We start from the raw sequence: 72,089 nt of genomic DNA, 5'->3' as shown, positions 1-72,089 counted from the left end.
TGTCATTTCATGTTCTTAATATAATTTTTATACAATATATGTGCAGAGTAATGTATATGACATGTGTGTATATGTTTATTTGTATATGTAAATACATATATGTATACAAATAATATGTATTTAGACATATGTAAAATTTTCCATACTTGTATTCTTTGGATCTTATTTATTACTACCTTTCATATTCAAGCCAGATTCTGTATCTTTTCTTCTAACCTTTTCTGAATTTGCATGAAATTGCAACTTCTAATCTTATAACTCAAGGAATTAAAGAGGCTCAGAATGTATACCTATCTCCCGTAAATTAGCCCATGCACTAAATTTAGAAGAAAAAAGCCAGATGACGGCACTATTCTAAGTATTGGCATCATCATATTTGTGTTGTGAAACATTCCTCTTCATATCATCTTACTGTCATGAGATGAAATATCAATAATCCATCATCACCATCACAATCCTGTCTGACATTAAGACTGCTCAAACCACAAAAAGTTCATCATTCTCCACATTGCTGTGTAATTTACTTTTATATCATAAGCACATTTTCCATACCAGAAGCAACTAAATAAATATATGGTAATTATTCCTTACACTATGATTTTCTTATTTAGAATCATCACTTGCTATAAAATTTACATAACCATTAACTAAAAGAACATGAAGATTTAGACTATCTAAATGAAATCTTTCTCACTTCTCCCATCAAAGTACTTTGGATGAGCCAGCAGGACAACTTTTACTGCTCATTCAATTTTAGAAAATCATAAAATAATCTATTTTTGTGCACATGGTGGGGAATCTAAATGAAGCCCTCTGTTATTTTATAAGCTATGATTCTACAACTTTAGAAAAAAATTTTATGACCTTGGGATTCAAAAGAAATAACATAGTATTGTATCTAGGAAAAATGTCACTAAATTAAAGTAGAGCTTTAATTGTGCCACTGTGAGATTTTAAGATACATTACTATTAACAGGCTACCTTTACAGAGAAGCAGATAAATGAGAGTCAGTTATGACAAGCACCATGCTCTGTCCCCCGAATAATTTCTATATCTCACTCCAAACTTGGACGAAAGGGCCAGAACACTTTCCGGCTGTGGTGCTGTTAATGATTTCCCAGAATGCTTCTCCAGCCAGCTCAGGAGACCTGTCCTATAATTAGATACCATGAACCATGATAAAACTGATAGGTAGGTATATCCAAGGCAAGAGATAGATAAATACATAACAATATGTAGATTATAGTTACTTTGTCTCTTGTGGATGTCAGAAAATATTAATACATTGGAAGGAATACTTATTATTTTAGCTTAAATTTGCTTTCTGCAATCTTTTAGGGTTACAAAAAAAAAGGATTAATGAACTTCGAAAACAGTGAAATACAACAAAAAAGCCAACTTGAATAAAATGACTACAATAAGAGCTAATCATTTCTGTAACTTGAGAAGATCAAAAATGAGAATAACAATATAATATTCTCCTTATTTTTTGTTTGTTTTCTTGGCTAGAAAACTTTGCAGAGTCCGATAGACTCTTTTCATCTCTGTGAGAACACTTCCCCCACCCATCTTACTTTCTATGTAGAGGATCATGTCATCTGCAAACAGTGAGAGTTTTACTTCTTCTTTTCCAATTTGGATTCCTTTTATTTCTTTTCCGGCTCTGATTACTGTGGCCAAAACTTCCAAAACTATCTTGAATAGTAATGGTGAAAGTGGGCACCCTTGTCTTGTTCCTGACTTTAGAGGAAATGCTTTCAATTTTTTACCATTGAGGATAATGTTTGCTGTGGGTTTGTCATATATAGCTTTTATTATGTTGAGGTATGTTCCTTCTATTCCTGCTTTCTGGAGAGTTTTTATCATAAATAGATGTTGAATTTTGTCAAAGGCTTTCTCTGCATCTATTGAGATAATAATATAGTTTTTATTTCTCAATTTGTTAATGTGGTGTATTACATTGATTGATTTGTGGATATTGAAGAATCCTTGCATCCCTGGGATAAAGCCCACTTGGTCATGGTGTATGATCTTTTTAATGTGTTGTTGGATTCTGATTGCTAGAATTTTGTTTAGGATTTTTTCATCTATGTTCATCAGTGATATTAGCCTGTAATTTTCTTTTTTTGTGGCATCTTTGTTGGGTTTTGGTATTAGGATGATGGTGGCCTCATAGAATGAGTTTGGAAGTTTACCTTCCTCTGCAATTTTCTGGAAGAGTTTGAGTAGGATAGGTGTCAGCTCTTCTCTAAATTTTTGGTAGAATTCAGCTGTGAAGCCCCATCTTGCTTTCTTACTGACTCCTACCAATGCACCAAGGTCTCATATCACAGAAGAACAGGTTTATGTTTTTGACTGGCAGGTTCCTTGAGGTCAGGAGCAACCTGCCTTCTTCTCTTAACATCCATCCCCTGGGGCAGGAGCAGTGTTTCGAACAGCCCTCAATAAATACTTTATGAGTTGAACAAATACATGAGTCACATTACCTGTGAGCAGTAAACTACAAAGGCTGAACATACCAAAGTTTGGAGCAATAATGAATATTGCTGGCAACTAATTTATCCTTAATAATTTAATAGCATTATTAATCATTATTGTAATACAAGCTAATCAATCATAAATGGTAATATGTTTACAAAATTAGCATGCTGCTCTTTCTCTGGCAGAGCCTTGCCACAACTTTGAATTAAGAAGGAGGAAGGAAGAAGCATGGACAACGAAGATTAAAGTATCCTCGAGGCTTCTGGACTTCTCTGCCTCTGAACTGTGTTGAGAGGAATCTGAGTTCTGACTCCCAGTCTGTGAGCAAAGGTAAATGTGATTTCAGCAGAGACAGCAACTTTCCTGGACTCCCCTAAGGGGGACCAAACCCAGAGCCCTAGGGCTCCCCAGGGACACTGGTGAAGGAGCAGAGAGACACTGGTCTCTTCTGAATTGCAAAATCACTCATTACTCTGGCCAAGCTGAATATACATGGAAACATGTTGAAACCATGGTTCTCAGAGCCTTCACAGAGGGGATGGCAGAAATGAATCAAACAGTCCCAGAAATAAATGTACAAATGCCATTGTGATACTTTTTGCAAATGAGAGGTTCTCTGAGTTTAAGGTAATGGGAAAGACATGAATCTTCAGAGGATCTCGTAATCACATTTTCTCCCAATGAGTTCCTCATGCATCTATTCATTGGGGTGAAGCGGGTAGACAGAGCATGTTTCATTCCCCTTCTTTGTAAGGCTGGAATCTACATGTTGGCTAAGCAGGAGCAGCTCATATTTAATTTCTCAGCATAAAACTGCCCTATTACCACTTTTTGGAAATTACCACAAACCAAAATATATTTGACTTAACAAACAAACAAACAAAAAAAGCTAAAAACAACAAAGGTAAAAGAGAGAAAGGTAACAGTCATGTAAATATAGTTTAAAAGTTGTCTTTCTGAGCCTTGGCCTAGAAATTCCAATAAGTGGAAAAATCCTTGAATAATAGCCAGTGTCATACAACTGCTAGCCCTCCTCTACATGTAAAGATCATAAGTTGTTTCTTAGGTTATAAGTGACAGACCTCCCCCACACAAAGGTATCTATATAATTTTACTTTTAAATCATTTCATAATAAAAAATGTTTTTAATAATTTTCCATTTGTATTTAGCAAGATATGAAAAAACTATTCTCTCACATTATCCCCTGCTGTTTGCTACTGTTTAAAAATTGCAGGTGCCTTTTACAAAAATAACCTAAAATATGCTTTATTTAGTCCTTGAAAGAAATTGTTTCCCAAGAAAAATAATCATGTGTTAAGAATCACTGCATCAAAAGTGATTATTACACCCAAGATACACCACTTCTTTCTGCTTTGTGGGAGACTGTAGTTAGTTTATTAACTCTGTCACAGCAGTAGCCTACTGATGGAAGATAAATATTTGCTCTGCTTTGGGTTTGGCACTCTCTAAATGCTTATTATCAGTTATCAAGTTTCTTGATTAGATGTGAAGAACTGAATTCTTAGATAGCCGTATATACGTAGGTGATCTGTCAAGTTACCCAGCAGTACACAAACTTCCCCTCTAGGAACATGTGTTTCTTTATACATCTAAGAACATTTTAAAATAACAATAACCCTGTATACGAGACAACAAAAGGGACACTGATGTATAGAACAGTCTTATGGACTCTGTGGGAGAGGGAGAGGGTGGGAAGATTTGGGAGAATGGCATTGAAACATGTATAATATCATGTATGAAACGGGTCGCCAGTCCAGGTTCGATGCACGATACTGGATGCTTGGGGCTGGTGCACTGGGACGACCCAGAGGGATGGTTTGGGGGGGGGGGGAGGAGGGAGGAGGGTTCAGGATGGGGAACACATGTATACCTGTGGCAGATTCATTTAGATATTTGGCAAAACCAATACAATATTGTAAAGTTTAAAAATAAAATAAAATTTAAAAAAATAAAATAATAAAATAAAATAATAGTACTGCATTTTCTACAGTTCTGAAGAGTGGTAGGTAGGGGGAATGTTGATCAAAATTGGTATTTTGAGTTACACATATTATGCTGGTTTATTAAAGCAATAGTACATTTATTGATGAGTCTCCTCTTACATGGATTTTTAAAAATTAAAAGAATGAAATAATTTATGATATTCTCCAAGGCCTATATAGCTTTATTTCCCAGGACATCTAGTGGCTGTATATTAGCATGTGCCCTTCCTTGCAATGGAACAGCATCCCCAGCATCACCCATGAGAGCCAGAGTTGTCCTTGAAGAACTCTATTGCCAAAAAGGAACATACCATTTTTTTTGAATTTTTTTTAAATTTTATTTTATTTTTAAACTTTACATAATTGTATTAGTTTTGCCAAATATCAAAATGAATCCGCCACAGGTATACATATCATTAAGAATCCTTTCATCAACCAGCATATAGGGTGGCTATCTGACAGGTAAATACGTCCTTGTCAAAAGTGTGTTGTATCAAATAGCTGCACATATTCTGTCCTTCATTCTGAAACAGCCCATGACTGAAAAGGCAAAAAAATATTACACATTAAAGCAGAAAATGCCTACAATGAAAAGATAAAAGCTAAGTTTAGATTTAAACTACTTCCATTAATCCAACTGAGGGTCCCAAATTCAGGCAGACAGTGTAATCATTTCAAAAAAAAAAAAAAAAACAGAAAAAGTTCAATTTTAACTGTATCCTGAATAAGTAATCATTTTGCTATAGAAGGAGCTGGACTTGGAAACAGAGAGCAGAGAGCAAATACATTTATCCTCTATGTCATGGAATGCTTTAACCTGTTAAATATTAAAATCTATTTGGTGTTCAATAAGAAGTCAATACAATTTCTGTAGAAAAATGATACACTCAGTTCATGGAAATGAATAAGCTAACTTGGGCATTTTATGTCATTGAACCCAGTGGTCCAATTTTTTCAGGAGAGTAATAGCGTATATACTATAGTTATCTAATACATGTGCTTATGAATTTCTTAGGTGATCCTCAATTTGAAATGATTGAAAGTCATTAGAAAATAAAAGTCTAAATCTATTTTTTTATATTTCTCTCTTCACTAGAAGTTACAATTGCTGAATGAACAAGGATTAGTGAAATTTATCAAATCATTTTGAACAATAGAGGTGTTTAAATTTGGTTCTTTCCTGTAACAGATCTGGGACTTTGAGCAAGTGACTTTGAGCAAGCTTCAGTTCATATTTCAGTTTTATCATTCTGAAAATCAAATAATAATAGTACCTATTTAACTTTTTTAGTCAGGATTAAATTAGTAATATTAAAAAAAAAAAAAAGGAACCAATGTGAACAAAAGAAACCTCTGACAACAGTCTGGTATGAAGGCTTCCATCTCTGAGGGGCTTTTTTTCTTGTTAGAGCAACTTCTCAGTGTGAGGATGTCCTGTGCTGCAGGTTAAATAGCTGTAGAGGAAAAAGGAACTTCTGAAATGGAAACTAAAGAATTGGTTGATATTGAAAAACATACACTACTATGTTTTCCATCAATAGCCTCAGTTTTTAATTCATCTACTCCAGATCACATAGGTGAAATATTGTCAGAGTTAAAAGTCTACAGCACCCAACACTATGTTTGTACATATAGAAATGAAAGTGTTAGTCACTCAGTTGTGTAAGACTTTGCAACCTCATGGATTGTAGCCTGTCAGGATCATCTGTCCATGGGATTCTCTGCGAAAAAATACTGGAGTGAGTAGCCCATCCCTTCTCCAGGGGATCTTCCTGACCCAGGGATTAAACCTGGGTATCCTGCATTGTAGGGAGATTCTTTTCCCTCTGAGCCACCAGGGGGGTGTTCACTAAATGTTTGCTGAATAAGTAGAATGAAAAATGGATTGAATTCATTTGTTTACCCTATGCTCACATAATTGTGGGATCTCCATAATGCAAAAAAAAAGGAGGGGTCAGAGTACATCATGAGAAACACTGGGCTGGAAGAAGCACAAGCTGGAATCAAGATTGCTGGGAGAAATATCAATAACCTCAGATATACAGATGATACGACCCTTATGGCAGAAAGTGAAGAGGAACTAAAAAGCCTCTTGATGTGAGTGAAAGGGGAGAGCGAAAAAGTTGGCTTAAAGCTCAACATTCAGAAAATGAAGATCATAGTATCTGGTCCCATCACTTCATGGGAAATAGATGGGATAACAGTGGCTGACTTTATTTTGGGGGGCTCCAAAATCACTGCAGATTGTGACTGCAGCCATGAAATTAAAAGATGCTTACACCTTGGAAGAAAAGTTATGACCAACCTGGATAAAATATTGAAAAGCAGAGACATTACTTTGCCAACAAAGGTCCGTCTAGTCAAGGCTATGGTTTTTCCAATGGTCATGTATGGATGCGAGAGTTGGACTGTGAAGAAAGCTGAGCACCGAAGAATTGATGCTTTTGAACTGTGGTGTTGGAGAAGACTCTTGAGAGTCCCTTGGACTACAAGGAGATCCAACCAGTCCATTGTGAAGGAGATCAGCCCTGGGATTTCTTTGGAAGGAATGATGCTAAAGCTGAAACTCCAGTACTTTGGCCACCTCATTCGAAGAGTTGACTCATTGGAAAAGACTCTGATGCTGGCAGGGATTGGGGGCAGGAGGAAAAGGGGATGACAGAGGATGAGATGACTGGATGGCATCACCAACTCGATGGAAGTAAGTTTGAGTGAACTCCAGGAGATGGTGATGCACAGGGAGGCCTGGCATGCTGCGATTCATGGAGTCGCAAAGAGTCAGACACGACTGAGCGGCTGAACTGACTGAACTGAGTGACTGTCTTTAGTTCTATGAGTTTTTAATATATATTAAAATACAGTTAATTGATATTTATTGTTGTTCAGTTGCTAAATCATGTCCAATTATTTATGATCCCATGGCTTGCAGCACTCCATGCTTCCCTGACCTTCACAGTTTCCAGGAATTTTCTCAAACTCATCCATTGAGTCAGCAAAGCCATCCAACAGTCTCATCTTCTGTTGTCCCCTTCTTCTCGTGCCTTCAATCTTTCCAGCATCAGGGTCTTTTCCAATGAGTCAGTTCTTCGCCTTGGGTGGCCAAAGTATTGGAACTTCAGCATCAGTCCTTCCAAAGAATATCCATGAGTATTGACTGGTTTGATCTCTTTGCAGTCCAAGAGACACTCAAGAGTCTTTTCCAGCACCACAGCTTGAATGCTCATTTCTTCGGTGCTCAGCCTTCTTTATGGTCCAACTCTCACATCCATACATGACTACTGGAAAAACCGAAGATTTGACAATATGAACCTTTGTCAGCAAAAAGATATCTCTGTCTTTTAATACACTATATAGGTTTGTCATAGCTATTGCTCCAAGGAGCAAACATCTTTTAATTTTATGGTTGCAGTCAATGTCCACAGTGATTATGGAGCCCAAGAAAATAAAATCTGTCACTCTTTCCACATTCTGTTATGAAGTAATGGGACCAGATGCTATGATCTTCATTTTTTAAATGCTGAATTTTAAGCCAGCTTTTTCACTCTCCTCTTTCACCCTCAACAAGAGGCTCTTTGGTTGTTCTTCATTTTCTGCCATTACAGTGGTTGATATTTCTCCCAGAAATCTTGATTCCAGCTAGAACTTCATCTAGCCCAGAATTTTGCATGATGTACTCTGCATAGAAGTTAAATAGGCATCATGACAATAAACAACCTTGACTTACTCCCTTCCAAAATTAAAACAGTCCATTGTTCCATGTCCAATTCTAGCTGTTGCTTCTTGGCCTGCATGCAGGTTTCTCAGGAGGTAGGTAAGGTTGTCTGGTATTCCCATCTCTTTAAGAATTTTCCACAGTTTGTTGTGATCCACACAATCAAAGGCTTTAACTTAGTCAATGAAACAGAAGTAGATTTATTTTTGGAATTCCCTTGCTTTTTCTATGACCTAACAGATGTTTCCAATTTGATCTCTGGTTCCTCTGCCTTTTCTAAATACATTATACATCTGGAAGTTCTTGGTTTTTGTACTGCTGAGGCCTAGCTTGAAGGATTTTGATCATACACTTGCTAGTATGTGAAATGGGTGCAACTGTAGGGTAGTTTGAAAATTCTTTGGCATTGACATTCTTTGGGATTGGAATGAAAATGATCTTTTCCAGTCCTGTAGCCACTGTTGAATTTTCCAAATTTGCCAGCATATTGAGTGTACACTTTAACAGCATCATCTTTTAGGATTTGAATTAGCTCAGCTGATATTTTTGTACAGATCTTCTGTGTATTCTTGCCATCTCTTCAAATATCTTCTGCTTCTGTTAGGTCCATACCATTTATGTCCTTTATTGTGCCCATGATCATGAAATGTTCCCTTGGTATCTCCATTTTTCTTAAAGAGATCTCCAGTCTTCCCCATTCTATTGTTTTCCCTATTTATTTGCATTGTTCTCTTAAGAAGGCTTAAAAAAAAAAAAAAAAAAAAAGCACTCCTTGCTATTCTCTGAAACTCTGGATTCAGTTGAGTATACCTTTCCTTTTCTTCTTTGCCTTTCATGTCTCTTCTTTTCTCAGCTATTTGTAAGGCGTCCTCAGGTAATCACTTTGCCTTATGGCATTTCTTTTTTTCTTGGGGTGTGGTTTTGTTCACTATCTCTTATTCTATGTTATGAATTTCTGTTCACAGTTTATCAGGCACTCTGTCTAAGTCAAGATCTCATACCTTGAATCTATTTGTCACCTCCACTGTATAATGATACGGGATATGATTTAGGTCATACCTGAATGGCCTAGTGGTTTTCCTTACTTTATTCAATTTAAACCTGAGTTTTGCAAAAAGGAATGGATAATCTGAGCTGAGATCAGTGGAGAAATAACTCCAGAAAGAATGAAGGGATGCAGCCAAAGCAAAAACAATACCCAGTTGTGGATGTGACTGGTGATAGAAGCAAGATCTGATCTCCAGGAGTTGGTGACGGACAGGGAGGTCTGGCATGCTGCGATTCATGGGTTTGCAAAGAGTCGGACACGACTGAGTGACTGAACTGAACTGAATCTGAGCCACAGTGAGTCCCAGGTCTTGTGTTTGCTGAATGTATAGAGCTTCTCCATCTCTAGCTGCTAAGAATATAATCAATCTGTTTTTGGTATTGACCATCTTATGATATTCATGTGCAAATTCATCTCTTGTATTGTTGGAAGAGAGTGTTTGCCAGAGCATTTTCTTGGCAAAACTCTGTTTGCTTTTGCCCTGTTCATTTTGTACAGCGAGGCCAAACTTGCCTGTTATTCCAGGAACCTCTTGACTTCCTACTTTTGCATTCTAATTCCCTACCATGAAAATGACTTTTTGTGTGTGTGTGTGTTATATCTAGGTCTTGTAGATCATAGAAGCTTTCAATTTCAGCTTCTTCAGAATTAAATTGGGGCATAGACTTAGATTACTGTGATGTTGAACAGTTTATTGGAAATGAACTGAGATCATTCTGTCATTTTTAAGAGTGTATCCAAGAACTGCATTTGGACTCGTTTGTTGACTGTGATGGCTACTCTATTTCTTCTAAGGGATTCTTGCCCACAGTAGTAGATACAATGGTCATCTGAGTTAAATTCTCCCATTCCAGTCCATTTTAGTTCACTGATTCCTAAAATGTTGACCTTCACTCTTGCTAGCTCCTGTTTGACCATTTCCAATTTGCCCTAATTCATGGACCTAACATTCCATGTTCCTATGCAATATTGCTCTTTACAGCAATCAGACTTTACTTTCATCACCCATCACATCGACAACTGGGTATTGTTCTTGTTTTGGTTCTGTCTCTTCATTTTTTCTGGAGTTGTTTCTCCTTTCTTCTCCAGTAGCATATTGGGCACCTACCAACCTGGGGTGTTCATCTTTCAGTGTCCTATCTTTTTGCCTTTTCGTACTCTTCATGGACAATATTCCTGCCTTGAGAACCCCATGAACAGTATGAAAATTAATATATTAATCTGTGACAAATAAAATGTCAAAATTTTAAATAGAGACAGAATGAGACTTACCTTTACATACATCACTTGTCTCACCCTAATCATGAACCTGACTGAGGTTTTAATTCTTCCTTTCTCTGAAGAACAAGGAGATGCACATTAACCTTATGGGGTATGGTGGCATGTGACAAAAGAAACCTCTACTGACATAGTGTCAGGCCAGCACTTAGTAGTTCTGCCTTTGTATTGGCCCATTAAATAACCTCATGAACATGACCTCCCAACTTTTCCTAAAAGCAGAGCCAGTTTCCCCAGACTGTGCTGAAAAGGAGACCTCTTTTATAAATGCACACAGAACTACACAGGAATCCTCAATCTTCAATAAGTCACACCAGGAACATTGGGGGAAAAAAAAAAAAAAAAAAAACTGTCCTGGTTAAAAATACTTAAATCCATTAAGATGCTCATGAAATGATATGTCTTAGACAGTGTTTTTAATGACAAGCTATTGTTTCAAATTGCTTGTTAGCTACAGCATAACCTTAAATCCAGTGGATTTATTTATTATCCTCTCCAGGGTTGGCCCTAAGCTAAATTGTAAAGTAGGTTCAGTTTAACCTGACAGACAACTCTTGGCCCATAACATATGCAGATGCCCACTCTCTTCTTCAAATATTCAGACACCCTCTGATCGGCCCTTGGGTCCTGCAGGTCTGCTAGGAAGCTCATCAAACTTCTCCATACCCCCCACAGAAGTATGCATATTAGCTCTGCAACCTCAGTTAGGCAGCTGTGATTGGAAAACAGTCACTTATAATAAGCTGCCTTGTGGTGTGTTGTTCAATGATATTTTAATGTGTTTTCATAGCCAGAATATTAGCATTTGAACAGAGGCTGGAGAAAAATACATGGCATACCTTTTGGGGCAAAAAAAAAAAAATGTATATATGATATACTGTCAGGTATAAACTAATCCTATGATGGTAAGAAAATACACTGAATTTTTTAAATTACACTTAAGTGACAGGATAACATCAAATTTTTGCAGTTTCCATTTTCTTATGACTAAATATTTGCTTATTGTGAATTATTTTACTCATATAAATAAAGAACAGTGGTTTAGTTGCTGTCATGTCTGACTCTTGCAACCCCTTGGACTGCAGCTGCCAAGTCTCCTCTGTCCATGGGATTTCTCAAGGAAGTATACTGGAGTGGGTTGCCATTGCCTTCTCCAGAGCTATCTTTCCTACCCAGGGATCAAACCCATGCCTCCTACATTGCAGGCAGATTATTTACCACTGAGCCACTATGGAAGCCCAAATAGTCAGTTTTGTCACTCAGTCATGTCCGACCATTTGCCGTCCATGGACTTCAGCACGCCAGGCTTCCCTGTCCATCACCAACCCACAGAGCTTGTTCAAATCCATGTCTGTTGAGTCGATGTTGCTATCAAACCATCTCATCCTCTGTCGTCCCCTTCTCCTCCTGCCTTCAATCTTTTCCAGCATTAGGGTCTTTACAAATGAGTCAGTTTTTCAGAATAGGTGGCCAAAGTACTATAATTTCAGCTTCAGCATCAGTCCTTTCAATGAATATTCAGGACTGATTTCTTTAGTATGGACTGTTTGGATCTCTATGCAGTGCAAGGGACTCTCAAGAGTCTTCTCCAATACCACAGTTCAAAAGCATCAATTCTTTGGTGCTCAGCTGTCTTTATAGTCCAACTCTTACATCCAAACATGACTATTGGAAAAACCATAGCTTCGGCTAGACTGACCTTTGGGGGCAAATTAATGTCTCTGCTTTTTAATACACTGTCTAGGTTGGTCAAAGCTTCTCTTCCAAGGAACAAGCATCTTTCAACTTCATGGCTGCAGTCACCATCTGCAGTGATTTTGGAGCCCAAGAAAATAAAGTCTGTCACAGTTTGCATTGTTTTCCCATCTACTTGCCATGAAGTGATTTGCCATCATCTTCAGTTTTTGAATGTTGAGTTTTAAACCAACTTTTTCATGCTCTACTTTCACTTTCATCAATAGGCTCTTTAGTTCTTCTTCGCTTTCTGCCAGCAGGGTGATATCATCTGCATATCTGAGGTTATTGATATTCCTCCCACAATCTTGATTCCTGTGTTTGCTTCACCCAGCCAGGCATTTCACATGGTGTACTCTTCATATAAGTTAAATAAGCAGGGTGACAGTATATAGCCTTGATGTACTCCTTTCCCAATTTGGAATCAATCTATTGTTCCATGTCCATTTCTAAATATTGCTTCTTGACTTGCATACAGATTTCTCAGAAAGCAGATAAGGTGGTCTGGTATTCCTATCTCTTTAAGAATTTTCCATAATTTGTTGTGATCCACACAGTCAAATGATTTAGCATAGTCAATAAAGGAGAAATAGATCTTTTTCTGGAATTCTCTTGTTTTTTCTACGATCCAGTAGTTGTTGGCAATTTGATTTTTGGTTCCTCTGCCTTTTCTAAATCCAACTTGAGCATCTGGAAATTGACGGTTCACATACTATTGAAACCTGGCGTGGAGAATTTTGAGCAACACTTTGCCAGAATGTGAGATGAGCACAATTGTATGATAGTTTCCTGTGGCCACTGCTGAGGTTTCCAAATTTGCTGGCATATTGAATGCAGCACTTTCACAGCATCATCTTTCAGGATTTGAAATAGCTCAACTGGAATTCCATCACCTCCACTAGCTTTGTTCGTAGTGATGCTTCCTAAGGCCCACTTGACTTCACATTCCAGGATGTCTGGCTCTAGGTGAGTGATCACACCATCATGATTATCTGGTTCATGAAGATCTTTTTGTACAGTTCTTCTGTGTATTCTTGCCACATCTTCTTAATATCTTCTGCTTCTCTTAGGTCCCTACCATTTCTGTCCTTTAGTGAGTCCATCTTTGCATGAATGTTCCCTTGGTATCTCTAATTTTCTTGAAGAGATCTCTAGTCTTTCCCTTTCTATTGTTTTCCTCTATTTATTTGCATTGATCACTGAGGAAGGCTGTCTTATCTCTCCTTGCTATTCTTTGGAATTCTGCGTTCAAATGAGTATATCTTTCCTTCTCTCCTTTGCTTTTCACTTCTCTTCTTTTTACAGCTATTTATAATGCCTCCTCACACGCAATTTGGTTTTTTGCATTTCTTTTTCTTGGGGATACTCTTCATTCCTATCTCCTGTACAATGTCACAAACTTCTGTCCATAGTTCATCAAGCACTCTATCAGATCTAGTCCCTTAAATCTATTTCTCACTTTCACTCTACAGTTTTAAGGGATTTGACTTACAATGACCTGAATCAGCGATGAGTGTACCTGTGTCCCTCATCCTGAACCCCTCTCCCAACTCCATCCGCATCTCATCCCTCAGGTTGTCCCAGTGAACTGCCTTTGAGTTCCCTGTTTCATGAATCCAACTTGGATGGATAATCTATTTCACATATGGTAATATACATGTTTAAATGCTCTTCTCTTAAATCATCCCACCCTCACCTTTTCCCACAGAGTCCAAAAGTCTGTTCTCTATATCAGTGTCTCTTTTGCTGTATCACATACAAGGTCATTGTTACTATCTTTCTAAATTCCATATGTATGCATTTATTGGTGTTTTTCTTTCTGACTTACTTCACTCTGTATAATAGGCTCCAGCTTCATCCACCTCATTAGAACTGATTCAAATGTGTTCTTTTTCATAGCTGAGTATTATTCCATTGTGCATATGTACCACAGCTTTTTTATCCATTCATCTGCCATTGGACATCTAGGTTCCTTCCATGTCCTTCCTAGCTGTTGTAAACAAAACTGCAGTGAACGTTGGGGTACACGTGTCTCTTTCAATTCTGGTTTCCTTGGTGTGTATGCCCAGCAGTGGGATTGCTGGGTTGTATGGCAGTTCTATTTCCAGTTTTTTTAAGGAATCTCCACACTGTTCTCCATAGTGGCTGTACTAGTATGTATTCCCACCAACAATATAAAAGTGTTCCCTTTTCTGCACACCCTCTCCAGCATTTATTGTTTGTAGACTTTTTGATAGCAGCCATTCTGACTGGCATGAGATGGTATCTCATTAAGGTTTTAATTTGCATTTACCTGATGGTAAGTGATGTTGAACATCTTTTCATGTGTTTGTTAGCCATCTGTATGTCTTCTTTGGAGAAAAGTCTGTATAGTTCTGTTAGGTAGGTAGAATAGGGAAAAGGAGTCCAAACTGGCGGTGGCTAAAAGACAAGGAAGGTCCGAGGACCAGAGTGAAGACTTCAGGCAGAACAAACAGAACAAACAGCACTCCTGGCTAAGCCCAATTTGCATAGGGCAGGCCCAGGTGGAGGAAAAAACATATAAAAGGAGGAGCCAAAGCGCTTTCTCTTGGACTCTCTCTCCCGAGTGCATGCGCGCTCTCTCTCTCTCTTTCTCTCTCTCTCTTTCTCCCTCCCCACGCACTTCTCCACTCTCTTCTCTTGGAGTCTTGGATTCTCCTCCTATCTTATAAATAAAATAGAGCTGTAACACTGATTTGCCTAAGAGCTGTAGCACGGTTTGTCCAAGACCTGAGAGCTGTGACGCGCCGAGGGCTTTAATGTCCGTTGCTCCAAATCTTTATTGTGACGAGACAAAGAACCGAGGAACATACACTCGCGTGACAGTTCTTTAGCCCATTTTTTTGATTAGGTCATTTATTTTTCTGGAATTGAGCTTATTTTTGTGCACGGTGTTAGAAAGTGTTCTAGCTTTATTCTTTTACAGGTAGTGGACCAATTCTCCCAGCACCACTTGTTAAAGAGATTCTATTTTCTGCATTGTATAGTCTTGCCTTCTTTGTAAATGATAAGGTATCCATAGGTGGGTGGATTTATCTCTGGAATTTCTATTTTGTTTCCTTCCAGGAGCCAGCATATTGCATATTAAGTGCATATTGCATATTGAGTGCAGAACTTTCCACAGCATCATCTTTCAGGATCTGGAATAGCTCAACTGGAATTCTATCACTGCCGGGAGCCAGCGTGAGGAGCTCCACCCATGACAAAGGTCATGAGGAAGGAGGCATATGCAAAGGCGGGATCAAGCCTCAGGAGTCCCCCTGGAAATTCTCGAGCATTTACACCCAAAACCAGAGTCTGCCTACTTTCTGCTTTGTGCCTTCACCTACACCTCTGACTTTACGGGGGGCTGTCCCCCACTACCTCTCTGAAAAAGAGTTAGCTTACAGCTCCAGTTAATAATTCCTGGGTGTGACAGTGTTTAACCTACAAACTCCTTTGGAAATCCTCTAGTCTGCCTGAATAGGTTTTTCCGGCCACATGTGATTGTTCAGAGCCTCCCAACTGTGAGAGGCAGGAGATGTTCTAAACTGTCTAAACACAGATTCTTTTGAGTAGTTAAAAGATTGATTAGAAATTGTATTGGTGAAGGGATTTTCGCTTGTTGGGCCAATGTTTGCTGCTAAGTTTCCATATCCCTTACCTGCTGTGTCCCTGCCATGTATTGATTAATATAATTGGTGTAAGTAGTAGCTTTAATGTTTGTAACCTGGGACCCTTGAGTTAATTCTTTTTCTTGTTATAGCCCACCACACCTTTGCTCTGTAGGAATGCAACTTTATCTAATGCTTTTGGAGGGTGGCTCCTGACCAATCACCTTTAGAGAAAAGTAAGTTTTCTGAAGAAAGGGTCTTAAAATGTTAACAGGCCTCCGGGCCAGAAGATGATGCAAATCACCTAAGCTTTTGCATATGATAGGTTTGCAGGAAGAAAGCCTGGCTTGCTGCATGACTCTACCCCTTCCCCCATTATCCTCTATGCATAACTTAGGGTATAAAAACTACTTTGGAAAATAAAGTGCAGGCCTTGTTCACCGAAACTTGGTCTCACCATGTCGTTTTTTCTCTTACCTTCTGGCTGAATTATTCAGCCTCTTTTCTCCACTGAATTTCCTCACTGAGCTATCCTTATTTCAGCTTCTTTTCTCCACTGAATTTCCTCACTGAGCTATCCTTATTCCATTACTCTTTATATCCTTAATTAAAGTTTAATTAAGCAGTTGTTTCCTGATCCTCGCCGACGCCGTCCCTGCTTCGAATTCCCTGGATCCACCGGGGCTGGACCCCGGCAGTTTCCTTGATCTATATTTCTGTCTTTTAGCCAGTACCATGCTGTCTTGATGACTGCTGCTTTGTAGTATAGTCTGAAGTCAGGCAGGATGATTCCTCCAGTTCCATTCTTCTTTCACAAGATTGCTTTGGCTATTCAAGATTTTTTGTATTTCCATACAAATTGTGAAATTATTTGTTCTAGTTCTGTGAAAAATATCATTGGTAGCTTGATAGGGAGTGCCTTGAATCTATAGACTGTTTTGGGTAGTATATTCATTTTCACTATATTGAGTCTTCCAATTCATGAACATGGTATATTTCTCCATCTATTTGTGTCATATTCGATTTCTTTCACCAGCGTTTTATATTTTTCTATACATAAGTGTTTTGTTTCTTTAGGTAGATTTATCCTTAGGTATTTTATTCTTTTCATCTCAAAGGTGAATGGATTTGTTTCCTTAATTTCATTTCTGTTTTTTCATTGTTACTGTATAGGAGTAGAAAGGATTTTTGTGTATTAAATTTATATCCTGCAACTTTACTATATTCATTGATTAGCTCTAGTAATTCACTAGTGGTGTCTTTAGAGTTTTCTATGTAGAGGATCATGTCATCTGCAAACAGTGAGAGATTTATTTCTTTTCCAATCTGGATTCCTTTTATTTATTTTTCTTCTCTGATTGCTGTGGCTAAAAGTTCCAAAACTATGTTGAATAGTAGTGGTGAAAGTGGGCACCCCTGTCTTGTTCCTGACTTTAGAGGAAATGGTTTCAATTTTTCACCATTGAGGATATGTTTGCTGTGGGTTTGTCATATATGACTTTTATTATGTTGAGCTGTGCTCCTTCTATGCCTACTTTCTGGAAGGTTTCTATCATAAATAGATGTTGAATTTGGTCAAAGGTTTATTTTGCATCTATTGAGATAATCATATGGTTTTTATCTTTCAATTTGTTAATTTGGTGTATCACTTTGATTGATATGCAAATATTGAGGAATCCTTGCATCCTTGGGATAAAGCCCATTTGGTCATGATGTATGGTCTTTTTAATATGTTGTTGGATTCTGTTTGCTAGAATTTTGTTGAGGATTTTTGCATCTATGTTCATCAGTGATATTGGCCTGTAGTTTTCTTTTCTTGTGGCATCTTTGTCTGGTTTTGGTATTAAGGTGATGGTATTTGGTATTAGGCCTCATAGAATGCATTTGGCCATTTACATTCCTCTGCAATTTTCTGGAAGAGCTTGAGTAGGAGAGGTGTTAGCTTTATAACTTAGAGATTTATAACTATAACTCTCTATGACTTAGTTAGCTCTATAACTCTATAACTTAGAAAGATTTTGGTAGAATTCACCTGTGAAGTCATCTGGTTCTGGGCTTTTGTTTCTTGGAAGATTTTTGGCTATAGTTTCGATTTTTGTGCTTGTGATGGGTCTGCTAAGATTTTCTATTTCTTCCTAATACACTTTTGGAAGCTTATACTTTTCTAAGAATTCGTCCATTTCTTCTAAGTTGTCCATTTTTATTGTCATGCAGTTGCTGATAGTAGTCTTTTAGGATCCTTTGTATTTCTGTGATTTCTCCATTTTCGTTTCTAATTTTGTTGATTTGATTCTTCTCCCTTTTTTTCTTGATGAATCTGGCTAATCATTTCGCTATTTCATTTATCTTCTCAAAGAATCGACTTCAGTTTTGTTGATTTTTGCTATAGTTTCCTTTGTTTCTTTTTCATTTATGTCTGCCCTTATTTTTATGATTTCTTTCCTTCTACTAACCTGGGGTTCTTCATTTCTTATTTTTCTGTTTGCTTTAGGTGTAAAGTTAGGTTATTTATTTGAGTTTTCTCTTGTTTCTTGAGGTAAGCTTGTATTGCTATGAACCTTCCCCTTAGCACTGCTTTTATGGAATCCCATAGGTTTTGGGTTGTCGTATTTTCATTTTCATTTGTTTCCATGCATATTTTGATTCCTTTTTTTTTATTTCTTCTGTGATTTGTTGGTTATTCAGAAGTGTGTTGTTTAGCCTCTATATGTTCGTATTTTTAATAGCTTTTTTTCCCCCTGTAGTTGACATCTAAGCTTACCTAATTATGATCAGAAAAAGATGCTTTAAATGATTTCAATATATATATTTTAAATTTACCAAAGCTAGATTTATGGGCAAGGATGTGATCTATCCTGGAGAATTATCCATGTGCACTTGAGAAAAAGGTGAAATTCACTGTTTTGGGGTGAATTGTCCTATAGATATCAATTAGGTCTAACTGGTCCATTGTATCATTTAAAGTTTGTGTTTCTTTGCTAGTTTTCTGTTTGGTTGATCTATCCATAGGTGTGAGTGGGGTATTAAAGTCTCCCACTATTATTGTGTTACTGTTAATTTCCCCTTTCCTACTTGTTAACATTTGCCTTACCTATTGCAGTGATCCTATTTTGGGTGCATTTATAATTGTTATATCTCCTTCTTGGCTTGATTCTTTGATCATTAAGTAGTGTCTTTCTTTGCCTCTTTTCACAGCCTTTATTTCAAATCTATTTTATCTGATATGAGAATTGCTACTCCTGCTTTCTTTTGTTCTCAATTTGCATAAAATATCTTTTTCCAACCCTTCACTTTCAGTCTGTACATGTCCCTTGTTTTGAGGTAGGTCTCTTGTAGACAGCATATATGGGGGCCTTGTTTTTTTTATCCATTCAGCCAGGCTTTGTCTTTTAGTTAGGGCATTCAATCCATTTGCATTTAAGGATTGATCATTGACAAGAATGATCCCGCTGCCATTTACTTTGTTGTTTTGGATTCGAGTTTATAAATGTTTTCTGTGTTTCCTGTTTAGAAAAGATCATTTCGCATTTGTTCAAGAGCTGGTTTGGTGGTGCTGAATTCTCTCAGCTTTTGCTTTTCTGTAAAGCTTTTGATTTCTCCTACATATTTGAATGAGATCCTTGCTTGGCATAGTAATCTGGACTGTAGCTTTTTCTCTTTCATCACTTTAAGTATGTCCTGCCCTTCCCTTCTGGCCTGAAGAGTTTCTATTGAAAGATCATCTGTTATCATAATGGGGATGCCCTTGTGAGTTATTTGTTGCTTTTCCCTTGCTGCTTTTAATATTTGCTCTTTGTGTTTGATCTTTGTTAATTTGATTAATATGTGTCTTATGGTGTTTCACCTTGGGTTTATCCTGTTTGGGACTTTCTGGGTTTCTTGGACTTGAGTGGCTATTTCCTTCCCCATTTTAGGGACTTTTCAACTATTATCTCCTCAAATATTTCCTCATGTCCTTTCTTTTTGTCTCCTTCTGGGACTCCTATGATTTGAATGTTGGGGCATTTAACATTGCCCCAGAGTTCTCTGAAGTTTTCCTCATTTCTTTTAATTCCTTTTTTTTTTCCCCCCTCTCTGCTTCATTTATTTCCACCATTCTATCTTCCACCTCACTTATTATATCTTCTGCCTCAGTTATTCTACTGTTGGTTCCCTCCAGAGTGCTTTTGATCTCAGTTATTTCAGTATTCATTATTGATTGACTCTTTTTTATTTATTCTAGATCCTTGTTAAACATTTCTTGCATCTTCTCAATCCTTGTCTCTACTTACCTGTAACTCCATTCTGTTTTCAAGATTTTGGATCATCTTTACTATCGTTATTCTGAATTATTTTTCAGGTAGACTCCCTATCTCCTAATCTTTTGTTTGATTTGGTGGGCATTTATGATGTTCCTTTACCTGCTGAATATTTCTCTGCCTTTTCATTTTGTTTAGATTGCTGTGTTTGGGGTGGCCTTTCTGTATGCTGGAAGTTTGTGGTTCCTCTTTATTGTGGAGCTTGCTCCCTATGGGTAGGGTTGGAGTAGTGACCTGTCAAGGTTTCCTGGTTAGGGGAGCTTTCATCTATTTTATGGTGAGTGGAGCTGGATCTCTTCCCTCTGGAGTGCAATGAAGTGATCAGTAGTGAGTTTTGAGGTGTCTATGGGTTTAACATGGCTTTAGGAAGCCTGTAGTTTAATGCTCAGGACTGTGTTCCTGCATTGCTGGAGAATTGACATGGTATGTCTTGCTCTGGAATTTGTTGGCTCTTGGGTGGATCTTGGTTTCAGTGTAGGTATGGAGGCTTTTGGCTAAGTTCTTTTCTATTAATGTTCCCTAGAGTCAGGAGATCTCTGGTATTCTCAAGTTTTGGATTTAAGCCTCCTGTCTCTGGTTTTCAGTCTTATTCTTACAGTAGGCTTAAGACTTCTCCATCCATACAGCACAGATGATAAAATATCTTGAGTAATAGTGAAAAGATTCTCCACAGTGAGGAACACCCAGAGAGATTCAAAGAGTTACATGGAGAAGAGAAGAGGGAGGAGGGAGATAGAGGTGGCCAGGAGGAGAAGAGGGGGAATCAAAAGGGAAAAGAGCAATCTAGCCAGTAATCAATTCCTTATGTGCTTTCCACAGTCTGCAACACCCAGAGAGATTCATGGAGTTACATAGAGAAGAGAAGAGGGAGGATGGAGATAGAGGTGACCAGGAGGAGAAGAGGGGGTGGAAAAAGGATAGAGAGCAATCAAGCCAGTAATCACACCCCTAAGTGAAAATGGATATTGAAGATTAGATTCTTAATGGTACAAAATTGATAACAAATACCGAAAACCAAAGATTAAAAATATAGAATAGAGGTTAGACTCTCAAAAATACAATATTAAAAATAGAAAACAAAATCAATCACAAAATTATAAATATATATATATGAAATTTGCTTTAAAAAATAGGGTGTTTTATTGCAAGGTAACAGTAGGTTATAGAAGTGAAAATTAAAGGAATAATAAAGAACTAAAAAATGAAAACAATTTTAAAGTAATAATAGTAAAAATATTTCTAGGAATTTCTTTGGATCTGTTGTGGGCAGTGTGGGGTCGGTTCAATTTCAGATAGTTCCTTGTTCCAGCTTGTACTTCTTCTCAACGTCTATAGGCCCCTTTCAATGCTTAGTCAATGTTAACTATAGGGTTTTAATCTGTTGCACCTGTCACTTGCAGAGCAGTTTCCTCTCCTTTGTTTATTTTGACTTCCTCTGTTTGCAAGTCTATTCAGTGTCTAATTTTTCCCCTGACAAAAGGGGGCAAAGGTGGTCACTTATTTAGGCTCGCTTGTTCAGTTGCATTGTGGGGAGGGACGGACACTGCAAACAAATATCACTGGCATGTGTGGGGAGTGATCACAGTGTATAGACCACACTGCGTTTTCCCCAGCCCACTGAGGCATGTGCTTTCTTGGTCTACACTGCTCAGGCTCCAGGTTGCTCTGCTGGTGTACTATCCAAAGCAGACCCTGAGTTTCATGCACTTCCCAGGTCTAAGTCACTCAGGTTCAGGTTCTCGGGTACTCCATAAAGGCATAGACTTGGTTGGGCATGCGTTTTGTGCCTTTCCCAGGTCCAAGAAGCTCAAATGACCAGGCACTTGGGAAGCATACTGTCTCAGGTGGGCCATGCATCTTAATTAATCACCTCCCCAGTTCCAGCACTCGGTTCCCCAGGTGTACTGCAAAAGCACTGTCTCTGGTGTACCATGTGTCTCTGGGGAGCTGAACTCAGGCTGTGACCATCCTGGCAGCTGTCAACCAGCCCGGATCCCAGGAAGACGTGGTTAGCAACTAGGAGCCTGCTCACAGTTTGGTGGAGGATGCCATCTCTGGGGCCGAGATTGCCCCTTGCCCTCCAGCTATGACTGTCGCTTGCTTGCCTCTCTGCCTCCAGTAGGGGGAGGGGCCTGTACGCAGCCTGCTAGCTCTCCTTTGGTATTCACTTAATCTTTCATTGTGTGAGCAGACCAGGCTGCTTGTTAGGTTAGAGCCTTTCATGGGAACATCCTCTTTTTTTTTTTTTTCCTCCCCTCTCTGGCTATCCCACAGTTTGGGTTGCTATCTCATGTTAGCTCCCTCAGATTGTCCTCAGGGCATTCAAGCCCAGTCCTTACCCTAAGGACCAATGATGCAGCCTGCACCTCCCTGTCCAGCCCCTGCTCACTGATGGTGGACATGAGCATCTGGGCTACTTCTTTGCTGGGAGTGGTGATTAGGCAAGTATTCTGTGGGTATTTTTTTTTTCCTCCAAGTTATGTTGCCGCTGAGATTTCAAAACTCTCCATAAACCAGCCAGTGAGATGGTTTCTGCTGTTTGGAAACTAGTCCTCCTTTACAACTCCCTCCCCAGGATGGGTCTCTGTCCATAATTCTTTTGTCTCTCTTTTTGTCTTTTATATTTTGTCCTACCTCCTTTCAAAGATAATGGGCTGCCTTTCTGGGTCCCTGGTATCCTCCAAAAGCATCCAGAAGTTGTTTTGTGGAAGTCTCTCAGCATTCAAATGATATTTTGATAAATTTTTGGGGGAGAAAGTGGTCTCCCCATCCCATTCCTCTGCTGTCTTGGGACCACCCCCCCCCCCACTTTATACATTGTTAAGCCACTTAAATATAGCACCCCCCCCCCCCCCGCCAAAGAAGTATCATTTTGGAAGTTTTCAAACATTGTATAAATCCCATTATTCTGTATATATCTCCTGATAATCAACTATGTTTTATATGTGATTTTTAGTTGAAGGATAGTTGATTTACAATATTGTGTTAGTTTCAGGTGTACAGTAAAAGGAAGTTTATACACACACACACACACACACACACACACATATATCTTTTTTTCAGATTGTTTTCCATAATAGGTTATTACAAAATATTGAATATAGTACCCTGTGCTATACAGTAAGTTCTTGTTTATCCACTCTATATATAGAAGTTTATATATAGTTTATATAAACTATTTTAATTGACCCATTTGTATCCATGTAGCTCTTATTCAGTCATTTTCATTCATTTATATCCTTTCTATTGTTGTTTTCTTCCATATAACCAATGCCTCAAAATTTTCAATTTTGTAAATGTCGCCTTATGCACATATGTGCTTTCTCTATTTTAGTTACTTTTAGTCAGTAACTAAAAGTAAAATTACTGGCTCAAAATGTATGAACATCCATGACTACACTAGACAATTTCAGTTTGCTCTCACAGTGGTCTATATTCTAACCTGTGAAAGGTGAGAGCTACTGTGTCTACACATCACTACAAATGGTTGACATTGTCAGACTTCTAAATCTTTGCCAACTATAAGATATGAAAAGGTACTTCTTAGTCATTTAACTGGCATTTCCCTGATAACTTGTGAAGTTAAAAAATCTATTCATGTGTTCATTATCCTTTTAGATTTCTTCTTCTGTTATTTACCATTTTATATCACACTCTATATTTTGTAATGACAAAAAATACTCTATTCCGATGAAAGTATCTAACATTGACTTCTCAGGTAATTGAAACTTAATAAGGAAGATCTTCCACTTGAACTGGGGCCTCTCAGTATCCCTTAAACACATCCACTGCTGCTTTAGAGAAAGACTGTTTCTCAGTCATCATTCATGTGATCCAAAAAGTATGATCACATATTACAAAGTATAATTAGATATATACCCCCCACCCCAAGTACCAACACTGAGTTAAAATCCTCATTTACTACTTGTTATGTGTGACTTTGGATAAGGAACTTATCTCAGTGCCTCAGTTTCCTCAACTTGAAATGAGATAATAATATAATTCCAACCCCCAGATTCTAAATGCAAACAGAACTGTTGGGAGTATATAATAACTGGTAACTGATGTTAAGTTAGACTAGTGTCTGGGCACAGTAATTATGATGATAATGGTGATAGTGTATTAGACACAGCATAAGTCACGTGACACCGTAGGTAAACTGAGATGTGAGAAAAGCCTTCAGTAATCACAGTTTGGTCTATGTAATTTGCTTCGTGCAAATGGCATATAATTGATTTTGAACCATTATGTTTCTCCTCATCTCCATAGATTTTTTAACATATTTTTGTACTATTAAACTATTTTTTAATCCTCCATTTCAGAGAAAATTTCTCTTCATTTATATAGATCCCCTGCAAACCTTAATGAATGTCATGAAAATGCTTTGAAACTTGTCAGTGAAAAATATTATGAAAATGTAATTGGTTTCCACTTTCAGGGACTCAAAAGGTGAATCTCTAGATGTAAAAACATACCCTTTTCCAAAATCTTATCAAGAAATGACAATCTTAGAACTTGCTATAACTGGAAATATAATTTGATTGTAATGCTACAAAAAAGTATCCTTGACCCCAGAACTAAAAGCTGGGTTAAAAGCTTCAAGACCAGAGACATTCCTTGTAATTGACTGGGAATCCCTGTAAGGGACTAGAAATTGAAGGATCAAGATGGAAAATTATGAGAGCAGCATGAGATAGCTCTTACCTATCAGCACTGAAATCTAATCACAAACTGGAAACAAGGCATATTCAACCACAAATTTAAAATAGTGTCCAACATTTCTTCCATGTTCACAACTCATTTGTCTGTCTCTGTTTTCTATCAAGAGAAACTACCCAGAATGATGACTATGATGAACTTTCAAATTTACTACTCCCTTTTTTCTTTGTGGTAACCTAACATTACACTTAGACATTTTTGTCTGTTTTTGTCAGCTGTCTCACACAAATCCTGTCTCTTTCCCTGTCCCTATTTCTCGCATTTTAAAGTTGCATTAATATCTTAATAAGCTAATGCTCTAGCCATTTTTTATTCAAAAATTGGCTTTGAATTTGTGGTAATCAGGGTAGAAAACAAGTTTTAGAATGGAAACTGAGCACATAGTTGAATAACATGCAGCATCTTGGACTTGTGGACGGTACCATTGCTGTTACTGAAGGGGAGAGTTGCAGCTCAGCTGGAGGAGAGACAGCCTCAGAAGATATAGAGATTCAGAATGTAACAAACAACAGCTTTCTTTGTGAAAAGGGATAAAGATATGGACAGAGAAGTACCAACTATTTTAATCTTTATTTTTATCATAAATCTCCTTGCTTGCTATATGAATTCAAATAATGCAATAATTATGTTAAAACCAACAGTTCCTCATCCCTTTCCAGAGTCATCTCCACATATTTCCAGTTCACAGTTTTACTTTCTATTATGAAGACTGTTTTAATATGTAAGAAATTATATAATTATATAAACACTTTAAAGTGATAATATATATACACATATAAATATGTTTATATAAGTACATATATCTGCAACTTATTTTCACTGAACCACATATCATGGACATTTGTAATGTAAATATTATTTACATAAACTATCTCTCTGTAATTACAGTAGGTTATTCTGACATATCATTAAATGCATTTATCCATTCCCCTACTGATAGACATTTTGGGTTCTCCACATTTTTCTTACTGTCAAACATGTAAAACATTATTAAAAAAAAAACAATATTTTTATAATCAAGCAAAGACAGGTATGTCACATAAGAATATTTACTTGAAGTATAATTTCTTGGTTATGAAACAATCATTTAAAGTGTGCATAGCATCTACAATGGAAACTTCCAAACACATTGCCTCAATTTGTACTTCTACTAGCATCGTATGAGAGTGAGGGATCCCTTGTAAAACTGTCAACATTTAACATAATCAAGCCTTTCTAAGAGTGTGTCTATCTAATAGAGTGAAACATGCGTCTCACTGAACTTTAGATTTTCATTTTCTTGAAATCTCATTAGGTTAAGAATCTTTGATATGTTTATTGCTTATATAGTTCCTAAAAAAAAATTATAACTGAACCACTGTGCTGTATACTTGATACTGTAAATCAACTACATTTAAATAAAATTTAAAATTTTTTCTATATATTCTGATACATATTATATATAATATATATGACATTTATTTATGAAGCACTTTATTACATGACGTTTTCAGTTTTGATGTAATCAATTTGCAAATGGATTTTGAAATTGTATAGTTATTAGTAAGGCCTTCACCTTAGACACCACATTCTATAAAATATTTTCTTCTAAAAATATATTGTAGGTTTGTTTACTTTCTTCCTTTAATATATTGTTTTGTTGTTGCTTTGTTTGCTTGCTCTTGTCACATGCCAATGGAATAGTTAATTTCCTGCTCTGCCCCAAGTTAGTCTTTGTTTTCATATTCACATAAGACACTTTCACTGACTGTAAATCCTACCTGTTTACTTTGAATATATGTAATACAATAGTTTATAAAAATTGTATATAAAAGCCTTTTCCTTCATATCATCATTTTAAAAATATCTTGTACTTCCTCTAAAGCCTTTGCTCCTAAATCTGATTCTGATTCTAAAATTGATTTCTATCCAAACTATGAAGCCTTCCCATCATTCAAGCTGGTGTCTTCAAGAATATTAACCCTTCACCTTTAGAATTCCCCTGTGGGTCTTTGTAAATCTCTGACCATCCTAAGCAGAAGCAACTTAGAGACACTTTTGTTTTTTAAAAAGGAATATAATTTTCTTAATCTTCTGATAAATATTCCCTCTACTAAATATATTTATACATTTTTGTAAAGAATACTTGAATATGTTAGAAAACTCAATTTCTTGTCCAGTGGATCTAGTGGTTGTGTGATTTGTTGAGATCCTTTATCCAGCCTACACCTTGCCTCCTCTTAAATTCTTTATGGACAATACACTCCTTAGTGAATTTTCTGTTTCATGCTTTTTTCTCCTTCTGAGCAGTCTGTATCATGCCTTTTGAACTCATTTATTGGCTTCCATTTTTGTATTCAGATTCTGCATCTTAGTTTTTAATTAAAAACCCTATCTCTTTCCTCAAAATGTCTTTAGTTTTTTCCAGTTAGTTTTTCAGCTAAAAGTTCTTTAAGGAAAAAATTTCAAAAATTTATTATTATTGCCATTTTTCCTCATTTCTTTCCCATATTTTTCCTATAGTCAAACTTCAAGAAATCCATTGCTGAAACTGACAGTTTTCATTATTCTACACACATTTCTCTCATCTAACTCCCTTTACTGCCTTACAAAGAGAATTATTACTCTCTTTATTCCTTTGGTAGAAGTCTTAAAACTTCCTGTGATGTTCCTTATGTCTGTCCAAAGATGTCACATCATTGGTCTCATTTCTCATTGGTATCATTCCTCTTTTAGAATTTGAAACCCTGATGTATGTAACCTATATCAACTCCCAATATATGCCAGATCTCTCTAAGTGAGCTCGATACCATTTTTCCTCCAGTAAAAACAGTAAATATCATACATAAAGTAAAATATACCAATAACAAAAGAACAAAAAATAAGACTATCTCTTGGAAATCACATCAGTACCGCACATGTCTATCCCCACAGTCTGATAGATTGCCAGAGCTTCAGGTGTTGTTATAAGGGAGCTTGTAAGAAAAGCCCATTCTTGTGACTCAGTACAATTTGGGCTAAGAAACTGCCTGGGATAGATGGGTATACTCAGATCTTAAGTCTAAACCACTCATATGGGCACAGCTCAGTGATCTGGAGAAACTTGAAGAAGGTTGACGAACAATTTGCAGGCCTCCCAATCTTTCACCTGTATTAAAATCTAAATACAGCCTCTAAAACTGCTAAACAGATAACTACCCTTTTTCCAGCCTCTATCTTCAGGCTTCTCAAACCTAATATAGTTAAGAATCACCTGAAAATCTTGTAAAAATGAAGATTCTAATTCAGTAGGTGTGGTTGGGGTCTAAGATTCTGCATTTCTAAAAACTTCCTGAGAGATGCTGACACAGATCTGTGGACCACACTGAGTCCCAGGTCTCAGATTCATTCTTTTCATTAGAGAAACTGCTGGATGTTTCTAATTATGAAGACAATTACTCTGACCAGTAATGGTGACTGTAAAATAGCTCACATTTATGTGACATTTCAAGCTGACAGAATACTTTGACATTAGCTGACTCCTTCTGATATTCACAGTAATTCCCTGAAAAGGCAGGATATTAATTAATCAGAGGATAAGTTGAGGAATATTAACTTTGCTGGTCAATGTCATGCAAGGAATAAGTGGCAAGGTGATCTGTGAGATTCCCTCAGACATAGAGACAGTGTAACAAAATGGCCAAGAGCACAGGCTTTGGATATCACCTGTCTTTGAATCAGGTGACTTTCCTGATATCTCAGTTGGTAAAGAATTCACCTGCAATGCAGGAGACCCTGGTTCAATTCCTGGGTCAGGAAGATCCACTAGAGAAGAGATAGGCTACCCACTCCAGTATACTAAGGCTTCCCTTGTGGCTCAGTTGGTACAGAGTCCACCCGTGATGTGGGAGATCTGGGTTCGATCCCTGGGTTGGGAAGATCCCCTGGAGAAGGGAAAGGCTACCCACTCCAGTATTCTGGCCTGGAGAATTCCATGAACTATACAGTCCATGTCACAAAGGGTCGGACACCACTGAGCCACTTTCACTATCTTTGAATATTGTTTCCTTCACATCTTAACTGTATACAGTACCACAAGTTACTTAATCTCTCTATTTTAGTTCCCTCATTTACAACCTCATACACTTGTTAGATTCAATCATCTCTAAAGTCCCTAGTATAGGTAGCTGTCACCTGTAATCATGACATAAATGGTGACTAACTACTGGTGTTTTGTTTTTGTCCTTGGTATTCCAGAACACTGTTGAATTTCCCCATACCTTAGCAAAACCTTAGTGCCCACCTATAAGAAATATCAAACTTCCCTGAAGGACTTGACCATCATAGACTCTACATGAAAAATATGACAGAATTAGACACCTCAGTGAGCCTTTTTTCAGTGTGTTTCTATTTAGCTGGAAGGACATGGAACAACACACTGGTTCCAAATAGGAAAAAGAGGATGTCAAGGCTATATATTGTCACACTGCTTATTTAACTTATACGCAGTGTACATCATGAGAAACGCTGGACTGGAAGAAGCAAAAGCTGGAATCAAGATTGCCGGGAGAAATATCAATAACCTCAGATATGCAGATGACACCATCCTTATGGCAGAAAGTGAAGAGGAACTAAAAAGCCTCTTAGATAGCATATTCAAAAGCAGAGACATTACTTTGCCAACAAAGGTCCATCTAGTCAAGGCTATGGTTTTTCCTGTGGTCATGTATGGATGTGAGAGTTGGACTGTGAAGAAGGCTGAGCACCAAAGAATTGATGCTTTTGAACTGTGGTGTTGGAGAAGACTCTTGAGAGTCCCTTGGACTGCAAGGAGATTCAACCAGTCCATTCTGAAGGAGATCAGCCCTGGCATTTTTTTGGAAGGAATGATGCTAAAGCTGAAACTCCAGTACTTTGGCTACCTCATGTGAAGAGTTGACTCATTGGAAAAGACTCTGATGCTGGGAGGGATTGGGGGCAGGAGGAGAAAGGGACGACAGAGGATGAGATGGCTGGATGGCATCACTGACTCAATGGACATGAGTGTGAGTGAACTCCGGGAGTTGGTGATGTACAGGGAGGCCTGGCGTGCTGCGATTCATGGGGTCGCAAAGAGTCAGACATGACTGAGCAACTGAACTGAACTGAACTGAACTGATGGGAGAACTTGCATGGTACTGCCTATCGATGTGTTGTTATGTATACAAAGAACTTCTACGTGCAGAGTTTCTAGTATGGCTCCTTTCACAAGCCTACAAATCCATGCGCATTTTCTTCAAGTGCAGAATAGAAGTTATTTTTTGGATAATAGGATGCTGGTGAACCATTATATGGCCAAGTTTCACATGGTTTCATCATTTATGTTTTCTGCAAAATTAACTGAGCAGTGCCCCTAGAAAAAGCTGAAAAATGCCCTCTATGTCAGTGACAGATAAACAAGAAAAAGCAAAACAAAAGAAAGAGCTGTATTGTATAGATAATACTAACATTTAGGATAGGGCAGCACAATCTTTTTAAATGTCTCAACAAATAAAAACTATTCCTATCTTGGATTAGTTTTTTTTTTTTTTTTCATTAGATGGACTAACGGTGCAATGTTTTTCCTATTTAAACATTATCATAACTTCTTTTTGTAACATATCAATTCTGCAGTTAGAAAGTTCATATTTCTAGATATTTTGACTCATAATTATTTCTCCTTGAACCCGATCATTATAACATGATTTTTAGAGTTGTAGTGTTTTTCAGAGAGTCAGTATGTAAGAAAAATAAAAGTCTGTATAACAAAATAAATATTTAAGATAAGTTTTACGGTAAAAATTTACAAGATTATGCTTTTACGGGACTATCAGTAAGGTGAACAATTAGGGTTAATGTTAGGATTACCTTAGTCAACTCTTAACGAGTCAACTGTTATTTTACTTGAATATCTGATTGACTTGCTGTGAGCAAATGAACTTTTGGTGTACAAGCTGGAATTTAAGGACAACATTTCTTATCATAAGGGACTAGGTTCCTGGATCAAGGTAACAGGATATCTATCCCCTTTTCGCAATGAAAAAGTAATATTGAAAGTGCACTTTAAAACAGGAAAAAGAAAGCTGGCAAGTGAGACAAAGATAAGGAGTTATTTACATCTTCCACTAACCAAACTACAAAGAATATCTAATGACATTGGACAAAAGTTGCTCACGATATTTTATATAAGAAGCAGTGATTTGGCTGTAGTATTACTGTCAGTGATTTTTCAACATTGTAAAAATATGTGTACTCATAGATAGAAAATAAAACTGGAAGTATATACACCAAAGCTGTAATTGTATTAGGCCTGTGAGCAGACTTTTCATCTCTGAGTACATTCTGTACATTTTTTACAAAATGTTCACACAGTTCACAAACACCTTTATTACAAAATATATGGTAAATATTTTTAAAACAAAATAATCTAGAAGTAGGAGACACTATTTTGCACTTAAAAGGACATAGATGACCACTGAAGTTACAGTACCTTGGATTCAGATGATGTTTTCTCCAAGCCACAGTATCAAGCTGCCGCAGAAGTCTCATCGGCTTTAACAATCTAAACGTTTATTTCTGAAGCATGCAAAAGCCACACTTGCTGGGAGGAAACTGTGCAGGAGTGGAGTGGGGAGAGGGAGATTGCTCAGCATCCAGTCTGCGCTGCTCTGCTAGCCCCAGGGCACCTGCGCAGGCGACCGGGACCACAAGCCGGAGTGGTTCCAGAAGTTGGCCCGGAGAGCTGAGCAGCAGCTGTGAGCACATTCATTCAAAAGCTGCCCAGTCATTTTAGCTCCACCGCCAGGCACAATGCCGCAGAATTCAGTTCTCCAACTTCTGGAAGTAGACCAGATCAGATCAGATCAGATCAATCGCTCAGTCGTGTCTGACTCTTTGTGACCCCATGAATCGCAGCACGCCAGGCCTCCTTGTCCATCACCAACTCCTGGAATTCACTCACACTCACATCCATCGAGTCAGTGATGCCACCCAGCCATCTCATCCTCTGTCGTCCCCTTCTCCTCCTGCCCCCAATCCCTCCCAGCATCAGAGCCTTTCCCAATGAGTCAACTTTTCACATGAGGTAGCCAAAGTACTGGAGTTTCAGCTTTAGCATCATTCCTTCCAAAGAAATGCCAAGTCTGATCTCCTTCAGAATGGACTGGTTGGATCTCCTTGCAGTCCAAGGAACTCTCAAGAGTCTTCTCCAACACCACAGTTCAAAAGCCTCAATTCTTCGGCGCTCAGCCTTCTTCACAATCCAACTCTCACATCCATACATGACCACAGGAAAAACCATAGCCTTGACTAGACGAACCTTTGTTGGCAAAGTAATGTCTCTACTTTTGAATATGCTATCTAGGTTGGTCATAACTTTCCTTCCAAGGAGTAAGCATCTTTTAATTTCATGGCTGCAGTCACCATCTGTAGTGATTTTGGAGCCCAGAAAAATAAAGTCTGACACTGTTTCCACTGTTTCCCCATCTCTTTCCCATGAAGTGATGGGACCGGATGCCATGATCTTCGTTTTCTGAATGTTGAGCTTTAAGCCAACTTTTTCACTCTCCTCTTTCACTTTCATCAAGAGGCTTTTGAGTTCCTCTTCACTTTCTGCCATAAGGGTGGTGTCATCTGCATATCTGAGGTTATTGATATTTCTCCTGGCAATCTTGATTCCAGCTTGTGTTTCTTCCAGTCCAGCATTTCTCATGATGGACTCTGCATATAAGTTAAATAAACAGGGTGACAAAATACAGGCTTGACATATGCCTTTTACTATTTGGAACCAGTCTGTTTTTCCATGTCCAGTTCTAACTGTTGCTTCCTGACCTGCATACAAATTTCTCAGGAGGCAGATCAGGTGGTTTGTTATTCCCATCTCTTTCAGAATTTTCCACAGTTTATTGTGATCCACACAGTCAAAGGCTTTGGCATAGTCAATAAAGCAGAAATAGATGTCTTTCTGGAACTCTCTTGCTTTTTCTATATTCCAGCGGATGTTGGCAATTTGATCTCTGGTTCCTCTGCCTTTTCTAAAACCAGCTTGAACATCAGGAAGTTCATGGTTCACATACTGCTGAAGCCTGACTTGGAGAATTTTGAGCATTACGTTACTAGTGTGTGAGATGAGTGCAATTGTGCGGTAGTTTGAGCATTCTTTGGCATTGCCTTTCTTTGGGATTGGAATGAAAACTGATCTTTTCCAGTCCTGTGGCCACTGCTGAGTTTTCCAAATTTGCTGGCCTATTGAGTGCAGCACTTTCACAGCATCATCTTTCAGGATTTGGAATAGCTCAACTGAAATTCTATCACCTCCACTAGCTTTGTTCATAGTGATGCTTTCTAAGGACCACTTGACTTCACATTCCATGATGTCTGGCTCTAGGTCAGTGATCACACCATCGTGATTATCTGGGTCATGAAGATCTTTTTTATACAGTTCTTCTGTGTATTCTTGCCACCTCTTCTTAATATCTTCTGCTTCTGTTAGGTCCATACCATTTCTGTCCTTTATCAAGCTCATCTTTGCATGAAATGTTCCTTTGGTATCTCTGATTTTCTTGAAGAGATCCCTAGTCTTTCCCATTCTGTTGTTTTCCTCTATTTCAAGAGAGATTAAATCCTGGTAAACCTGAGGTATCGTCTACCGCCATCAACAACCACCTGGATACCACTGGAAAATGAACTCTCAGATTATTTATTTAATCATGTAAACACCTCACTTCACTATTTAAATCAACAAACATATGTAAAAGGATTACTGTGCTGCCTGGCATGAAGTAGTTAGTAAATGTTCATTGTATTCCCCTTTGGGCTGTAGCTGTGGTCAAATGTATAAAACCTTATTGTAAATCATCTGTATTAGAATGTCACCACTCCTCCGGCATTTGAGGATTGGTATCTAACGGGATCTGAGCAACTATGCTCTTTGATTCAGTTTAAAAACTGAATTTTTTATCTTGTATTCATTTCAGTTCAGTTCAGTCACTCAGTTGTGTCTGACTCTTCGCAACCCCATGAATCGCAGCAGGCCAGGCCTCCCTGTCCATCACCAACTCCTGGAGTTCACTCAGACTCATGTCCATCAAGTCAGTGATGCCATCCAGCCATCTCATCCTCTGTCGTCCCCTTCTCCTCCTGCCCCCAATCCCTCCCAGCATCAGAGTCTTTTCCAATGAGTCAACTCTTCGCATGAGGTGGCCAAAGTACTGGAGTTTCAGCTTTAGCATCATTTCTTCCAAAGAAATGCCAGGGCTGATCTCCTTCAGAATGGACTGGTTGGATCTCCTTGCAGTCCAAGGGACTCTCAAGAGTCTTCTCCAACACCGCAGTTCAAAAGAATCAGCTCTTTGGTGCTCAGCTTTCTTCACAGTCCAACTCTCACATCCATACATGACCACTGGAAAAACCATAGCCTTGACTAGACGGACCTTTGTTGGAAAGTAGTGTCTCTGCTTTTCAATATGCTATCTAGGGTGGTCATAACTTTCCTTCCAAGGAGTAAGCATCTTTTAATTTCATGGCTGCAGTGATTTTGGAGCCCCCCAAAAATAAAGTCTGACACTGTTTCCCCATCTATTTCCCATGAAGTGATGGGACCAGATGCCATGATCTTCGTTTTCTGAATGTTGAGCTTTAAGCCAACTTTTTCACTCTCTACTTTCACTTTCATCAAGAGGCTTTTTAGTTCCTCTTCACTTTCTGCCATAAGGGTGGTGTCATCTGCGTATCTGAGGTTATTGATATTTCTCCCAGCAATCTTAATTCCGCTTGTGCTTCTTCCAACCCAGCGTTTCTCATGATGTACTCTGCATGTAAGTTAAATAAGCAGGATGACAATATACAGCCTTGACGTTCTCCTTTTCCTATTTGAAACTAGTCTGTTTTTCCATGTCCAGTATACTTTCTTATTCAGAGTCTCCAATAGGTCTATATGAATCTGTAATGTGTTCATAAAGCTTAATATGCTTTTCTACAAGCAAAGAGTGATCAACAATTCACCTTCCCACAGCCAGCACTGGGAAATACTAGCATATTCCTTAACCACCATGTTGACTCCATGCTTCCCCACTGTTTCTGCAGTATGTACCCTGTCAGTGAACGGTGCCAAGTGTTCTTCCCATTGGCTCAGATCCCCTCCATGCACATTAAGCAAGTGTACATTGAAATCTTTCCCTACCATGCAATCTTAGGAACCTCACTATCCTCATTGAACTTCAGTTTCTTCATCACCGAACGGAGGTAAAAAATTTCCATCTCCCACATCACAGCTCTTAGGCCCACATCTAATTTCAGCCTCAGTTTGGGTGAGCATTGGGCACAGTTCTTGCCTATGGGTCCTGTTCTGCTTCTCTGGTCTGGAGCTTTCTGCCCTGGTGCCCAGGCAGCTCGTGGGAGTTCAGTCAAATGGAGGGCCATTAACACCTTGTGGGCACAGAAATCCTCCATCCTCTGCCTTCTGCCCTCAAAGTGAGAGCTTGTGAGAGGTGGTCCCTACACATCCTGAAGTCCACAGCAGGACTCCCAGTCACACACTCCATGTGGCCTCACCTTTCCCCTCCTACCCTAGGCCTGAATCTGCGGATCACATCCCATGTAAATCATCTACACTCAATACTTGCCTCATGTTCTGCTTTGAGACAGCCTATAGTTAGGCACAGCAAACCTTGGGAAATATGTATAATGCTTCCTTTGTATATTTCAGGCCATTTCAAGAGTTTTCTCATATTGATTAATCTGAAATAAATCCCACAGTTCTTGCAATATATCCATACTTTAAATGGCCACTGGATGTGTAACTCCTTGTCATGACCCCAAGTGACTCAGCACAGTGGCCACCAGTGTTCCTGACACCTGTTTCCATACTAGGACAGCTAGAAATCAGCCAATTATATCACAAGCCAGTGTGAATCTCATAAATAACTGCTTACAAATTCCAAATAAAGATATTCCCAACTCAACTACCACTACTAGGTCCACAGAATGCCCTAGGCCACTCAAAATTATGCAACCCAAGGAGGAATGTGACCGAGAACTTCAGAATGTAGTTCATCTTGGAGTTGTACTAACTTACTTGAGGAGACTTATAAGCACCAGGTAGTGTGAACACCCTGCTGGAGCTCTTGAGGGTCAGTGCCCATGAGGCCCTGCAGCTTCAACTCCATTAACCCCATGACACATGCTGTCAGGTCTGGCTACTGCCGACAGAACGACTGGTAGGGAAAGATGATAGAGAAGACAGATCCTAGGAGAGCATATTCTGTTCCATGTGGGAATATAGGCAAGCGTCATATGTAAACTCTTTATTTTTCCCTTAATTATTAAAATATTTATTTAAAAATGTATGAACTCTATTTTAAGAAAAAAGATAAGATTTTGAAATTTAAGTTTTCATTCTAGTGAATGAATTGGAAATGACCAAGAGGAGGAGTAAAACTTAATACATTTGGCACTTATGATTGATTTCTCATCCATACCTGTGGTAATAAAAAAAGAACTTGACAAGTACAGGTTTCAGGAGAGAAAATAACTTAAAGTGACAATGTCTTTTCAAATAATTGATTTATAATTACACTTTTGTATTTTATCTCCATTATGTTAGATCCACTCTTTTATTGAAGTATAGCTAATTTATAATGTCAGTTTGTTTCAAATACACAATACAGTTGCTTGATATTTTTATAGATTATACTCCATTTAAAGATTTTATAAATATTAGCTATATTCTCTGTGCTATACAATGTATCCTTGTAGCTTATTTATACTATGTCTAGTAGTTTATACCTCTTATTCCCATACCCGTATCTTACCCCTCCCTCACTTCTTTCCTTACTAGTAACTGCTGATAGAGTTTTGCCAAGAAAATGCACTTGTCATAGCAAACACCCTCTTCCAACAACACAAGAGAAGACTCTACACATGGACATCACCAGATGGTCAACACTGAAATAACATTGATTATGTTCTTTGCAGCCAAAGATGGAGAAGCTCCATACAGCCAACAAAAACAAGACTGGGAGCTGACTGTGGCTCAGATCACAAACTCCTTATTACCAAATTCAGACTTAAATTGAAGAAAGTAGGGAAAACCACTAGACCATTCAGGTATGACCTAAATCAAATTCATTATGATTATACAGTGGAAGTGAAAAATAGATTTAAGGGACTAGATCTGATAAACAGGGTGCCTGATTAACTATGGAGGAAAGTTCCTGACATTGTATAGGAGACAGGGATCAAGACTATCCCCATGGAAAAGAAATGCAAAAAAGCAAAATGGCTGTCTGGGGAGACCTTACAAATAGCTGTGAAAAGAAGAGAAGTGGAAAGCAAAGGAGAAAAGGAAAAATATAAACATCTGAATGCAGAGTTCCAAAGAATAGCAAGAAGAGATAAGAAAGACTTCCTCAGCGATCAATGCAAAGAAATAGAGGAAAACAACAGAATGGGAAAGACTAGAGATCTCTACAAGAAAATTAGAGATACCAAAGGAACATTTCATGCAAAGATGGGCTCGATAAAGGACAGAAATGATATGGACCTAACAGAAGCAGAAGATATTAAGAAGAGGTGGCAAGAATACACAGAAGAACTGTACAAAAGATTTTCACGACACAGATAATCACAATGATGTGATCACTCACTTAGAGCCAGATATCCTGGAACGTGAAGTCAAGTGGGCCTTAGAAAACACCACTATGAACAAAGCTAGTGGAGGTGATAGAATTCCAGTTGAGCTATTTCAAATCCTGAAAGATGATGCTGTGAAAGTGCTGCACTCAATAGGCCAGCAAATTTGGAAAACTCAACAGTGGCCACAGGACTGGGAAAGGTCAGTTTTCATTCCAATCCCAAAGAAAGGCAATACCAAAGAATGCTCAAACTACTGCACAATTGCACTCATCTCACACGCTAGTAACGTAATGTTCAAAATTCTCCAAGCCAGGCTTCAGCAATATGAGAACCGTGAACTTCCTGATGTTCAAGCTGGTTTTAGAAAAGGCAGAGGAACCAGAGATCAAATTGCCAACATCCGTTGGATCATCGAAAAAGCAAGAGAGTTCCAGAAAAAAAATCTATTTCTGCTTTATGGATTATGCCAAAGCTTTTGGCTGTGTGAATCACAATCAACTGTAGAAAATTCTGAAAGAGATAGGAATACCAGGAATACCCTGACCTGCTTCTTGAGAAATCTGTATGAAGGTCAGGAAGCAACAGCTAGAACTGGACATGGAACAACAGACTTGTTCCAAATAGGAAAAGGAGTACGTCAAGGCTGTATATTGTCACCCTGCTTATTTAACTTCTATGCAGAGTACATCATGAGAAACACTAGATTGGAAGAAGCACAAGCTGGAATCAAGATTGCCTGGAGAAATATCAATAACTCAGATATGCAGATGACACCACCCTTATGGAAGAAAGTGAAGAGGAACTAAAAAGCCTCTTGATGAAAGTGAAAGTGGAAAGTGAAAAAGTTAGCTTAAAGTTCAACATTCAGAAAACGATCATGGCATCCGGTCCCATCACTTCATGGGAAATAGATGGAGAAACAGTGGAAACAGTGTCAGACTTTATTTTTCTGGGCTCCAAAATCACTGCAGATGGTGACTGCAGCCATGAAATTAAAAGACGCTTACTCCTTGGAAGGAAAGTTATGACCAACCTAGATAGCATATTCAAAAGCAGAGGCATTACTTTGTCAACAAAGGTTTGTCTAGTCAAGGCTATGGTTTTCCCTGTGGTCGTGTATGGATGTGAGAGTTGGACTGTGAAGAAGGCTTAGCACCAAAGAATTGATGATTTTGAAGTGTGGTGTTGGAGAAGATTCTTGAGAGTCCCTTGGACTGCAAGGAGATCCAACCAGTCCATTCTGAAGGAGTTCAGCCCTGGGATTTCTTTGGAGGGAATGATGCTAAAGCTGACGCTCCAGTACCTTGGCCACCTCATGTGAAGAGTTGACTCATTGGAAAAGAGTCTAGTCTTTTCCAGACGCTGGGAGGGATTGGGGGCAGGAGGAGAAGGGGGCAACAGAGGATGAGGTGGCTGGATGGCATCACTGACTCGATGGACGTGAGTCTGGGTGAACTCCGGGAGTTGGTGATGGACAGGGAGGCCTGGCGTGCTGCGATTCATGGGGTCGCAAAGAGTTGGACATGACTGAGCGACTGAACTTAACTGAACTGAACTGCTAATTAGTTTGTTCACTACACCAATTTAGGCTTTCCTTATCTTCTATTAATACTTGATATCAGGCAGCATAACAGTTCTGTTCATCCTCTAGCCTACTCTCTACTTTTAAACAATTGATGTATGCCCTACCTTACTGCAGGAATTATCATTCTGAACCATAAGGTTTATCACTGCCTCTCCTTTTCTTAATCCTCAGTGGCTTTCCATATATAGTAAATTCAAGCTGTGTTGTGACCTAGTTCAGCACACCCAGCCAGTTTCATCTCTTAGCAACCTTCCTTTCCCTTGAAAGCATTTGCCTCCTATACCCTAGGCTCCAGACACACTGTATTGTTATTGCTCAGTGAACTGTCTCATTTTTCCAACCTGTGTGTCTGTACCTGATGCTTCCATGTCTTGGACTTTTCCTGCAGTATGCTGCTGGCTAACTCAGGCCCTCCTTTTAAAGTTCATTTCAGAGTTCACACCTGCTGGTAGTGCCTCACTGGCATCATTTGTCTCTGTAAAAGATTCTCCTATGTGTTTCCATAGCACCCCAGACTATTTGTTATACTCCAGTACCAACCTCTTCATTTGTCTGGCTTGGAACTTCATGTATCCTGTTCATAAACAGGGTGCTCTTTACAGGTGCAGGATTTATCCACTTTGTTCAGCTGCCTTCTTCATGGAAGATGTTTCTTCTCCTCCCCATTTTGAGGACTCCCTCACTATTTATTATCCAATTCACAGTGCTCTGTATACTTGCAAGGCCAACCTGATCTGGTAGGAAAAAAAAAAAACACTGTACATCAAGCTCTAATTTGAATATGTCTAACTCAAACTTAGGCTGGTAACATCATTTTGTTTCTGCTTTTGGTACAGGATCAAGAAATATTTTATTTCTGCTTTTGGAACAAGATCAAGAAGGGAAGAGTAGCTTCTAGGGGTATTAGTGACAGTCAGGTTCAGTTCAGTTCAGCTGCTCAGTCGTGTCCGACTCTTTGCGACCCCATGAATCGCAGCACACCAGGCTTCCCAGTCCATCACCAACTCTTGGAGTTCACCCAGACCCACGTCCATTGACTCAGTGATGCCATCCAGCCATCTCATCCTCTGTCGTCCCCTTCTCCTCCTGCCCCCAATCTTTCCCACCATCAGAGTCTTTTCCAATGAGTTAACTCTTTGCATGAGGTGGCCAAAGTACTGGAGTTTCAGCTTCAGCATCATTCCCTCCAAAGAAATCCCAGGGCTGATCTCCTTCAGAATGGACTGGTTGGATCTCCTTGCAGTCCAAGGGACTCTCAGGAGTCTTCTCCAACACCACACTTCAAAAGCATCAATTCTTCGGCGCTCAGCCTTCTTCACAGTCCAACTCTCACATCCATACATGACCACAGGGAAAACCATAGCCTTGACTAGATGGACCTTTGTTGGCAAAATAATGTCTCTGCTTTTGAATATGCTATCTAGGTTGGTCATAACTTTCCTTCCAAGGAGTAAGCGTCTTTTAATTTCATGGCTGCAGTCACCATCTGCAGTGATTTTGGAGCCCAGAAAAATAAAGTCTGACACTGTTTCCACTGTTTCCCCATCTATTTCCCATGAAATGATGGGACCGGATGCTATGATCTTCATTTTCTGAATGTTGAGCTTTAAGCCAACTTTTTCACTCTCCACTTTCACTTTTTTCAAGAGGCTTTTTAGTTCCTCTTCACTTTCTTCCATAAGGGTGGTGTCATCTGCATATCTGAGGTTACTGATATTTCTCCCAGCAACCTTGAATCCAGCTTGTGTTTCTTCCAGTCCAGCATTTCTCATGATGGACTCTGCATATAAGTTAAATAAGCAGGGTGATCATATACAGCCTTGACGTACTCCTTTTCCTATTTGGAACCAGTCTGTTGTTCCATTCTACCTGACCAGACAGTCAGGTAGAGAGTATAAATACACAGAATATTCAAAATAAGCTTCTAGATATAAAATACTGCCATACATTCAATACTGGTTTTATATATCTGTTTAACACATTCTCGCATTGAAGGAAAAAATGCCCATTATAAAAAAAGAATTAACATTTTATTCTGTAGACTACTCTAAGTGATTAAAATCAATTAGGAATGACCTAGAAGCACATTTATACTGTGACTGGTGATGGAAGTAAAGTCCGATGCTGTAAAGAACAATATTGCATAGGAACCTGGAATGTTAGGTCCATGAATCAAGGCAAATTGGAAGTGGTCAAACAGGAGATGGCAAGAATGAACATCAGCATTCTAGGAATTAGTGAACTAAAATGGGCCAGGATGGGCGAATTTAACTCAGATGACCATTATATCTACTACTGTGGACAGAAATCCCCTAGAAGAAATGGAGTAACCCTCATACTCAACAAAAGAGTCTGAAACACAGTACTTGGGTAAGGCTCAAAAATGACAGAATGACCTCAATTCATTTCCAAGGCAAACCGTTCAATATCACAGTAATCCAAGTCTATGCCCCAACCACTAATGCTAAAGAAGTTGAAGTTGAACAGTTCTATGAAGACTTACAAGACCTTCTAGAACTAACACCAAAAAAAAAAAAAAAAAATGTCCTTTTCATGATAGGGGATTGGAATGCAAAAATAGGAAGCCAAGAGATTCTTGGAGTAACAGGCAAATTTGGCCTTGGAGTACAGACTAAACTGAAGCAGGGCAAAGGCTAACAGAGTTTTGCCAAGAGAACACACTGGTCATAGCAAACTTTCCCTTCCAACAACACAAGAGATGAATCTACACATGGACATCATCAGATGGTCATTTCCAAATTCAGATTGATATTATTCCTTGCAGCCAAAGATATAGAACTTTCTATAGAGTCAACAAAAATAAGTCTGAAACTGACTGTTGGTCAGATCATGAACTCCTTATTGCAAAACTCATACTTAAATTGAAGAAAGTAGGGAAAACCACTAGACCATTCAGGTATGACCTAAATCAAATCCCTTATGATTATACAGTGGAAGTAACAAATAGATTCAAGGGATTAGATCTGATAGACAGAGAGCCTGAAGAACTATGGATTGAGGTTTGTAATATTGTACAGGAGGAGGCAATCAAAACAATTTCCAAGAAAAAAAAAATACAAAAAGGCAAAATAGTTGTCTGAGGAGGACTTGCAGATAGCTGAGAAAAGAAGAGAAGTGAAAGACAAAGAAGAAAAGGAAAGATATACCCATCTGAATGCAGAGTTCCAAACAATAGCAAGGAGAGATAAGAAAGGCTTCCTCATGATCAATGCAAAGAAATAGACAATATCAACAGAATGGGAAAGACTAGAGATCTTTCCAAGAAAATTAGAGATATGAAGGGAACATTTCATGCAAAGATGGGCTCGATAAAGGACAGAAATGGTATGGACCTAACAGAAGCAGAAGATATTAAGAAGAGGTGGCAAGAATACAGAAAAGAATTATACAAAAAAAAAAAAAAATCTTAATGACTCAGATAACCACATAGGTGTGATCACTTATCTGGAGCCAGACATCCTGGTGTGTGAAGTCAAGTGGGTCCTAGAAAGCATCACTACGAACAAAGCTAGTGGAAGTGATGGATTTTCAACCAAGGTATTTCAAATCCAAAAAAGATGATGCTGTTAAAGTGCTCCACTCAATATGCCAGCAGCAAATTTGGAAAACTCAGCAGTGGCCACAGGACTAAAAAAGGTCAGTTTTAATTCCAATCCTAAAGAAAGGCAATGCAAAAAACCTCACAATTGCCCTTATCTCATGCTAGCAAAGTAATGCCCAAGATTCTCCAACATAGGCTTCAACAGTACATGAACCAAGAACTTCCAGATGCTCAAGCTTGATTTAGAAAAGGTAGAGAAACCAGAGATCAAATTCCCAACTTCCACTGGATCATTGGCTTCTCTGGTGGCTCAGGCAGTAAAGTGTCTGCCTGCAATGAGGGAGACACCGGTTTGATCCCTGGGGTGGGAAGACCCCTGGAGAAGGAGATGGCAACCCACTCAAGTACTCTTGCCTGGAAAATTCCATCAATGCAGGAGCATGGTAGGCTAGTGTTCATGGGGTTGCAAAGAGTCTGACATGACTGAGAGATTTCACTTTCACTGAATCATAGAGAAAGCAAGATAAGTCCAGAGAAACTTCTGCTTCTTTGACTACCCTAAAGTCTTTGACTATGTGGATCACAACAAACTGTGGAAAATTCTTCAAATGATGGAAAGACCAGAACACCTAACCTGCCTCCTGAGAAATCTGTATGCATGTTAATAAGCAACAGTTAGAACCAGACGTAGAACAATGGAATGGTTCCAAATTGGGAAAGGAGTACGTCAAGGCTGTATATTGTTAACCTGCTTATTTAACTTATATGCAGAGTACATCAAAAGAAATGCCGACCTGGATGAAGCACAAGCTGGAATCAAGATTCCCAGGAAAATTACCATTAACCTCAGATATGCAGATGACACCATCCTTATGGCAGAAAGCAAAGAGGAGCTAGAGAGACCCTTGATGAAAGTGAAAGAGGAGAGTGAAATGGTTGGCTAAAACTGCATTCAAAAAAACTAAGATCATGGCACCTGGTCCCATCACTTCATGGGAAATAGATGGGAAAACAATGGAAACAGTGACAGACTTTATTTTCTTGGGCTCCAAAATCACTGCAGATGATGACTGCAGCCATGAAATTAAAAGATGCTTGCTCCTTAGAAGGAAATTTATGACCAACATAGACAGTTTATTAAAAAGCAGAGACATTACTTTGCCAACAAAGGCCTGTCTAGTCAAAGCTATGTTTTTTCCAGTGGTCATGTATGGATGTGAGAGTTGGACTATAAAGAAAGCTGAGTGCTGAAGAATTGATGTGTTTGAACTGTGGTATTGAAGAAGACCCTTGAGAGTCCCTTGAGTTGCAAGGAGATCCAATAAGTCCTTCCTAAAGGAGATAAGTTCTGAATATTCATTGGAAGGACTGGTGCTGAAGTGGAAGCTCCAGTACTTTGGCCACCTTATGGGCAGAACTAACTCATTGGAAAAACCCTGATGCTCGGAAAGATTGAAGGTGAGAGGAGAAGGGGATGACAGAGGATGAGATGGTTGGATGTCATCATTGACTCAATGGACATGAGTTTGAGCAAGCTCTGGGAGTTGGTAATGGACAGGGAGGCCTGGCATGTTGCTGTCTATGGGGTCACAAATAGTCAGATAGGACTGAGTGTTTGAACTAAACTGAGAAGTACAGTTACCATATGATAATACCTTGTGTATTTAATGTATTTTCTGAAGTTAATGAATTTCAGCTTAGAATAAAGATATTCTATTAAGAGGGCTTGTTTTCACTGCTTTTTATGATCGTCCACATTGTCCTTTTGTTGGGTGCCAAAAATAAGAAAAAGAGGCTATTTCAAGTATTAACACTTGTTTTGGCACATAAGGCTTTCTTTCCAGTCAATCATCTGCAATATTAAAATTGATGAGTCTGCTTTCCATTTAAGGAAGAATTTCTGAGAAGCAATGTCTTTCTTTATAATAACTACTACATCTAATTTTCAGATATCACACCATTCTTGCCAAGGCAAAGCCTTCTGACCTTTTAGTAATTCAACATAACCATTCCAACCAACACCATTGATTCAAATTTTTTTTTAAGATGGGCACATATATATCTATACCTAAAGTGTTTTGCTAGATATCTTTGGTTGTCTCACAAGCCAAAGAGTGAAGAATGCATTGTTCAACCAGTAATGTTACTTAGTATAAACTAGTTAAGAAACATGGAGAAATATACATTTGAAATTTTGCCTTATACAAAATAAAATGAAAATGAAAATGGAAATTGTCTTGGTCAGGGTGCCAGCAGGAAGCACACACTCAAATTAGGGCAACTGGAGGATGATTCACAGACATGTTTAAGACCATCTGGTCAAGGAATAGAGAAATCATAAAGGACCGTGTGGTATCTTAGGGCTGGTAAGAGAGGATATTTTATTACTCCAAAGTTATATCATAGAGAAGGATGCCAGCTGTTACCAAAATCTGGAAAGGGAGAGCTGAGTAGAGAGGGCTGGTGACCTTCAGTAAGGGGGCTCAGCATGAGCAGAGGCGTACCCTGTGCAGGATGAAGCTGGCACCATATCAGTCCATACTCGTTTTGCCCTGCCTCATGGAGCTCTTCTTGGGGGTCCCCACTGATTGGACCCAGTAGGGCACCAGAAGGCAGAGTGGCCCAGTGATGAGGTTCATATAGATTAGCCTCCATGGGCTGAGAGCAGAGTGGAGATGGGGAGGAGAGGTAGGGAACACATCTTAGAGAAACAGGAAAGAAATATCCAACAGAACTACCAATATTAAACAGTATCTGCTCTGGAAATAAATTACATTTAGAGAATTTTTTAACTCAAATAATCTATAGAAAAGGAAATAAAGTCATTATCATTTAATCCCCAAAGTTTAAAAACAGGTAGAATAACTTCTTGCTAGATATTTGCCAATAATAGCAAAATATTTTTTTGTGATTTAGGTTGATTAACCAGTATAAACATCTAGACAAAGTAGTCTGAGGGTCTCCCCAGGAATGGAATTAAACTGATCTGGTTGTTGTGTTGTCCATCACCAACCACCTAGACTTTCATTTATCCATACTTTTGTCTATCTACCCAGTTACTTACCTGCCCTTTTGTTTGCTTACTCATTTACCAATATTCAACAAGTGTAATTCTATGCTACCTTTGTTCAAACTCTTCATTATCCATACTGATGGCCCCCTAACATGTTAGAATTTAGTAATCAATTTTGATACATATTGTATGAAATCAATATTGCAAGACCTTCTTTTGAAATAAAAAATGAGATATTGTAGAACACCATACCAGTAAATATTCTTCCCCTTTCTAATATCATGTTTTAACTTGTTTTCATGGAGTGGCTCTTCAGAATTTGTAGGTTCCCACATTCTGTTCAACTTAACTAATACTGGCTTGTTTTTTTGTTGTTGTTTGTTTGTTTTAATAGTGAAAGATTAGTTTTAAAACACTGTGATACTGATACAGAGAACTTGATGCAGTAATTGTATCTTTTAATCACTACAACCTTTGCAGTTTTGAGCTTCTGCTTCCCAAGAGCTGAGTCAGTACAGTTTGGGTGCCATCTTGCCTCTTGACAGTAAGGAGCTTCGGAATTGAATGCTCCATTATCAGGAACAGCATCCTCCACATCCCTTTACATTCACATCAAGTACTACACCACTGTCTAGGCAGCATAGCTACAAGCTTGGTTTACACGGGCTTCCGATTTGAATCACACTCTAGGGCTTCCCCTGTGGCTCAGACAATAAAGAATACCTGAAATTCAGGAGACCTGGGTTTGATCCCTGGGTTGGGAAAATCCTCTGGAGAAGGGGATGACTACCGATTCTAGCATTCTTGCCTGAAGAATCCCATGGACAGAGGAGTCTGGTGGGCGACAGTCCATGGGGTCTCAAAGAGTCAGATAAGACTGAGCAACTTTCAGTTTCACCAGACTTTGAGGGTCATTTTGAAGGAAGCCTTTGTGTAATGCTTTAACCTAATAAAGTTGATGAGAGCAGAGGGGAAATAAACCTATCATAAAGCCGGTAGATGTAGAAGTTTCTTTTGTTTCCTAGGTATGACTTCCTCAACGGACCAAGCTGCAATGAAGTACTGATTTGACAGAGCTTCTGCTTCAGTGATGTCTGTATATGATGGCTCCAAACAATTCATAATTCAACTGGATTTTTACCTTCTGAGATCTCTTTTATTCATCTCTTCTTGATTCTCCATAATTTTATTATTATTATTATTATGCCAAAGTGATAAGTCTGTCACATCTAGTCTGACCTACAATCTTTACCCAGTGAGAGTTGTCATGAGCAACTGGTTCTCTTGCCTGGAACTCCTCTCTTCTAGACTCATCCTTCATTGGGTTGCTAATCCTGTCTTTCAACTGTCCTCCAGTTTCAGTTCCATTCCTGCCAACTTAATCTACCTGCAATTACAGCTCAAATCCTTTCTTTATAATTTAGCCAGATCCCTCATTTGATGCCACTCGTGTCCTTATATGATTTTTCACTTGTACTGGAAAAGAAATGGCACAAATCTGAAAACACTATTTCTTTTCTCTAATCCACTGTGTTTTTCCCCTTTTTCTGAGAACAGTTGTTCTAGATCAGTCACAATGTTGAAGTGCCATCTTCTCATTCCCAGAACACTTTGCCTCTGAATTCATGATTAAAACAGAAGCCAGAAGGAGTAAACACTTTTGACATACCATACACTTACATTCTTACTTATATTTGCTCTTCCTCACCTTACTCTAATATCATTTGAAAATGAAATGTGTGATTCTCATTCAAATGGATTCCTACCTTCTGCCTGGGATTTATACTCTATCCCTTTCTTCTCTGTCCCTCCAATACCTTGCTGTATTATGTACCTCTCTCTTCCATATCTTCCTTCTTTCTTACTTCACAACTGCCACAAATTTTCTCGTGCTTATTAAATAACTGCCCTAGAAATATCTTATTTAGTTCTATATACACTTCTAGCCACTTTTTCTCTGTGTAACTAACTTTCTTTAAAGAGTTGCCTAAACTAATCATCTGTTCTTGTTCATTTATCAACTATAGGTCACCTTCTATTAATATCCACTTTTTACAGCTGGAGTTCTGTCCCCAACACATAAATTGTGCTTGAGTTTAGGAATGTTCAAGTCCAATGAGCTTATTTACAGTTTCGTTTCTCCATGGCATTTAACACTAGTTATATAAGTTCATTTAAATGTCCTCCTTGCATGACTTCTTTCAAAAAACTGTAGTTTTATTTTTGTTTTATCTCACCTTCCAGCCATTACCAGTCTTCTCTAGTTGCTTCTCAAGTCTGTCATTCTTGTCTTATTTTCTTTTTTCTAAATACTCTTTTCTTTGCCTCCATGTCTCTTATATCCCCATGCCTTCTCACCAGCTGCTCTGTGAGGCCTTCCCTCAGCTTTCCACCTTAATCAGAAGAGTTACTCCATCCCTGGGTACTTGTATTGTCTTGCAGCATCCAGTGGAATGAAGCATATTTAATTCTTTGTTGTTCTGACTAATTGTGAACAATCAAGAACAGAAAACCTGTTTTGTCATCACATCCCTCGCACCTGGCATATGCCTAACAAATAGATGCTCAATGTATTTTTTAAGTACATAAAGAGACATTCATACTCCTTACTTGATGGATATCTGTTTCCTCCTCTGTTTTTCCTTCCTCAGAATCTCTCTAGATCAATAAGCAGTCTCCTTGTTCTCAGTACTCTGAATCCTCAATCTGTCAGTCTCTGTGTGAACTCTTGTGCAATCACGTCCCTGGTTTTACATTTTCTCCATTTGCTACCTTCACCTTCAGCATCTCCATGTTTCCTGCATCCTTTTTATCTACACTAACCTTTTTGGCATCTATATTTCTAAACCCTTCCTTAAATACCCTTCCCCATCAAGCTGAATGTTTTTTTGTTTGTTTGTTTTTGGGTTTTTTTTGCCTTTCAATTCGTTGTCAAAACTTCAAAAAATGTTTTCTGCATTTGCATTTATTTCTTCACCATCTGCATATTCCTTAAATGGGTATACATTTTTGCTAAACATATTTTAGAACTGTTATCCTACAAATGTGTTAACATTTGCTGTTATTAAAAAAAAAAAAAAACACTTTTTTACTAGATATACCTACCCCCTTAGTCTGTATTACTAAAATGTATTTGATCATTTTTTTCTATGTACTTCATTGGCTTTTTCTTCTTCAGATGAAGAAAATCAGGTCATCAAGAACACCCGTCCTTGGCATTTCTTTATTATAATAATATCTCATCACTCCTTGGCTTAAAACTGGCCAGTGACATCTCACTGAAATGAAAATAAATTCTAAAACTCTTATCATGGATTAAAAGCCCCTAAATGATCTGGATCCTGTTTAAATAAATCTTGGACCTTGTAAAGTACCATCCATAGTTTTTCCTTCAGTAAGCCATATCTTTGCCTCTGTTACTAACACCCATAACACACTACTTCCTTAGGAACTTTTAATGTCACTACTCCCTCGTTCTAGATCTTTGATGGTTCAAGTTTCTGATTAAAGATCACGCTTCGTGGAAGTGTCCCTGACCAGCTCTGTGACAGGAACCATCTCCAACTTGAGTCATTCTTTATGAGACACTAGGGATAAAACTCAGGGAAGAGAGTGAAAAAGGAAAAGGAACACCCGGGATCTAAGGGCTGGGGCAGTCATAGGAGAGCAGTGAAGGCAGGTCCTATCCCAGAGCTGTTCAGTTAGGCCCAGAGGTCAGTGTCATGCAGCAAGCTCCAGGAGAAGGACCTCTCAAGTAAAGAAGGACAGGTGCTCATGGAGGGACTAACTGATATAATGGGGCAGAGCTGTGTGTCTGATAATAGCTAAAACAATTACAGGATACAGAAAAAAGGAAAATTAAAAGCACAAAAATGTTTGTCAGATCAAATCAGATCAGTTGCTCAGTAGTGTCCGACTCTTTGTGACCCCATGAGGCCAGGCCTCCCTGTCCATCACCAACTCCCGGAGTTCACTCACACTCACATGCATCGAGTCAGTGATGCCATCCAGCCATCTCATCCTCTGTCGTCCCCTTCTCCTCTTGCCCCCAATCCCTCCCAGCATCAGAGTCTTTTCCAATGAGTTAACTCTTCGCATGAGGTGGCCAAAGTACTGGAGTTTCAGCTTTAGCATCATTCCTTCCAAAGAAATCCCAGGGCTGATCTCCTTCAGAATGGACTGGTTGGATCTCCTTGCAGTCCAGGGGACTCTCAAGAGTCTTCTCCAACACCACAGTTCAAAAGCATCAATTCTTCGATACTCAGCCTTCTTTACAGTCCAACTCTCACATCCATACATGACCACAGGAAAATATCATAAATATATTTGCATTGAACATTATTAATATAATTAAAAGAGTGCAATTGAATTGATCAAAATAGTTTGAAATTGTGATACTTACATGCAGATTAAGACACATAGATATATAGATAGTCAGGATATGTGAATAATGTAAAAAAACTCAAGTCTTCCTCTTTCTTAATAAATCAATAAATAATACCTAAAATTTGTAAATTAAATAAATTAGTACACATATATTTTTAGAGCTATGGAGGAAGCCACCAGATGAAAGAACTGAAACTGTTATTTTAACTGACTCTGTGAATAAGTTTGAGATGTGTGAAGCTCTGCTGTTTGGTCTGCTAGTTTTACAGCAAGCATGCTGGTACCACATGACTTTTATATATATATATATATATATATATATATATATATATATGTATGTATAACTGACTAAGTTTTTAACTGAAATAAAGAATAAGATTTATAAATTATGTGAAAAATGTTAGCCATAGAATTGCAGTCAAAATTGTAGCCAATATAAGCCAAAGAATTGCACAATTTATGAAGTGCTTCTTCCATGTTGCACTGTTTGTAAAAGAGCAAAGCTCTCAGGGATAGGACAGAGAAATGGAGTGGCTCATGTGGGCTCTTATGCTCCGTTTCCCAAAGAAGGTCAATAATTCTGTTAGCTATAACATGAGGTTTTGTCATTTGACTGCCACCACCAGAACTTTTCAGAAGTGAGTGAGAATGCTGCCCACACCTGATAAAAGCACTAAAATAATTGTTTTGAGTTTCTTAGATGGCCAGGACAAAACTGAAGTTGAAGAAAATAGACTCATAGTCACCACAGACCTGATACCATGCCTGCTTCAAACCCAATTTTATGTTGTGACATTTCAGTTTCCTTTAGTAACAAATTAATAAGTACACATTTATGCACAACCTATATATGTAAGCATCCATGGCCACTTTTCATAAAAGAACTCAAAATTCACTAACTTATAATTAAGTGAAAGAAATGTTTAAAAATATACCATGAGATGGCAATGATTAAGGAATCATTGAGAAGATGAAACTGCACATTTTATTAAGAATATTAGAGTAAGCTATTACTTTTCAACAATAAAACAAAATAAGAAAACAACTCAAGAAACAAAATGAAAATAGGAGAAATAAGAAACTCATTAACTCATAAATAGATGAGAAAAAGAGTGAAATACACAAAATAAAATAAAGTTTGCTTAGTTCCAAATATCATCAAAATGTTCCATAGATTCAGAAAAATACACAATTTCAGAAAAATACACAAAGTTTCAAATATAAATTGTCTCATCTCAAGAGTGAAAAAAGTTTATCTCTTTCACTCAAAAGAATATTGCCTCAACAATAGTATGTAACAAAAATAGGAATTTGGATAATGATGGGATTTTCCAGTCAAGACATTTTCAAAATTATTTTACAAATTTAAGAAGATTTTTGATGTTACTATATTTTGGCACTACTTCCAAATATACTGGAGTACAGTATAAATATTTGGAAAGATAAATATAAATATAGATAATAAAACAACATAAAAGTAAATTTGTAGAAGATGTACTTTGGATATTAGTCTACAATGTATTTCTAAACCCAATTCATTTCTCATTACTTAGCAGTAGAATACATTTGAAGCCATTTATTTCACCTTTGTAGAAACATTACACATGTGGGGAAAATATTCTTCCTATTTATAATTCACTTTCAGTTAGTTACTTTATGGGGCTTACATGGTAACTCACCTGGTAAAGAACCCAACTGCCAATGCAAGAGATGAGTTCAATCCCTAGGTCAGGAAGATTCCCTAGAGAAGGAAATAGCAACCCGCTCCAGTATTCTTGCCTGGAAAATCCCATGGACAGAGGAGGCTGATGGGCTACAGTCCATAGGGTCACAAAAAGTCAGACATGACTGAGCACGCATGTACACAATTACTTTATGACCAGACATCCTAGAGTGTGAAATCATGTGGACTTTAGGAGATATTACTACAAACAAAGCTAGTGGAGGTGATGTAATTCCAGCTGATTTTTTTTTTTAATTCAAAAAGATGCTGCTGTTAAAGTACTGCACTCAATATATCAGCAAATTTGGAAAACTCAGCAGTGTTCATAGCACTAGAAAAGATCAGTTTACATTCCAATCCCAAAGAAAGACAATGCCAAAGAATGTTCAAACTACCATACAACTGTACTCATTTTATATACTAGTAAGATTATGCTCAAAAGCCTTCAAGCTAGGTTTCAGCAATACATGACCTGAGAACTCCCAGAGGTACAAGTTGAATTTAGAAAAAGTAGAGAAACCAAAAGTCATATTGCCAACATCTGTTGGATCATAGAGAAAGCAAGGAAATTCCAGAAAAACATCTACTTCTGCCTCATTGACTACACTAAAGCCTTTAACTGTGTTGATCACTAAAAAAAAAAAAAAAAAATCAAAACAAAACTGTAGGAAGTTCCTCACGAGATGGGAATACCAGGCTACCTTACCTGTCTCCTGAGACTCCTCCATAAAGATCAAGAAGCAATAGTTAGAAATGGACATGAAACAACGGACCAGTTCAAAATTGGGAAAATAGTAAGACAAGGCTGTTTATTATCACCCTGCTTATTTAATTTCTGTGCAGAGTACATCATGTGAAATTCTGAGCTGGATAAATCAAAAGCTGGAATCAAGATTGATGGGAGAAATAACAGCTTCAGATATGCAGATGATACCACTCTAATGGCAGAAAGTAAAAAGGAACTAAAGAGCCTCTTGATGAGGGTGAAGAGGAGATTAAAAAGCTGACTTGAAATTCAACATTCAAAAAATTAAGATCATAGCATCCGATCCCATCACTTCATGGCAAATAGAAAGGGGAAAGGTGGAATCAGTGACAGAATTTGTTTCAAATTTCTTTCTTTCAAAGCTCCAAAATCACTGTGGATGGTGAGTGTAGTCATGAAACTAAGAGATGCTTGCTCCATGGAAAGAAAAATGTAACAAACCTAGAAAGCAGAGACATTAATTTGCCAACACAGGTCTATATAGTTACATCTATGGTATTTCCAGTATTCATGTATGAAATGTGAGAGTTGGACCATAAAAAAAGGCTGAGCACTGAAGAATTGATACTTTTGAACTGTGGTACTGGAGAAGACTCTTGGGAGTCCCTTGGACTGCAAGGAGATCAAACGAGAATATTCATTGGAAGAACTGATGCTGAAGCTGAAACTCCAATACTTTGGCCACCTGATGTGAAGAGCCAACTCATTGGAAAAGACCCTGATGCTGGGAAAAATTGAGGGTGAGAGGAGAATTGGGCAACAGAGGATAAGATGGTTGGATGGCATCACTAATTCAGTAGATGTGAGTTTGAGCGAACTCTGGAAGATAGTGAAGGACAGGGGAGCCTGGTGTGCCATGTAGCCCATGGGGTCGCAAAGAGTCAGACACAACTTAAAGACTGAACAACAGTTTAGAAGGATTGATGTTGTGTCTCTACCTTCAAACATTTTTTAAAGTACATTGAATCCCTATAAGTGGCTTGTGATTGGCTAATGAAATCTTTGATGCTTCCAAAATAAGGATAAATAATTTTTTTAAAAGACTATGGAATCTTTTCAAGTGCTGTTCCAGTTATATTTGAGGTTTCTAAGAGTGTGTTTATTTGAATAAATAACTTCAGAATGTGAATTCTTTGAGTCCTGCCATTGGTGAAGGTGACTAATTATAATGAATCTGTGTGCACATGTGTGTGTGTAAATATACCTAGAGACAAAAGCATGAACATTTTTATTCAAGACATTGCTTTATTATAATATTATTCTATAGGTAAATTCAATATAACTAGAATTAGACATAAAAACTTCAGGAGAAACTGCTCATCTAAATTATAGTCTAAAATTTATTGCAATAATATTAATATGTGGCACCTATTTGAGACACTAAATACAATTTTATCCTTTTACTCATTTTTCAGTTACAAAATATATTAAACCTTTCCTCCCAAGAGTCTCTTTAAAAGTCTAACTTCATTTTGTCAGAGTATACAACATTTAGTACATTATTTGCATATGAACATAAAGATTGAATTCTACACTGTAGTAAAAATCTAAACTTGTGTCATGTACACTTCAGTATAATTGTTACCTTAGAAAACTATAATAATTATTCTTACCATTGTGTACTGCCTTATTCATCTTCAACCAGCAAGTACATTAAACTTAATTTGTGTCGTAGTTATTTCTCTGGTTTACCTTATTGCAAAATGTAGTTTCAAAATCTAGATGACATGTTGAATATGATTGAATAGTAATGAGTATGTTGATGATTTTAAAATATGTAAATCTTAAAATTCTATATACCCAGACATGAGGAAATTATGAGGCAGTTTGAGTAGTAGATATTTTTTAATGCTCATAACTTAAATGCAATTGTCTCCTTATAGGAGAGAATATTTCTCCTATAATCAACTTAAATTTGTTATACTGAATAATTGACTTTTCTGAGATGAAAAGTCACACAGTAACTTTTTACAGAAAAGATTCTTGATGTTTTAATGCTCTCTAAAAATTTACACTATCCCACTTAACTTTTTTGATTATATTAATATTGTTGAAGGTAGTTATTTCCTAAATAAAAGAATTGCAACTTCTATTACTTCACTTGAATATTTAGCAACTCATTGCCTTCAATTCTTAACTTGTTTATTCAAACTCAGTATATTCAGTGACAGGCTATATTTAAGAAAAAGTATAACTACTATACCTTATTTCTAATGTTATCAAAGTGGTTTCTTCAACCTATATATGAAAGCAAATCAACTAGATCCAAAGAACAGAAATTATAATTCTATTTTTAAAATTCAGATATTTTACTCATAAAAAAGTTCACTATAATTAATGAAATATAAAATTAAAATATTATGTAATATAATATTAATCTCCTGAAGTTTTAATGTAGAAAATAGAGCATAATATTATAGGTGACATTTTTGGTAAACTGGAAAATAATAAATTAAAAGAAAACTCAGAAGGAAAGGAAATGAGTCTTCTATCATAGTTTAATCATGTTCATGTTACCTTTCTGGAAAAAAAAAAAAACAGAAATATGGGTTTCATACAATTGTCTTATTTGTCTGTAGCACAAATTATGGTTTCTGAATAATACTTTACTAGTTAACTGCTCTGTCCAGAACAATGGTCTCCAGACTGAAAAATCTAGGGTACACTTTTCAGCTCTCATGCCACTTCACCATTTCTTGGTACTGAATGTGGATAACTATTTCTTTCTCAAAATTATTCTTCCTCTAAGACATTCCTCTAAGTCATTCAATATTTTCATTTAAGTTCCAGTCCCGTATACCAGGGCTTTCCATTATTTATTACACCTTTACTATTTCCACAGTCACTTAAGATACTCATTTCTCCATTTCTGTCCAGTACACACACACACACACACACACACACACATGACCACCCTAGACATCACAGCAGATATGGTTCTACAGACATTCAGATAAGTGAGGTAACCTCAGATAAGTAGTGAAAAGCATGGATTCTGCATCAAGAATGTTTGGATTTGACAAAACTATAATTTGAAAAGATATATGCACCCCTGCATTCATAGTGGAAATATAGATAGAATATAACTCAGCCATAAAAAAGAATGAGATAACGTCATTTGCAGCAACATGAATGGACCTAGAGATTATCATATTCAGGGAAGAGGGTCAGAGAAAGACAAATATCATGATATTATTTATATGTGAAATCTAAAATATGAGACAAATGGACTTATTTACAAAAGATAAATAGACCCACAATCAAAGAGAACAGGCTTGTGGTTGCCAATGAGAAGGAGGATGATAAATGGGTGGACTGGGAGTTTTCTGTTAGCAGATGGAAACTATTATATAGAGAATGAATAAGCAACAAGGTTCTACTATATAGCACAGGGAACAATATTCAGTATCCTAAGATAAATCAGGATGGAAAAGAATATGAAAAAGAATATGCTTGTATATGTATAACCAAATCATTTTGCTGTGTGGTAGAGATTAACACAACATTGTAAATCAACTGTACTCCAATAAAATAAAATAACATATTTTAATAAAATATGCTTCAATAAAATAAAAACTTAAAAAAAATGTTTGAGTCTATATACTGCCTCTACCATGTAGTGTATCATGTTGAGCAAACTAAATAGCCTTTTTTGTAAAACAGGGAAAATAATAGTTCTTACTTTATAATATGTAAGAATGACATTGATCAATGGATACAAATGGCCGACAACATGCAAATAATAAGTAAATATCAGCTGCGAAATCTCTGAAAAATCAGATTATATAAGATTATATCACTCCCCTCTAAAAATCCGCCACATTCTCTAATACTAAGAATTAAAAACCCAAACTGCTCACCACACCCTCCAAGGCTCAGGGTCACCTGACTCCTACCAACCCCCCATCTCACCTCTTGTTACCTGGCTTACTTTCAATTTCTTTAATATGCCATGGGTTTTGTTTTTATTTTTGATGTCAGTAAATTTGCCCCTGTGATTCCCTCTGTTTGAAAAGCTTCTCAATTCTTTGAGCGGATGACACCTTCTACCAAGACCAGAAAATTTGTTTAATAAAAGGACTGATAGTGAAGACTTTCAAATGGGTAGATCACCTCTGTTGCAACCACTCAGCTCTGCTGGTCCAAAAACAGCCACAGACAACTCGTAAAACCCCAGACAGAATAGCCATAATTTAAAAAAAAAAAAAAAATCACAAACAAGTGCTGGAGAGGGTGTGGAGAAAAGAGACCTCTCCCATGCTATTGGTGGGAATGTAAATTGATAGAGTCACTATGGAACAGTATGGAGAGTTCTTAAAAAAACAGGAATAAGACCACCATATGACCCAGAAATACCACTTCTATGCATATAGCCTGAAGAAACCAAAACTGAAAAACATGTATCCCAATGGTCATAACAGCACTATTTACAATAGTCAAGACATGGAAGCAACCTAGATGTCCATCAACAGATGAATGGATAAAGAAGCTGTGGTACATATATACAATGGAATACTGATGCTGCTGGTATTAAGTCGCGTTAGTCCTGTCCGACTCTGTGCTACCCCACAGACCGCAGCCCAACAGGCTCCTCTGTCCCTGGGATTCTCCAGGCAAGAATACTGGAGTGGGTTGCCATTTCCTTCTCCAATGCATGAAAGTGAAAAGTGAAAGTGAAGTCCCTCAGTCGTGTCCGACTCTTAACGACCCCATGGACCGCAGCCTACCAGGCTCCTCCATCCATGGGATTCTCTAGGCAAGAGTACTGGAGTGGGGTGCCATTGCCTTCTCCACAATGGAATACTACTCAGCCATAAAAAGGAACACATATGAGTCAGTTCTAATGAGGTAAACGAACTTAGAGCCTATTATTTATTTATAACGAAGTAAGTTAGAAAAAGAAAAGCAAATATCATATATTAATGCATATACTTGGCAGGAATGTAATGACCAACCTAGACAGCATATTAAAAAGAAGAGACATTACTTTGCCAACAAAGGTCCATCTAGTCAGATCAGATCAGATCAGATCAGTCGCTCAGTCGTGTCCGACTCTTTGTGACCCCATGAATTGCAGCACGCCAGTCCTTCCTGTCCATCACCAACTCCCGGAGTTCAACCAGACTAACGTCCATTGAGTCAGTGATGCCATCCAGCCATCTCATCCTCTGTCGTCCCCTTCTCCTCTTGCCCCCAATCCCTCCCAGCATCAGAGTCTCTTCCAATGAGTCAACTCTTCACATGAGGTTGCCAAAGTACTGGAGTTTCAGCTTTAGCATCATTTCTTCCAAAGAAATGCCAGGGCTGATCTCCTTCAGAATGGACTGGTTGGATCTCCTTGCAGTCCAAGGGACTCTCAAGAGTCTTCTCCAACACCACAGTTCAAAAGCATCAATTCTTCGGTGCTCAGCCTTCTTCACAGTCCAACTCTCACATCCACACACGACCACAGGAAAAACCATAGCCTTGACTAGACGAACCTTTGTTGGCAAAGTAATGTCTCTGCTTTTGAATATGCTATCTAGGGTGGTCATAACTTTCCTTCCAAGAAGTAAGCATCTTTTAATTTCATGGCTGCAGTCACCATCTGCAGTGATTTTGGAGCCCAGAAAAATAAAGTCTGACACTGTTTCCACTGTTTCCCCATCTATTTCCCATGAAGTGATGGGACCGCATGCCACGATCTTCATTTTCTGAATGTTGAGCTTTAAGCCAACTTTTTCACTCTCCACTTTCATTTTCATCAAGAGGCTTTTTAGTTCCTTTTCACTTTCTTCCATAAGGGTGGTGTCATCTGCATATCTGAGGTTATTGATATTTCTCCCGGCAATCTTGATTCCAGCTTGTGTTTCTTCCAGTCCAGCATTTCTCATGATGTACTCTAGTCAAGGCTATGGTTTTTCCAGTAGTCATGTATGGATGTGAGTGTTGGACTATAAAGAAAGCTGAGCACCAAAGAATTGATACTTTTGAAATGTGGTGTTGAAGAAGACTCTTGCAAGTCCCTTGGACTGCAAGGAGATCCAACCAGTCCATCCTAAAGGAGATCAGTCCTGGGTTTTTATTGGAAGGACTGATGTTGAAGCTGAAACTCCAATACTTTGGCCACCTAGTGCAAAAAGCTGAGTCATTTGAAAAGACCTTAATGCTGGGACAGATTGAAGGTGGGGGAAGGGGACAACAGAGTATGAGATGGTTGGGTGGCATCACCGACTTAATGGCATGGGTTTGGTTAAACTCCAGGAGTTGGTGATGGACAGGGAAGCCTGGTGTGCTGGGGTCCATGGGTTCGCAAATAGTCAGATATGACTGAGTGACTGAACTGAACTGAATGCTTATATACAGAATCTAGAAGGATGGTACTGACAGATGGGTTAGCAGAGCAGCAATTGAGAAGCAGACATAGAAAACATTAATGACAAGGGTGGGGGAGAAGAGGGGGAGGGTAATATAAATGGAGAAAGCAGCATGGATGCATATGCAGCAACATATGTAATTAGACAGCCAATAGCAATTTGCTGTATGAGTCAGAGAACTCAAACTGGGGCTCTGTAATAGCTTAGAGGTAGGAGGGCAGGAGGTAGGAGGGAGATTCAGGAGGGAGGAGACATATGTACACCTATGGTTAATTCGTGTTGATAGAAATCAAACCAGTATTGTAAACCAGCCATCAGTCAATTAAAAATAAATAAATATCTAGAAAGAAAAAAAAAAGTAAAACAAGAGTGTGGCTCTGTTCTGATGGGATGGGGAGGGAGGTGGGAGGGGGACTTAGGATGGGGAACACATGTACACCCATGGCTGACTCATGTCAATGTATGGCAAAACCACTACAATATTGTAATTAGCCTCCAATTAAAATAAATAAAATAAAAATAAAAACAAAACCAGGCAATTGTCAGCATTTGGCCAGTGGGCTATAGTTCATTTTATGACTATAATCTAACCCCTTCATGTCTAATTTAAAAGCTCTCTCTCAGAGACAGCTTTGCTGACTATGCTGTTACTTTGCATCTCAACCTTGTGATTGGTTCTTCCATGGCATATTTCACAATGGGTAATCATTTAGTGTATTCGATTGTTTACTATTCCTTGTGAGACCTACCACATATACTCAGTGGTAGCATTTAGCATGATGTCTGTTGCTTAAAATGTGCTCAATAAGTACTTTATATATATATATATATATACATATCATATTTCCTTTATCCATTCATCCATTGGTGAACTCAGGCTGTTTGCACATCTTGGCCATTATAAATAATGTTGCAGTGAAGAAGGTGTGTAGATATCTTTTTGAGTTAGTGTTTTCAATCAGTACTTTTTTGAATGAAAAAAAAAAGTACCACTATATCCAACTTTGAGATTCAAGAAAATCAAATCAATAGGATATTGCTGAACAATATGTATAGATTACAAATTGCAAGAATACATCCTTTATAAAGAATTTTTGAAATAAGCTTTATTCAAGAATGTAGAGGGGGGAGAAATTCTCCTTTGCAGTCCCAAGTTCCCATGATTATGGTGTATTGATAGTCTTTATGTTTCTGCTACCTTGGGATTGCCTAGGGATTAGAGATAAGCATGACCTCATTTTTGTTGAATATGCATGTTATGAAAATAAGAACCAGACAGGCCATCTGGGAGACAGATTCTTCCCCTAGCATTGTTCTTCTTATATTATATACATGGAGGATATTCATTTCATGGAGAAAATTAAGTCATAGCAATCAAAGCATGCTTCATTTTAGAAAGTTCATGGTTTGCTTTAGGGCTAAATATTCACAGCATGCATTTTAAAGATGCAATTACGGGCAATGATGCACAAAATTGCATGTTCAAAGAAAATATTATTTTTAGAAATGTTATTGGGACATCCAAAGGAGCTAAAAATAAAAGATTATACTGCTCAGGTGAGAAGCTCTAGCAATGTAATAAGCTCTGTACACAACAGAAAATACATTAGGGACAGTTGTTTTCAGTGAAGCTCTTCAGATGTTCCTGATTCAATAGCCTTTGACCTAGATGGATAGGTCTCCTATCCAGGATAGTTAAGATTTTGCATGATATTGTCAAACACTATTTAGATACCAATTTTTATAATTGCACACATCTGTTTAATGTCTGATTTTCTATATTTCACATCTCTTGTTAAAATTAACACTGAACTGTAAAGATCTCTTTTTTTGAGACAATTCTTGGGAGGGTTAAACTTTCTACTTTTCTACTATAGAGGACGAATAAATTTTCCTCTTCCCTTGCAGGTTTTTCTGGCTGGTCTAAGAATTAAATTGACATGAGACTGATTAACAGGAGAAAGACAAACAGAAGTTCAATTACTGGTATACTTGGGAGAGACCCAGGAAAAATGAGTAACTTGCCAGAATGTCTGAAACCCTTACCTTAAATGCTATCTTCAGCTAAAAGCAACAGAGGATGTTTTGGGTAGTGGTCTGGTACTTCAAAGGGCAAGAAGTCACTTCACATGAATGTGAAAAAGCAAATGTTTGATTGGTAAATGTTTGTTGGGCCTGCAGAAACAATGGGATGCAGAGTGGACTCTGATCTCCAGGCCCTGTTCCCCTACCACATCCAGCCCACATCCTTTGAAGCTACCTCTGATGATAGCTCTATTTCAGGAACAATTATTTTAGGCTGTTAGGAGAAATGTCAAACATTCTTCCTAATTCTTCTGCTTCTTAAAATTAATCTGCCTAAGTTAGTCCTCATGCCAAGTGAAGTGAAGTGAAAGTGTTAGTTGCTCACTCATGGGGTTAGTTGCAACCCCATGAGCTAAAGCCTTCCAGGCTCCTCTATCTATGGAATTCTCCAGGCAATAATACTGGAGTGGCTTGGAATGCTCTTTTCCAGGGGATTTTCCAGACCCAGGGATTAACATAGGTCTCCCACATTGCAGATGGATTCTTTACTGTCTGAGCCACTAGGGAAGGCTTTACTGTCTGAGCCACCAGGAAAGTCCTCATGCCAAAGAGACACATTTTGGAGGAGCAAATTATACTCCCCTATGTTATACTATATTAACATGTAAATAACAGCAAATGCCATGCTGTTAGTGGTGGTCAAATTTCAGCAGTGATCTTCCCAGTGTATTTCATCTGGGTGTGGTGCCTCAAATATAACACTTTTTTTTTTCATTCTGTTGATTTTTAAACTATTTTTTCTATGCTTTGACCCACAAATATGGCTTACATCAATTTTAAAAGGTTGTAAATTATATTTCAGTATATTGAAATTTCAATGGAAATTACTTTATGTGAACTATTACCAAAACTGCAAACATTTTTACAAGTTTTATTTTCTCTAAATAAATAGGAGTATAGAGAAATCACTTTGAACATAATATGAAACATTTGTAGATAAAAGAAATTATATAATTTGTATTAATATTAAAAAAAAAAGAGAGAGAGAAAAACTCTGGCCCTACTAAAGTTATGTGTTTTGGTTAAAAACATCTTTCATTGAAAAGTAATTTTCACAGCTCATCTTCTTATAATTTTTAGATGATTGTAAGTGATTATAGCTATTGTGTGTCAGTTACTAACATTTGAAAAGTCACTTAGTATAAGAATCACACACATAAAGTGTTGTTCAGGTAAATTAGTGGAATTTTTTCCTTCCACATAATTGATATTGAATCTGTCTTTAAGCTTTAAAAATATGTAGGTACAAATGAGACAAGAATCAAGATTGCCATGAGAAATATCAATAACCTCAGATACACAGATGACATCACCCTTATGGCAGAAAGTAGAGAAGAACTAAAAATCCTCTTGATTAAAGTGAAAGAGGAGAGTGAAAAAGTTGACTTAAAACAACATTCAGAAAACTAAGATCAAGACATCTGGTCCCATCACTTCATGTCAAGTAGATGGGGAAACAATGGAAACAGTGAGAGACTTTATTTTCTTGGGCTCCAAAATCACTGCAGATGGTGACTGCAGCCATGAAATTAAAAGACACTTACTCCTTGGAAGGAAAGTTATGACCAACCTAGTCAGATTATTAAAAAGAGACATTACTTTGCCAACAAAGCTCTGTCTAGTCAAAACTACTGTTTTTCCAGTAGTCATGTATGGATATGAGAGTTAGACTATAATGAAAGCTGAGCACAGAAGAATTGATGTTTTTCAACTGTGGTGTTGGAGAAGACTCTTGAGAACCCCTTGGACTGCAAGGAGATCCAACCAGTCCATTCTAGATCAGTCCTGGGTGTTCATTGGAAGGACTGATGTTGAAGCCGAAAAGAAACTCCAATTCTTTGGCCATTGATGTGAAGAACTGACTCATTAGAAAAGACCCTGATTCTGGGAAAGATTGAAGGCAGGAGGAGAAGGGGATGACAGAGGATGAGATTGATGGATGGCATCACTGACTTGATGGGTATGAATTTGAGCAGGCTCCGGGAGCTGGTGGTGGACAGGAAGCCTGGCGTGCTGCAGTCCATGGGGTTGCAAAGAGTCAGACATGACTGAGGGACTGAACTGAACTGAACAAGCAAGACTAATAATATGCAGCTTATATAGTGGTAAACTACATGATTCCTAAAAGTACAAAGTTTTAAATTTTTTATTAGTAGTGAAAAATAGATTCGATATTTTAAATGAATAAATATAGTCATCATTCAATACATACTAGGGGGATGTTGTTGCTCAGTCACTAAATCATGTCTGATTCTTTGTGACCTCATGGACTACAGCCTACCAGGCTTACCTGTCCTTCACTATCTTCTGAAGTTTACGCAAACTCATGTCCACTGTATCAGTTATGCATCCATCCATCTCATCCTCTGCTATCCACTTCTCCTCCTGCCTTTAATCTTTCCCAGCATCAGGATGTTCTCCAGTAAGTCAGCACTTTGTATAACAGGGCCAAAGTATTGAGCTTCAGCTTCAGCATCAGTCCTTCCAATGAATATTCAGGGTTGATTTCCTTTAGGATTGACTGGTATGATCTCCTTGCAGTCCAACGGACTCTCAAGAGTTTTCTCCAGAACCACAATTTGAAAGCATCATTTTTTCTGCTCTAAGCCTACTTTATGGTACAACTCTCACATCTGTATACAAGACTACTGGGAAAACTATAACTTTAACTATACGGACTTTAGTCCAAAAAGTGATGTCTCTGCTGTTTAATATGCTATGTAGGTTTGTCACAGCTTTTCTCTGAAGGAGCAAGTGTTCTTTAATTTCATGGCTGCAGTCACCATCCATTGTGATTCTAGAGCCTAAGAAAATAAAGTCTGTCACTATTTCCACTTTTTCCCCAACTATTTGCCGTGAGGTGATGGGACCAGATGCCATGATCTTTGTTTTCTGAATGTTGAGTTTTAAGTCAACTTTTTAACTTCTTCTTTCACTTTCATCAAGAGGCTCTTTAGTTCCTCTTCACTTTCTGCCATTAGAATGGCATCATCTATGTATCTGAGCTTGTAGGTATTTCTCCCAGCAAACTTGATTCCAGCCTGTGCTTCATCCAACAGGCATTTCACATGATGTACTTTGCATAGAAGTTAAATAAGAAGGGTGACAATATACAGCCTTTTGTGCCACTTTCTCAATTTGAACCAGTTCATTGTTCATGTCCGTTTCTAACTGTTGCTTCTTGATCTGCTTATAGGTTTCTCGGGAGACAAGTAAAGTGGTCTGATATTCCCATTTCTTTAAGAATTTTTCCATTTGTTGTGATCCACACAGTCAAATGCTTTAGCACAGTCAATGAAGCAGAAGTAGATTTTTTTTTTCCTGGAATTCTCCTGCTTTTTCTGTGATCCAACAGATATTAGCAATTTGATCTCTGGTTCCTCTGTCTTTTGTAAATCCATCTTGTACATCTGGAAGTTCTCACTTCAGGTACTGCTGAAGCCTAGCTTGAAGGATTTTGAGCATTACCTTGCTAGCATGTGAAATGAGCACAATTGTGCTGTAGTTTGAACATTGCTTGACATTGCCCTTCTTAGGGACTGGAATGAAAACTGACCTTTTCCAGTCCTGTGGCCAATGCTGAGTTTTTCCAAATTAGCTGGCATACTGAGTGAAGCACTTATAGCATCATCTTTTAGGATTTTAACTAGAGTGATGGATAGTGTCTAAATATTGAGGAGACCTAAGAAGTAAGCTAACAGGAAAAAAAAAAAGAAAAAGAGAGAGAAGATATAAGCTGATGTGGACGAGAGCAATGTAAATACACAAACGCCACCTGGCAATTTCTGCTGAGTATTACAGTAAAAATTCTTATACATTTTCTGATATTTGCTTTTTAAACCTGACTCTGCCTTCTCCTGATGCCCCCTCTCTGGGCATGCTTCTGCAACAGTGGGAAATTTAAGCCATATCAGCCCAGATCCAGGCCAAGAAACACTCAGCCCAGCCCTACCCACTAAACACAATAAAAGCCCTGCCAGGCTCTTTCCCGGCCCTCTCTTAAATGTTTCATCCCAACTTGGGAGGCCTGCCTGGTTATTCCCAGAGACTCTAGTCCTATGTTTACAAGCCTTTCATCTACACCTTGACATGTTCCTGTCATTGCTATCTACACAGAAACCAAACTTCCAGCCTAAGTCCACCCTGCTGATGACTACAAAACATATGTTCCAAACTATATTTGAATTTAGACCAGAAGCTTTTTCTTTGTTTGATGCAAGACAATAATATTCACTTTCTTACAGAAAGACTGCCTCCATCTTCATTGGACAGAGTGTTCTTAACCGACTGGGCCAAAACTGAGGCATCACTGAGGACCAAGGTGCAGTCATGCTTGGTTTCCTCCACGTCTCTCCCCTCATCATCTTTCTCACTGCTCATGGCCTCATTCTTAAATCATGTCTTGTTTTGTTTTTTTTAATGAAGTATATTTGATTTACAATGCTTAAGGTGTACAGCTTATATGTATAATTTCAGATTCTTTTCCATTATAGGTTATAACAAGATACTGAATATAGTTCCCTATACTATACCTTCCTTCCTCCTTTTTGCTAATGCCATGCTGCCTTGAGTTTCTGATTGTATTTAAATATTTGAAAAGTTTTATTTGCACATCAAAATTAGTTCTTGGAACATAGCAGTGATCAAGAAACTCACTGTCATTGATAGCCATTGATACAGCATCTAGAAGGACCTTACATAAGAAGACAATTGGCTATTCTCAATGACAAGAAACTTAAATAATTCATAAATCGTGGCTCCTGGGGAAGTCTAGAATACTTTCAAAATCACATACTGCATGAACAATTGTTTTTCATTGAACTTCAGTTATTCTAATATCAAATGTTTTTATTTTTATTTATTTTTTTATTTTTTTAATTCAAACCTGCAGAAATGACTACTCAGTTAATGGATGTTTGATTCAGGCTCACAGAGGTCAAATAAATATGTTGCACTAGATATTGAGAGCAATGTGCTAACAACTGTCTGGGAGAACTTCCTTTTCCTCTATTTCTAGCCAGCTTTCAAAACTTCCCCCTGCAGATAGGATGAAGTAGATGGGAGGAGGAGGACTATAAGAGAAAGGCCAGAATGTGGGGTGGACAGAGGAAGAACCTCACATCCTCAATATGTTTCTCATACTTATTTTAAGTAAAATAAAACTATCCCGATATATCTAACCTGCTCAAACTAAGTGAATCTTTGCTCCTGGTTCTAGCTTTCAAATGAAAATAAGACCCTATGAGTTTCCTTGCTTTAAATATCTTTTGTAACTATATATTTTTCCTTCATTTTTCTTGATATTGCTCCATGGGACTTGCTATTTCATACATCACTTTTATTTTCTCTAAGCCATCAAAATACTGGTTTGGATGTTTTGCCTTCCAGTGACCCAGCTACCTTCTGATTTTATCTAATAGTTGTAAATTAGAAAACTCTGACAAATCCCTTCTGGCCTTACTGAGCCCAAGGAAAGAATTTTCAGTGGATCCTGGAAATGAGGACTCTGCAAAGAGATTTTGCTGTGGGTAACTTTTAAACCAATGACATAAACTTTGAATGGGGATTTTGAGACTGAAATCACTCTGTAACTTAATTGTATCAATTTTACTTTTTTATTTCTATCTTCTGTTTGCTTTTGCCAGTCCCTCTGGGCGACACTTAGGGCTGCCATTCCACTTTGTTTCCTAGTATGTTTCCCAGGGCAAACTCCATAGGATTTATGACTCAATTTTTGCTTTTTGATTTAATCTGGAAAACATTCAGCTCACATCAAGTCCACAGCTAGCAGTCAGGAGTGATAAAGGTGTCTCTCTCCTAACGCGAGGTTGCTAAAATGTTCAGACCACATCTGCATCTCATTCCTGTACCACAGTCTCTTCCTACTAACAAATACATTTGACTTCTGTTCCTGTGCTTATTTAAGTATGCTGTTGTTCAGAGAAATTTAACTACACGGCAAAAGTCCTCAAAAATATATCTGCTAAAATAAGGCAATTCACTAAGTTTGTTCCCAGATGAAAGCTGGACCTGGTATGGAAAAATTATATAAAATAGCAAGAGTTAACATAGCAATTTTAATATGATATAAATAATAATAAGAGACTATTTCTCTACTTTTAAAATATGCTTTGTAAATGTTATATTTCCAAGATAATTATGAATAAAATTTTCTAAATTATTTCATAATAAAAAAACATGCATTTAAAAGGGTCCTTTTAAATATCCTTAAAAAAAAATCCTCAAATTCGAACAACATCTATATAGTCTTAGAAAAATTAATCTACTAATCTGATGTTAATATAGTGATTACAAAGTACCAAAGTCCTAAATTCTTTCAAAATTAATTATTTTGATTCTTCTAACATAAATATGATATGCATATTCAGTTCAACTCAGTCACACAGTCATGTTTGAATCTTTGTGATCACATAGACTTCAGCATGCCAGGCTAACCTCAGTTTAGATCAGTGCAGTTCAGTCAATAAGTCATGTCTGCTCTCTGTCACCCCATGAACTGCAGCACTCCAGGCTTCCCTTTCCATCACCAATTCCCAGAGCTTGCTCAAACTCATATCCATAGAGTCAGTGATGCCATCCAACCATCTCATTATCTGTCGTCCCCATCTCCTCCCACCTTCAATCTTTCCCAGCATCAGGGTCTTTTCCAATAAGTCAGTTCGTCACCTCAGGTGGCCAAAGTATTGGAGTTTCAGTTTCAGCATCAGTCTTTCCAATGAATATTCAGGACTGGTTTCCTTTAGGATGGACTGGTTGGATCTCCTAGCTGTCCAAGGGACTCTGAAGAATCTTCTCCAACACCACAGTTCAGAGGAATCAATTCCTCGGCCCTCGGCTTTCTTTATGGCTCAACTCTCAGATCCATATGTGACTATTAGAAACACCATAGCTTTGACTAGATGGACCTTTATCGTCAAAGTAATGTCTCTGCTTTTTAATATGCTTTCTAGGTTGGTCATAGATTTTCTCTCAAGGAGCAAGTATCGTTTAATTTCATGTGTGCAGTCACCATCTGCAGTGATTTTGGAGCCGAAGAAAATAAAGTCTCTCAATGTTTCCATTTTTTTCCCCTTCTATTTGTCATGAAGTGATGGGACTAGATGCCAAGATCGTAGTTTTTTGAATGTTGAGCTTGAAGACAGATTTTTTCACTCTTTGCTTTCACTTTCATCAGGAGGCTCTTTAGTTCCTCTTTACTTTGTGCCATAAGGGTGGTATCATCTGTGTATCTGAGGTTATTGATATTTCTCCTGATGATCATGATTCCATCTTGTGCTTCATACAGCCTGGCATTTCACACGATGTATTCTGCATATAAGTTAAATAAGGAAGGTGACAATATGCAGCCTTGACGTACTCCTTTCCCAGTTTTGAACCAGTCCATTGTTCCATGTCTGTTCTAACTGTTGCTTCTTGACCTGCATACAGATTTCTCAGAAGGTAGGTAAGGTGGTCTGGCATCCCATCACTTGAAGAATTTTACTGAGTTTGGTGTGATTCACACAAAGGCCTTAGCATTATCAATAAAGCAGAAGTAGATGTTTTTCTGGAATTCTCTATGCTTTTCTATGATCCAAGGAATGTTGGCAATTTGATCTCTGGTTCCTCTGCCTTTTCTAAATTCAGCTTGAACATTTGGAATTTCATGGTTCATGTACTATTAAAGCCCAGCTTGGAGAATTTTGAGCATTACATTGCTAGCATGAGAGATGAGTACAATTGTATGGTAGTCTGAACATTCTTTGGTATTGTCTTTCTTTGGGATTGAAATGAAAACTGACCTTTTCGAGTCCTGTGGCCAATGCTGAGTTTTCTAAATTTGCTGGTATATTGATTGCAACACTTCCACAGCATCATCTTTTAGGATTTGAAATAGCTCAGCTGGAATTCCATCACCTCCACTAGTTTTGTTTGTAGTGATGCTTCCTAAAGCCCACTTTAATTTGCACTCCAAGAGGTCTGGCTCTAGACGAGTGATCACACCATCATGGTTATCTGAGTCATGAAGATCTTTTTTGTATAGCTCTGTGTATTCTTGCCATCTCTTCTTAATATCTTCTGCTTCTTTTAGGTATACCATTTCTATCCTTTATTGTGCCCATCTTTGCATGAAATATTCTTTTGCTATCTCTAATTTTCTTGAAACAATCTCTATAGTCTTTCCCATTCTATTATTTTCTTCTATTTCTTTGCATTGATCAATGAGGAAGACTTTCTTATCTCTCCTTGCTATTCTTTGGAACTCTGCATTCAGATGGATATATCTTTCCTTTTCTCCTCTGCCTTTCACAGATTATGCATATTACATGTGTTTATTCCCACCAACTAACATTAAATTCAGGAAGTCCTTGTAGGTACTCAGAAATCTAGAGCTATGCAAGCCTATCTAAGGCATTACCTTACTAATTTTCAAAAACAACTTTTTAAATTAGCATTCATGGAGGTATGATTATGCTATGAAAGTAGGTTCTATATATTTAATTATAATTTAATAATCAATTTATTAATCGCTAATGATTTTTAATCAAATTGTTGGCAGCATATCTGTAATTCTTTTTTATTTGCTTTTTTTTTTTTTTTTGCTATTGGAGTCTACATCTTTAAATAAATTAAATGCATTTGAAATGCTCCCTCTGAGTAAAAGGAATGTATGTTACAGTATTCAGAAAACAACTAGCACATTTATTAAATGAGTGTAAAAGAACATTTACCAAAAAAAGGGCAAATCATGCATTATCATTACTAAATGTAATGAATAAAGCAAAACAGATGGATATCAGATGTATTTCAAATTAAGAAATAAAAGAACTAGATATACAATATTCTATTGTATAGAACTATGTAAAGAACTATTCCTGGGTACTAAAAAAAAAAAAAAAAACATGTATCAACGGAGCCTTTGTCTGTAGATGTGTCCTGTTATAGGAAAATGATGCATGTGTGCATATTCAGTAATGTCCAACATTTTGGAATGTTGTGGACTGCAACCTGTCAGGTTCCTCTGTCCTTGGTATTCTCCAGGCAAGTATATTTGAGTGGTTGCCATTTCCTCCCCCAAGAGATCCTCCCAATCCAGGGATTGAAATCATACCTCTTGTGTCTTCTGTATTGGCAGGTAAATTATTTCCCACTGAACCACCTGGAAAACCCAGGAAAAGGATATTAGCTTTCAACTAGGCCACAATATAGCTGAGTAGAGGGAAGTAAAAAATATGGCAGTACAGGCAAGAAAAATGATAATGCACCTAATGGAAACTGGAACTTTATTTAGGTGGGATAATTTCCTAAAATTGGCTTTGGTTGATTTGAATTTGAACTGAGTCATGAAATTATAAAGTTGCAGAAGATGCTAAGAGATAGGGACCTATGGGTCAAGCAAGGCATCAGAATTAAGGACATACATTTGGAAGTTTTCTATACAGACTGGAAAATTGAAACTAAGGAAGTGAATTAACTACACTAAGGAAAATTTGATTACCATTAGGCCTAAAAAAAAAGTGAAAAGTGAGAGTGTTTGTCAGTCAGTCATATCCAACGTTTTGCAACCCCATGGACTATAGCTGCCAGTCTCCTAGGTCCCTGGAATTCTCCAGGCAAGAATGGAGTGGGTAGCCATTCCCTTCTCCACAGGATCTTCCCAACCCATTGATTGAACTTGCTTCTCCTTCATTGCAGGCAGATTCTTTACCATCTGTGCCACCAGAGAACAGACATTAGTTCTAAAGAGGATGTTAAACATAATTGTTTTGAGTTCTGTCTTTTAAATCAGACTGATATCACCCCTGCCATATGTCAGCATTATGAATTTAAGCAAATCACTAAACTTGTATAAATCCTAATTCCCTAATCCATAAAATTGAAGGAATATGTACATAGTTGTGGTAGCAGAATTTTAAGATGGTCCCCAGGATTCCTCCTCTGGACTTCTACCCTGTAGAATCCCCTCCCCTTAAATATGGGTGGAACTTATAAGTGTAAGATAGTCAGATTTCTTGATGGGGTTGTGTTACACAGCAAAGATGACAACATTGTCACCCCCAGGATTATAAATTTTGCCAGAATGAGTATAAAGGGAGAAACTGGAGGGAGGCATGCCTGCAAGTCTGGAGTAAAACAAACATCTGTGCTGTGATCTGCTTATGGTGGTCGCATAGCAGTGAAGCATGAGTGGCCTCTAGGAACTGAGAGCAATGGATAGCCAGCAAGAGAAAAGAGGATCTCATTACTCCATCTAGAAGGAAGTTAATTTGCTAATAACCGGGAAGCTTAGAAGAGGATACTGAGGCTCAGGTGAGATGAAGTCCCTCACCAGTACTTTGATTTCACCCCAGTGTAAGCCTGAGCAGAGAACCCAGCTTGTGGAAACTGTGAAAAAAAAGAAGTGTGCCTTGTTTGAAGCCACTAGGTTTGTGATAATTTATGATGCAACAGTATAAAACTAATATGTTGACAGAATTAGATGACTAAGTGTAACGGCTATAAAATGTCTATTATAGTATCTTCTGCATAATAATATTCAGTAATTGCTTCCTTAGTAGCATTATTATGGATCCTCCTGAATCCTATTTCTCTTTCTAGATGTGAAAATAAATACCAACTTATGTGGAAAAGCTTAAAGAGATTCATTAGGAGTTATAATACTTTAATGACAATAGGGTAGCATTTCTAAAAAACGTTTGATCTGTGTTATCTTTTTCTACCATTTTATTTGATTTCATTAAAATTTGGCTAAAGGAAGATCTCAAAAAATAGTTTGAATAGACCCTTATTAGTAAGATTTCATTATTTTGATTGTCATTTACTTTGTGTCTAAGAATATGTGAGTTTTAAAAAATGAGTGAAAACATTCATAATGGTACTTATTTTTAATTGGTGGATAATTGCTTTACAGTGTTGTGTTAGTTTATACTGTACAATGACACAAATCATTCATAATTATGTATATGCAAGCCACACTGCTTACTTGATATGAAAGCAGCCACAGATGTTACGTAAATACTGGGTGTGGCTCCAATAATATTTTATGTGCAAAAATAAGAATACATTCAGATGGGATCTGCTTGTCAACTCCTGAGAAGACTGATGTCAGCAATT

The sequence above is a fragment of the Bos javanicus genome, chromosome 9 (assembly GCF_032452875.1).
Source record: "Bos javanicus breed banteng chromosome 9, ARS-OSU_banteng_1.0, whole genome shotgun sequence".
Taxonomy (NCBI): domain Eukaryota; kingdom Metazoa; phylum Chordata; class Mammalia; order Artiodactyla; family Bovidae; genus Bos; species Bos javanicus.
This window is presented reverse-complemented; position numbering follows the sequence as displayed.